This window comes from Cantharellus anzutake (genome assembly GCF_015039405.1).
Source record: "Cantharellus anzutake strain C23 chromosome Unknown EI90scaffold_38, whole genome shotgun sequence".
NCBI lineage: Eukaryota > Fungi > Basidiomycota > Agaricomycetes > Cantharellales > Hydnaceae > Cantharellus > Cantharellus anzutake.
Window position 1 is genome coordinate 1 of NW_024066988.1, and position 69,823 is coordinate 69,823.

The window sequence follows — 69,823 nt, forward strand, 5'->3', positions numbered from 1 at the left end:
TTAATAAACCGCTCGCTTCTTTTTAACGTCGCTGCAGATGCGACCTTGCCCTTGCGGGCGTGTTTAGGCGCCATAAGCGCTTCCGAATCAGATGTTGAGATTTTATAGTTGTGGGTTGTGTTGTAAAACACACCTCATGCACTTAAAAAAGTGTGAGGTCTTTGGGGTTGCTCAGCACACAAAGCCGTAAGTGATACAAGATGATGTATTTTACGGTGGTGTGTAAGCGGTTACCCGGAGGTTCCCGCTTGTCCACGTGACTATATCTATCTAGTTTACATGTGACTCGGGGTTCGGGGCTATTGCCCTGACATATAATGACTGCATGTGTCAACACTAACAATTATATTGCACAACCTTTATGTGCAACTCATTCAGGCTTAACGTGAGAGTCGGATGTTTCCGATGCATCGCCACCTACATTTTGCCCCAGTCGGAGGAGCGAAGTGTTGCGGGCTAAGTTTCGGAGTAGGTGATCGGATATTTGTTTAACTCCATACCATGTGATCTTTTGTATTGAGTACAGAATGTGACTAGCATTGGAAGCAGTCGAGTACCAGTATGAGAACATTTATTTACATTGCGTAAAAAAGCTATTATTTTGCGTGTCCACAGAGCTCCTCCGACTGGGTACGAGTCTGGTACTTACCTGAAGTGGGAAGTTGAGAAGAAGGCTGCTTCTTCTGTTCCCACCCCAGGCGCTATTATATACATGTGGCTAGGGTCACATGGAGGAAGCCACATCATCTCTGCTGAAGGAGGGAACAAAGGAAGGTCAGTTGGGAGGTTCAAACGTGACCACCACCAAGCTGTTCCCTGGTTCTTTAGTTAGGATGGGGAAGTGTACTAGTATTATTTGTTGTAAATATAGTACCAATCCGAGTGTTTTGGCTAATTCAATTTTTATGGGTTAGTCTAAAGTTTCTGGGAATTGACTTACAGATAAACCGAGCCCTGCGGAGCTGTTCCTTTATTGAAATTTCTTAATTTGTCTAGGTGTAATTCTGTGTAGCGTTGTTTAATTTGGAATTTAACTTGAATTAAATCTTCTACTTGGTGAAGTTTCAAAGATTCTACTCAGTTAATGGATTTGGATTGTGTCTGGAGTGTCCCTTGAGTTTGTTTTATTTTTGTCTTATTTTATTGCTTGTTTTAACAGTAGCAAAATAACTGTTTTGTGTTTACACTTTGAAATCTGGAGTGTTAACCAGCTCTCCTGTTGAAATATCTACTTAGTATTTCTCTCCTTAATTGCTGCCTTTTACTACAGTGGCAATCTTAACTGTATATCACTTTTTCACACTGGAGTGACAACCAGAAATGCTTGAGAAAAATAATACTCTATTTTCTTACTTCTCTAAGGGGGGTGAAAAGTCGCAGAAAGGGTCTCCCTTTTATACTCCTTGGGTCACCTTCCTTTTTCATGCTCTACCTCATATTTACAGGATTTATTTACAGTGTATTTTTCTCAAACTGAATAAAAAATGAAATTTTCATGCTATAGTTCTACTATGCTTTGCTGTGCTGAACTGCAGCTCTACTGCGGTCAGACTGCACCTAGAATCCTTATTGTCCTTCCTCACCTAAGCTATTTTAATGGTTAATTAGAACTTGACTGCACTGCATTTGTTGCAGTTTTGTCAGGGCACGGACAGTTATCCGGCCGGCCCAGACCCCTATCCGGATAGGTTGAGTACCCGTAAGCCGATATCTGCGTGTGATTTGCCGTAGTTAGAACGCAGGCTGTATTCAATGCGCTATTTCCGCTATCGCGTCATCCCTCACCCGTTATCGCCCCCTTATCCGCATGATCTATTCTCCTATTTCATGTCGCTTCTCTATCGGCTACCATGTGTTCCCAATGTAGCCGCGCTCTTGTGAGTTGCGGAACTCATGTATATAAGGCCTTATTGCCAGCTGGGTTGGCCCCCCAGCTTTTACAACAACTAGTTTCCCGGGGAGATTCTTACGCGCGAACTGACGCGCGGACTCTGACAAGTTTCCTATTTCAAATTCCTCATATTTACCATTAAATTCGCTATGACTTGGTCATTCTGAATTCAAACTTCGCATTACTATGCGTATGGTTGTGCTGAGACCTTCAGCTGATTTATTCCATTTTTATTCAGTGACATTTAGTTAAAATGAGACTTGAAATGGTAAATGAGTGAATTATTCAGGTTTAAAACCAAAAGAAAAAGTTGCTAGTAGTCAAGAATTATTCAAACGAATGTATTATAGCTCTCCACTTCATTAGAATATCGTTCCCTAAAATTCCCGCCATGGTCCATCATAGTTTAGTGGATTTCGTGGATTTCGTTCATCTTCCTTGATTCCCCTTTGTATTATCACATCCTAATCCTCCATATGTGTTGTTCGTTGTTATAGTAGGTCGTCCTCGAAGATATCATATTTTTATGTATTTTATTTAGGGCTCTGGACCTCTTGAAGCTGTTTTCCTGCGCGTTTTCAGGTTTCTAACTTCATGTCCTTGTATCTCATTCATTTCTGGATGGTTTCTCACGTTCTTGGTATCATAAATTTTCATTTATTCCCACCTTTCCAATGGTACTGAAGTTGTGTTCTATTTCCTGGTATTCGTCGAGTTAGCAAAAGTTTGCGCGCGCATTCGGTAATCATGTGCGTCGTTCCCATAGTCGTTCGTATGCGGGCACTGTTTCTGTTTAATTGTTCAGGATTTATGGTATGCACGGGTGTTTATATCCTTCATATGGGCTTCTGTGATTTATTTCAGATTTTTCCCTCATGATCTAAGGTTGTTTTGCACTTTCCATGCTTTGTTTTGACCAGGCTCTTCCTTATTTGGACGGAAATTGGTCTTCGCTATCTGCCGAAGTGCGGATCTCGGTTCCGATGGCCGGTTCCCTTCGCATTGCCACCCTCACGTGTCATTAAACATGATGTGGATTTCTATATTCCTGTCATGGGTATAACTTCACAACAGCTGGACCGTTTGGGCTGAAAATTTGCATAACTATAATTCCCTATTTTTCATAATTTCCGTGTAAATTTCGTTGTATGTTTTAATTATGGATACTTTGTAAACATTGTCTTTTCCCTGAGCTCGGGCTTTTGATGTCACTATTCCCGTTATTGGATATCTCACTAATGCATGATCCTTTTATTATGAAAATTTGGGTGGATTAAGATTAGATCCCTTCCTTTCTAATGGGCCATCAAGCTCGTCTCGGTCGTTACTGGTTAGCCTTCGCGCTTGCTTTTAAAACGTTGTCCTCGTTTTGCAGGAGTTTTAGTAATATCTCCGTCATTTATGGACAGTTTTCCCTGTAATTACCTTCATTGGGTCCATTTGGGGGACATCTACATTTCCTATTATAAACACGACTTTGAATTTTGCATTTTCCTGAGGAATGCTTGTTCTGTGGTACTTCCATCCTTGGCTACGTGTGCAGACATGGGAAAGTAGTTTCCATGGAGGTTCTCTGATTGTTTCTATAGTCAAATCTTGGTCAATTGTCCTAATTCTTTCTTTAATATTTGGTATAAATTTCCCCGAGAATTCCGTCTTGTTGATGCTAAGCTTGAAGTATTTTTGCTAATTTTCTTTCTTTCAATTTATTGCATATAGTCATAATAATTCGTAAAAATTCGTTAAAATTCATTAAAATTCAGGTCCTTCTATTTTCTCATATCTACTTGTCGTATGGGGTTTTGTGATTTATCTGGCATATTTCCATAATGGGTTTCCATAGTGTGACCGTTATTTCTCCTACAAACAGGCACAGCGGGTCTATTGCAGTCCCTTGCAATCCCCTTTTTAATCACTTTGTTTCTCTTATCTTTCAATCAATATGTTTTCTTAAGATTGTTTATTAGATATTTGCATAAGGTTGCTTAGGTCTCATCTCAATCTTTTTGCGAAAGTGTTCCATATTCAGTCCTAGTGGTAGTACAAAGAATGTATTTGGAAGATAATTCAGGGTTGATTGGGCAGTAGTGTGATTGGGAGAGAGTGTATTTTCACGTCAAGGTATCTTATAGCTACCTCCAATATCTTTCCCTTCACTCAACTGGCCAGGTTTCGTCAGCAAACAACATGTCTTGGTCCGATCAGTACATTTCCATGGCTACTTGCAATTCCTTCATAGTTTCAGGATCGAACTCTCGGAGCTTCTCGTATACGAATGTTTGGAAAACGTGGTAAAATTCGAGAGGGCGTTCCTTGCGGGGTTGTTAGGTATGGGTCAGCAAATGGGGATGACTGGTGGGGACAAGGCTCCGGGGTTGGGCTTCGGCCTCAGCGACTCCAAGAGAGCGCTGTGCCCACCTACTGTCTCATTGCCCACATTTCGAAGTGGCTTGGGGCTGCCTTGTTAGGGGGACAAACCATGTCGATATTCAGACTAAAGTTATAATAATGTAATATACATATATATATAGTAAGAAACTGAATGAGTCAGGTGACAAAATGAAACAAAAGGAGACAGAATAAGGGCCGGCATCTGGGTCAGAATGCATGGTCATGACAGGGGTATAGTTAGATGTTCAAGGGATAGATGGAGAAAATGATGAAGTTGTCCCCATGCTTGATGTAGATTGTTGTCGATGTAATCTACCGTTCCATGGCCATTGCAGATAGTGGCTTCCAGCGTAATCCTCCCTATTACTAATTCTATGACTTCTTCCAGGTCTCGTACCAATGGCCTTGTCTCGTGCAACTTGAATAAAGTTCCCATCCTGTGCGGATTTTCTCGAAGCGCGATCTCAGCTTGAATTAGCGATGTGCATTCTTGAGTAGTTCTCCAAGTCTTGTCCAAGTCTCGTTCCAATTGTGTTAGATGTTTGTTGAGTAAGACGCTTATGAATTTGATGCCCTTGGGGTAACCTTGGTCATAGTCCATGTGCATCTTTTCTTTGAGTAATTTGGCGAATGCTGGGGATGCCATGGTTCCAACGCGGGGTACATAAGAAGATCGGGTAGGTCCCCAGGTGGGTTCTGGTGAATTATGGGGTACCGATGCCACTTGGTTGATGGGGGGGTCCGTCCAGTTATATGCATACTCTGCAATACTACTTTTGGGATACTGTAATTCCGCATCCTGTAAATCTTCTGAATCCATATCTACAGCGGCTATCTGGGTTATCTTAACTTCCTCTGTCTTTGTCTTCACGTGCTTACTATCGGATTGTTGGTGGGACTCTTCCAGAATTCCCCCCGTCCTTTCCAATAATACCCTGTCTGCTGTTTGTCGCTGGTTAAGGTTATTCCTCACCCTTTCAATCAGGTATTCAAGCTCGGAGTCCGACCCGTGGCTATCAGCACTAGTGGAGATTTCATCTGTTTCCGGGATTGTCACCTTTCCCAAGGTTGTGATTGCTCCTGCTGCTATGACGTGATTCGGAATCCAACCTTCCATCTGACCTCGCTTGACTAGGGAGACTGGCGATTTGGCGGTCTGGACAGTAGACATATTCAGATATAAGCTAGTTCAGATTATTCTGAGGGGGTGGGACTCTAGCTAAGTTGTCTTCGTCCTCCTCTGATTTTTATATATTTTTGCTTCTGTATACTCCATCCTCCATTGGTACTCTGGGGTTCTGAGCTTTCCCTTCGTGGATTGTGTCTTGTCCCCCCATCTTTCCAATGACCGCGAGGCAGTCCATCCGCAGCCTCATCTCTCCGTTCCACTTCCCTGTTCCTTTCTGCTTGACCTTTCTGATATCTGCTCTGCTTTGGTCTTCAATATCATAGCTCAACATCTCAATTCTCCTGACTGTTCCCTTAGACCAAATCCTCCTTCGGCTTTTTCCTTTGGGCGCACACTCCGATCTTAGATCGCCACTGTTACTGGGGTTTTCCGATTTTCCCATGACTCCTCCCCCTGCTGACTTCCTGGCTTGTCTCACTGGCAAGTCATCTTCGGGTTTTCCATTTATTTGGGATCTTGCGCCCTCTTTGATCGATTCCTTGTGTCTTACTCGTGTATCCCCTGATTACTACTCAATTGTTTCTGGGCCGATGAGACACTACTTGTCTCTACCTTATCCCTGGTTTTGTTTACTTTAACGCTAGAGTACATTGGGATCTGCACACAGAGTCCAGGAATTTATCGATCAGCTGTGTTCAAAGTCTCGGCTATCAGCATTTGCCATTCTGGGACAGCCATTTTCGGATCCATACCTTTTCCTGCCCCCGGAAAGGCAATAAAGGGGATGTTACTCCTCTTCCTCCTTCCGTTGGGTTAGTAGGGGTGAGAAAGGTTGCGGGATACGTAGAATTGCCTGCCCATTGGCTTCCTCCCTTGGTTCTTGAGTAGATACCGGTCCCCCAACGATTCCTGAGAGCTTGATTTCTCTCGATACTCCATATTCCTATGAACCGCCTCTGGTTCTTCTCCATCAGACGTTAATGGGCTCTCCGGTTCCCTTTCCTTGTCCTTATTGGGTGTAAATCCGTAGCGCCAGCCTGCTAAAGCTAGGATCAGGCTCAGGATTACTGCGATCGCCGTGTATAGAGTAGTCTTCATGCTTTGTGGACTAGTCTTGTTCGCTTTCAGGGGGTCTTTCTGATGCTGTGGAATTATCCTAAGTTATTTTATACCTTTCCTCCGAGTCAAAATACAATATTTATTATTACACCCATATATTTCTGGTGTGTATCTGACACGCTTCCCTCCAGTCCTGTCCGTTGGCTATGTAGTCGTCTATGTGGATCATAGCAAGTCCTTCGGATAGACCATGTACTGCCATCACATCCCGTACTACATACCGATATGTAAAAGCTGGGCATTCCACTACTGGCGGTCTGCCGGTTACTTGTTGTACCTGTTCGGGTGTTGGCAGGTCATTAACGATCGTTTCAGCCACTTCTTCAAGGGGGAACTCTTCACCCTGTCTGCTCCTCCGCTGATGTGATCGCCAGTTCTTCCAGCCTCTCCTTGCCCATGTGCAACAGCCGACCACACGCTTCCAGATTCTCGAAGTCCATCCCTTCTTCATTTTATTTTTCCTTTTTATAACTTGTTAGCTTTTTATGGTTATACTAAGCTTTTTCCCTGATAATTTACCATGTGCACTTTGACTTTTGTTCCACCACTGCGGGCGCTCTGTATTATATGTGCCTTGGTTGATCCCTGAATCCATTAATGTGGGTTAATTAACTGAAGAAACTTCGCTGGAGAAGCTTTCTTTCCTTTCCAAGATGTGAAACCAGTTAAGGTGCATGGGCGCAGGAAAATAGAGGCATCCTCTCGGTGATTCAGGACTTTTATACCTCATATATGACCCGGGCTGATGTTTCCATTCATGGTCCCTATAGTCCCATCATGGATCGTACCTCGCTGCTTCCCTTGCCTGTTCACTTAACAAGTCATTTCAGCAAATCCTTTCCCTCTTTTATCAATTGTTTTCTGATGGTCCATCTATCCCACACTGCATCCCAATATAATATTTCCTTATTTAACCGTGCCTGGCTTTCCTTGTAAGGTATTTCAAATGTTATTTCCACGAAATCGTCCCCATCAGGTTCGTAGATTCATCACCTTCTCCAGACTTTCTGGATTTTCGTCAGATAATCCTCCCGAGTCATCGTCTCCTGAGTCATCCCCATTCTTGCTCTCTTCTGATGGGGTCCCATCAGCCTCCTCCTCTCCTAACCACTGTTTCCTTTCCAAATTATGCCATTTCTCAATTGTTTTCCATTTTCCCTCTTGTTCAGGCTTCCGTTTGTGTATGATAGGCTCATTGTTCTCGCGAAAATAAAACATTTTTACCCGTTGCACTGCTATGGGCTTGGACAATACTGTTCCATCCAACTCCGCTAAGACATATGCCCCAGATGGTCAGTTTTCTACCACATAATATGGCCCGAACCATCTCAGCGCTCCTTTATTTCCTTGTTGATTATCTAGGAAATTCTTATATACTAATACCATAGTACCGGGTTTGATTGGATCTTTATATTGTGGTTTTCCATATTTGTCCCAAAATGCTTGCGCATTTTTCTGCCGTTGGGCTTCTAGATCCTTTGATGCCTGGTCTATATTGTCATCCCTTTCCTTCAATTGGGCCATTCTTAGTGCTAGTAGATCCGTTGTAGATTCTACTTTATGCCAGTCCAATGTATGCCATGTTCTTTTGGAGATGTCAAAGGGGAATAGAGGTGCTTGTTGTTAGAACTTGCGGATTCGGACAACTCCGGAGTGGAATCGGAGACTTAGCATGGAAGGACCTTGGCCTCAGCGACTCAGGTGGAGTGCTGTGCCATTGCTGGTTGTCCTGGGGGTCCCTAATTTCGGATCTAGCAGAGGGGAAGTCTCTTGGGGGAATTCAAGTCGATTTCGGACTGAGGTTACAAGTTACTAGGTACATTGTATATAAGGAGGGGTCCAGAATCAAAAGGAACAAGGGTAGGACAAAAGGAGACAAAGGGAGATGGAAAGAGGAACAACACCGAGGGTCAAGTGTTTGACTCAATGGTGTTTCCCAAAGGAGGAATGAAGGGCCAAGGCCCAAGGAGGAAGGGAGGATGGGAGTCGGGAATGGCTAGCTGACTGAATAGAAGGAAGCAGCAGCCCAAATAGGAATGAGGGAGAATAGCGGAATTGAAATGGACAATGCAATAGTTGCAAGGTCCGGAGTAAGTCCGGAAAGTCCGAACTCGGAAGTTAAACTCCGGAATATTGGCAAACGTAATTAAATGGAATGAGCTAACCAATACAATGGGTATAAGCAGAGGTGGGGTCAAAGTCCGAGGTCGGAGCTAAGACCGGAGGTTCTGGAGACAGAGACGCAAACGGGATTCCAGAGTGGAGGTCCGGAGTCGGGAGCATAGGTGTTGCATACTCGTCTGGAAGGTGTTGAGGTTGGGGTCGGACCCAGAATGTTCTGGAGTCGGACCGAAGGTGGTGTTGGAGCCGGAGGTGGGATATCCTCTTGGGAGTCAGCAAGGAGAAGGTGACGGAAGGGAAGTAGGGCTCCGGAAGTCAGGTTCGGAGTTCCGGGAGCCCGGAGCGGAGGTCGGGATTGTATGGATATGACACTTGTCCATATAGTAAATAATATGGTGAAAATCCTGTAGCTTTACACGTCCTTACTCTATCTGCCCACATAGCATAATAAAACCATTCAGACCATTTGTTTCTGTTTCCCTTGCAATTCTTCCAAATTGCGTCTAGCCAATACCTATGTCCTACCTCTAGCATTCCATTTTCCCTTGGGTTCTCCACGGAAGTGTGAATTACTGGAACATTATATTTCTTTACTAATGTTTGAACTGCATCCTTGAATTCCGATCCATTGTCTGTAGTTATTTGTGGAATACAGCCGAATCGGCACATTATGTCCTCGAAAATAAACCTTGCTATTCCGATTGAGCTTTTGTCATACAGCATTCGCACTTCAAGCCAACCCGACAAGTCGTCTCTGGCATCCACTATATAATTATACTTCCGGCTCTTTGGCATATGGACCATGTCCAATGCAAATTTCTTCAAAATTGTTTTTACATACGTCGGCCTTATTGGGATTTTGGGCCTGTAATTAGATCTAACCTGGCATTCATGGCATGTTTGACAATACCATTCCACAAATGTAAACATTCGTGGCCACCAGACTTTATCCGCTAAATTCTTATAGGTCGGGAGCTTTCCCCGATGTCCGGTCTCGTCATGCACTTGGTTGCATAGATCCCAGCGTTTGTCTAAGTCTTCTATTACCAAAAGTGGTGGTTGTACACTGTTTCTTTGCCAGAGTCTTGAATCTCCATAGTAGAATTTCTTGACCCACATCAGGACTCTCCTGCACTCCGTAGCTCCCTTTGGTAATTCCATAGTTGTCAGGTATTTCTTGATTGGATCAAAAAAATCTGCCTCTTTCTTTAAATCCACAGGCTGTTCCCTTAGTGATTTGGGTTGTTTTTCCAGTTTAATTTGACCTTCCATGTATCCTACCCATCCTAGCCAGTTAAGAGGTTCCACACCAGTATTGGAAATAACTGTAGGGTTTTTCCATCGTACTTCCACCGGTAGACATTCCTCTTCTCTGTCACGACCGACAAATCCCGGGGCTCCGTCAGCGGCGAACCAATGCCGATAGGCGAATCTGCCGACCCGAAACCCATCCTAACCAGCCCCCAACCCCAGTTCTGGCCCCCTGCCTTACTGCCTGAGACTTGGCCAAGAATCAGAACCTAGACCCTGCCGGTATTCCGACCTTACCTCCAGTTCCTGAGCCCTTGGCGCTCCCAGCATTCAGTCATGCCTGCCTTGTCTCCATCTGAACCACACTCATTGCTTCCCACTATGTGGTCACAGCCATGCCCCGCTTCCGTCCACTCCGCACCCTCTGCCCATCTCTGCACCTTCTGGCCACTTCTGGTTGCCCTTGACACCTCTGGTCAGGTCAACACTCCCACTCCCCTCTGTACCTCTGTTGGCCTTCATGCTGCCTTTGTGTGACAGTGCTGGCAGATCAACTTCTGTTCACGGACTTGTGTCGGCACCGCACCGACCCCGCTTATTTGCGGACTTGTATCGGCGCCGTGCGCTGACCTCCGCTTTTCCTCTGGCCATTTGTCACTTGGCAGCTTATCATTCATTCCTTGCCGAGTGCCATTTATTGTTTGCTTCCCTGCCAATATCAGCATTTGATCCCCTCTTTATTGGCACTAGGTTATTGATCTCATTCAGTTATTCATCAATAACCCTTGCCACTTATTGTTTAGTGATCTGTTCCTCCTTTCCAGTTCCCGGGCTCTTGTCCTTATTTAGTTTGACAATCCCCGCTTATCTCCGTGCCGGACTGACCGGCCTTTCTATATTCCCTCTTGCCTATTTATATACCTTGTAAATACTTTTGGGGACCTCAGTCTGAAATCAACTAGAGTACCCCCCCTGTCTGGTCTGAGTCTCTCCTTCTGCAAAGGGGGCTTCCCCCCTCTGAGTCCGTGCTCGCGGAGTCTGCGCTCCTCCTACAGGTCCACTCTGCCCACAAGTCTTGTTTGAAGTCCGCTGTAAGTGTCAGTTTGTAAATACGGGATCTCCCCCAAACATCAAGCTCAGGGCACAGCGCTCCACCTGAGTCGCTGAGGCCGTGATCCCACTCTGCTAACCTTGAACAGCGCTTCCGGATGCGCCGCATATTTCCGCCCGCATATCCGTGCGCACGCTCCAACAGACCTCTGCCACAATCTCCGACACCGACAATATCCCAGTCTCCGACAATAATCCGATCTCTGACATTCTCCTGAGTCCATCTTTGCAATATGTTGTATTATCCATTTCTGTTCATTCTCCCAATCTAATTCTTCCTCATCACTTGAATATTCCGGTTCCGAGTCCGCCTCATATTCCTCTTCTGAGTTTTCTAAATCCATGGCATAGTCTTCTTCCTCTGAAAATTCCCCATCCTCTTCTCCCGAAGCTAAATCCTGTTCTTCGTAGTAATACCATCCTGCATTAATATTCCTAGCATATTGAAATGCGTCATCTTGATCCATTTCCCCATCAGACTCCTCGGAATCCTCTTCTGAAGGTCTTCTTTGTGACAGTCCATCCGGACCTTTGTGCTGGGTTGCCGGAACATGTTCCATTTCAAAATTAAACAAGTGTAGATAGGATACCCATCTTGTCATGGGCGCATTTGGCAGGTCCGGGTTATTTACCATCTGGATTACTGACCTTGCATCCACCTTGATCTGAAAATGGTATCCCCACAGGTATCGCCTGTTTCTCAAAGGAGGAATGAAGGGCCAAGGCCCAAGGAGGAAGGAAGGAGGTTGGGAGTGGGGAATGGCTAGCTGACTGAATAGAAAGGAAGCAGCAGCCCAAATAGGAATGAGGGAGAATAGCGGAATTGAATAGGACAATGCAATAGTTGCAAGGTCCGACATAAGTCCGGAAAGTCTGAACTCGGAAGTTAAACTCCGGAATATTGGCAAACATAATTAAATGGAATGAGCTAACCAATACAATGGGTATAAGCGGAGGTGGGGTCAAAGTCCGAGGTCGGAGCTAAGACCGGAGGATCCGGAGACAGAGACGTGAATGGGATTCCGGAGCGGAGGTCCGGAGTTGGGAGCATAGGTTTTGTGTACTCGTCTGGAAGGTGTCGAGGTTGGGGTCGGACCCGGAATGTTCCGGAGTCGGACCAAAGGTGGTGTCCGAGCCGGAGGTGGGATAACCTCTTGGGAGTCAGCAAGGAGAAGGTGACGGAAGGGAAGTAGGGCTCCAGAAGTCAGGTTCGGAGTTCCAGGAGCCCGGAGCGGAGGTCGGGATTGTACGGATATGACAATGTCGCTATTCCCGTTATTGGATATCTCATTAATGCATGATCCTTTTATTATGAAAATTTGGGTGGATTAAGATTAGATCCCTTCCTTTCTAATGGGCTATCAAGCTCGTCTCGGTCGTTACTGGTTAGTCTTCGCGCTTGCTTTTTAAACGTTGTCCTCATTTTGCAGGAGTTTTAGTCATATCTCTGTCGTTTATGGGTAGTTTTCCCTGTAATTACTTTCATTGGGTCCGTTTGGGAGACATCTACATTTCCTATTATAAACACGACTTTGAATTTTGCATTAGTTCCTGAGGAATCCTTATTCCGTGGTACTTCCATCCTTGGCTACATGTGCAGATGTGGGAAAGTAGTTTCCATGGAGGTTCTCCAATTGTTTTTATAGTCAAATCTTGATCGATTGTCCTAATTCTTTGTTTAATATTTGCTATAAATTCCCCCAAGAATTCCGTCTTGTTGATGCTAAGCTTGAAGTATTTTTGCTAATTTTCTTTCTTTCAATTTATCACGTATAGTCATAATAATTTGTAAAAATTCGTAAAAATTCATTAAAATTCAGGTCCTTCTATTTTCTCATATCTGTTTGTTGTATGGGGTTTTGTGATTTATCTGGCATATTTCCATAATGGGTTTCCATAGTGTGACCATTATTTCTCCTACAGCAGAGATGACATGGCTTCCCCCATGTGACCCTGACCACCTGTATATAATAGCACCTGGGGTGGGAACAGAAGAAGTAGCCTTCTTCTCAATTTCCCACTTCAGACTAAGTGGTCAACACTCACCCCATGACAGGATTGCTGCTATGCACAGCCAATACTTGTCCCACTGAGTCCCTTGTGCCAGGACTTTGCCACTTTCGGAGCTGTCCCTGACAGTCCTCCACCAATTTCCACCATCACACTACACTCATCCATCTCTTCCTACCCATAGCATCCTTTCCCGACCTCTCCATTCGATTCCCTGGGTTCATAGGTTTCTCCTGATACTAAATTTGTCCCAAATGATTGAGATTTGACCAAGTGGCAGGCATGAGAATCGTAAAATTGGCCCATGCACAGGGTTAGACATTCTGGAAAGTGTTCACAAGAGTCCCTGTGTCAATTGGATCTTCATATGCATCCTTTGTGATTTTTCTGAATTTTTCTGAGCACTCTGGAGTGCATTTTGGTTGTTTGTTTACTTTGGTACAGCTTGTGATTTCCATTTTGGGCCAAAAACCAGTTTCGCAATCTCCCGAAGTATGGATCTTGGCTCTGCCACATGGGACTTTTGACACCACCACCCTCACATGCCTTTCAACATTGTGCAGAACCTCACGGTAAGATGAGAAATCACCACCACCATTGTTCCACAATGGCTGGGTCAATCTGGATGAAATTTGGGGAATCCATAGTTATGTTTTTGAGCCCTTGATCGTCTTTTGGTGGCCAGTAGTGCCAAGCATAGTTTTTGGGCTGGACCAATTCAGTACCAGCATGTTATGTGCAATTGTACTCCGTAATAAAATGAAATAAAATGTTCTTATGCACCATTGGCATTGGTAGGTGATCATCACATATGGGAAATCCTTAAGGAATGCAAAACCGCAAAACTACTGGTGGTGTAAGGTCTGTTAGGTGCAGGACTGGCAATGATGCCAACAACGGATTTCGGGCTCACCAAATATGCCACCTATGGCAATAAATGGGATGTAGAGCTGCACCCAAGGAATAGAGGATGGGTCTGTAGTGTAAGGTACAGTTATCCTGGTGTTGAGGACATCAATCAATGCACCTTACCTACAACGACGTTCACGGTTGTGAAACGGCCTCACCCGGCTTTGGGATTGAATTGGTTCTCACGGGGATAAAGGTTAATATTTAGTGCAGTCATTGGCACTCATCACTGCAGTGCTCCCTTGATTCTTACTCCTAGGCTGGGGACAGACTCCAATTAAGTACTTGAGGAAATTAACCGCGCTCGCCCCACTGATGTTGAATCAAAGTGCATCACTGTCTCGCTGTCTCGCTGGCCCCCTCCGCAACTGGCAGTACAATATACCTGTAGTTCAAATCGGACACGTACACAAAGGGACCGCGTAGTAGAGGCGCAGAATTAGGAGATCGAACAACTACGGCTAGAAAAGAAAAGGGGGAGAAAAAAAAAACGCAATTATGATCGAATTCCCAATGAGAATCGACCGGGCCCTTCCCCCCCACAGAGTTTTGCTTGCCTTCGGTCACTTTGCCCTCTCTCCTTCTCTAATCTTCTCCATATCATCCCTCACAATGGCCGCAACGTCGTTCATCACAGGGAAAGGCACAGTCTTATCTATAGGTTTCCAATCAACTGGAAGACGATTATGCTGCCAGAATGCCCTTGCCCATTCAAGCGATATCTTCCTCTGCAATTTTTTGTAGATGATTGGATATAAGAAGGGGGGGAAACAAAGAAAATGGTGACGAACCTCCTTGGGAACATCGCTCCCCCTCCCCAACGCAGGGATGACCAACCCAACCTCTCCCGTTGCCAAAATATGTCTAGGTTTACTAAGCTTATAGTTCAACTTGTTCTCTTGATTAACACGGTGACGAGCGAAATCCTCATGGGAGAGTCCCTCAGGGGAGGAAGCTTGAGATATAAGAGCATCGATGAGCTGAGCGTTTGGTTCCCAATTGTTGCCTGGCCAGTCCTCACGGCCTGTATGTATGTATGTGTGTGAATATGGCGGGGTGAAAGAGTCAATCAGTTATGTAAGTCATAACGACGAGTTACTTACTCAAACTGGCATCATGTTCGATCAAATACGATTTGTGAATCCTAAGTTGCTTCAAATCGAACCAGAATGGATTCCAAGCTTGAGTCAAACCAGTGAACCATCCGGATAAAGATAACAAGCCGGCCATGAAGAAGCTGAAATTGTAGATTTTTCGAATGGCGAGAGTTGCGCCGAGCCAGGTGATGTGACGACCATCTCGGTTGCTGATCGTTGTTCAGTCGTCATCGTCGTCGTCGTCGTCGTCGTCGTCGTCGTTGCGTATGGGGAAAAGTGTGTGTGGTGCGGGATGTCGTGTTAGACGATCCAACAACAACCAATTGAAGGGGGAGACATCACACTCACAGATAACCCTGTTGACCCACCCGAACGAAGCACGAGCAAACAAGCGAGCAAACAAACAAACAAACAAAGGAGAGGTGAAAATTTTGAACAAAAGATCAGTTATTATCATCCACCATGCGTGGTCATCAAAAAAAGAACGCCGACGACGACGACGACGAACGAAACGACCGGATTGAATAAAAGGTAAAAACACGTACGTGGTTAGCAAGCGCGTTCAAGAAAGGACAAGGACTCCTAAGGTCGTCTGGACCAGGATCACGATATTCGTGATTGTAAGGGTCTTTACCCCAGAAGGCATTGTAGATGCTAGAACCGCCCATCGACGTTGTGGTGAGGCAGTGGGGTTTGTTTTTGAGTTTGAGGTTCAACACAAGTGGCAAAGGCAGGGACGCTCAGGCTGGTGGTAATATTGACAGAGGCGGTCCTCTTGATAACTTGAATGGAACAGATATAGTATATGGGTGCTTACTTCATAATGATCTCATTGGTTCGAATTAATTTGCAATGTATATATATGCACGCAAGCGCACATCACTAATTTGCTGGCCGGTGGAACGTTGTACGGGGATTTTCGGGGTGTTTGTTGTATTGTCCGTGCAGGACTCGCTACTCCGGTTGGCACTATATTAGCGCAAGTGCATAGGGGGCTGACCGCTGTTCTATTATTAGTATTATTACGACAAAATACAAGCCTATGCGGTAACTTCGGAGAGCAAATGGCAAGTCCAGGGGTTTTCAATTTCGTAAATCGGTCATATGTATAATCAAACAGCATTTGCGGACGTGGCTTACCGTGGGATCGCATAAAGAACAATGGGCGGGCCATCAAAAAAAAATATTGGTGTGGAAATGAACGCCGACCGGGCCGGGGGAAGAACGAACGATAGACAAGTGCTATAGGGTTGCGCAGTAGATGTTCGCGGGTGGCTTGATGCCTGTGAATAACCCGCGTGTGCACACAAGTAGTACTTGGATCAAGTTGAATTTCATGAAATGTTCAACTGCGGTTCGACGCCACCCAATCACTTGCTTTTTTTGCGAAGGGGACGCACACTGCCGACGTTGAAATTGAATTACATACCTTTTGAAGCTTACATAATCATTCCATACTGTATGTAAAACGTGACTAAAAGGCTCTCCGCGCTTCGGGCCTTCAACCCGCGGAGAAGCAAAAACACAACATGAACCAAGGAGCCATGCATAGCAGTTGACTCAGAAATGATGGGCAATATGGTACGGGTACAATGGTCCTGCCAGTACCCCTCTGGTTGCTTCCTATACCTCACCACCCCGAGAAAACTCTCGATTCCAACAACTCGATCAGTCCGTGTCTCGACCAACTTGATGGAACTTGTACCTCTAGGCACCGTCATCTCCGCCTCCTGTCACCATTCCTAGGTTTGAATAACTACCATAGCTCTGAAATTAAAAGGTCGATTGGAAGGATTCCCGACATGACGCGCGGGAGGGGAACGTCCTCTCAACTGCCATTTATATTTATAGCTAGGGCATCGTCGTCGTCGCGCGTGCGCGTGCGCGTCACCACCCCCCGAGGGGACCGGTTAGCTAGTACGTAAATTCCTCCCTGCCGATCCCGCCGTTCTTACTGCTTCTTAGCTCCCCCCCTGGAAAGGGAACTAGGAAGTCGATGGTGTCCGACTTACATCTCATTCAATGGCTTATAAACTCAATCCGTATTACATCTCCTGGCTATGTGTAAACGTGGAAGCAACAAAGAGCAGCGCTTACAATTCGATTCTGTTCACTTCCCTTCCCCAAAGGTTAACTCGCGAGATCGACGAGCTGAATTGCACAACAACTTACGCACATCCACTTCTTACCGTAGCCCTATCACACTACTTGATACATGTTTTTGCTTTCGCCGATCTTGCTTGCTTGTCGAGTCCCTTTAATTTCTCCCCGCTCCCATTGGAGACCGGCCTACCTACTATTGGGTTACCAGATGTTAGCCGACTTAAACAACCTGGTGGCCCTGATACCATATGGCACCGGATGTCATGATGACGCGATGCTATATTCCGCCCCCACTTCACTTCGGTGCCGTATATACTATGCATAAGCGAAATGACTTTCCGCTTACGTTAAGTAATACGATACGGGCCTTTTGCTATGTCGGCTTTGATATTTGATAATCACAATCATATCCCCCCCGGATTCCTGGATCAATATTCAACTCATAGCACGTCCATGTGGCCCTACATGCATGCATACATACACAGAGCAGTCAGAATCATGTCTTCAACAACCGGCCCCTTTGCAGTCGAAATTCGTGCTATGTACACACTCGCAACTCATGGACGGGCGCGTGAGGGAGAGGTATGTATGTGAGGGAGAAGATAATACTTAAGGTTTTATCAATATCATGATCATTCGATCACAGAAGGTGTTTTATACAGAAACGGAAACACGGTACTGGCCACAACAGAGGAAAAAATGAAAACAACAACGATAACATGCAGGAACCGAACAAAAATAAAAGGGAAACGTTTTATCGAGCTTCCTCGGGCAGTGGAGGCCCGAGCGGGAAAGACGACTTTCGGCAACAGTGACATGTGATGGTGATCATATACAAGTGGGAAGCAGTAAATGAAAGACATACAACTCTGACAAAGACATGTGGGAGAGGCGGAAAAACATTTGTGAACGATATAGGTGAAGAAAGACGAGAGAATACAGGAAAAATGTACATCGCCTAGAGCGAGACCGCGGAAGGGAACCGAGACGTTAGTAAAGAAGTAGTGGAGTGCAAAAAAAACCCTACTCCTGAATTTAGAATAGCCCCCCCTTGGAACAGGGAAAGGTAATGAGACAGGGAAGAACGGTCATTGAAAGACCCCGAGACTCTTCAGGCATAAGCCAGCCCAGCCCAGGTGAGGATACCCCCAGCAACAGCACCAGCTAGAACACCCGCCGCAGAAGGGATCACAATTTCGATTCGCGCACGTTTAGCAGGTGAAGGGCCGTCAATGTCAGCGAATCGATCGAGTCGGACAACTGGAGGAGGTTGAGTGTTTAACGCCTCCTCCAAGATGACGCAGGGAGATATTGACACCACAGGTGGAGATGGGGTCCTCCTCCCCCAGACAGGAGATGCCTGTTCCTCGATGGCGTCTGCTTGGGCGCTCGCCTCGACGTGAATAGTAGCGGGTTGAGGTTCAACCTCAACCTCGGAACCGTCATCCCAATCTACCTCTTCGATGACGCGTTTGCGAGATTTCTACGTGACGAGGCATCGCGGAATGATGTTGAGGGAAAAGGATAGGAGTCTCGTAAGACCCATTTAAGGTCAGTCATAGCGCAGACATTACATACCTTGACAGGAGAACTCGTCGCGGAAGCCGCCATCAATTCCTTCTCATGAACGGCATTCAGATGGGTGTCGAGTTTGGTTTGATGTTCAGCCGCAATACGACGAATATCTATAACAAAAGGAACAGCTTATCATCAAGTCGATGGAGAATGGAGGCCTCAGCGCACCCAGAAGAATGCCGCTGATGTCCTCCAGCTTCATATCGACAGCGTCCGCCCGAAGATGTTCAAGCTCATGAAGAAGTTCGCTTCGCTCATCTTCCATTTCATGGATGACCATACGATTATCCCGGAAAGTGCATTCCAAGTCAGCTGCAACTTCTGCTAGCTTCTTCTCCAGATCTGCGATTCTCTGGGGAGTGCATGAGACATACGAAAACACACGTCGATCAAAAGAAACGACATACCTTCTCGGTGTGCGGCGTCGTGGAGGCCACTTCGACTTTGAGGCTCTCTTTCATATCACCAACCTTCCCAGAAACAAATGGCCCCTGGGGATAATGTTTTCAGAACTCAAGAGGATGACACAAATCTAAGTGAAAGAATACCTCGAGTTGCTGCGGATAAAAGTCATCTAACAGAGAATCCTCAGACTCTGAGCTCTCAGAATCACTGGCCTCAGAACCAGACATAATCATGTCCTCCTCGTGCTGAGATGGTGAAGGCGCAGGTGAAGGCTCGTGGGACAAATCGTAGTCGTAATGGAGAAGGTTACGGATGGAAGAAACAGGTTTGGAAAGGACGACTTGACGATCCACGTCCCCAGTGGAATAGCACGAAGAACTCAGAATAGGCGAGGGGCTCCCCGGGCTGCAAGGGTTACAAGGCGGGGCGCCCGATGGTTCTTCAGGGCCATCATTGCCAATAACATCCAAGAATCCGTCTGCGAAATGGGAGACGAACTGACTTGGGGTATGCTCGGCGCTGTCGTTATAAATGGAATCTACGTCCGACATTTCGTCGTCAAGGAGGCCGTAACGATTCGTATGAGGGGCGCCTTGACTATGTTGCGAAACGTTTAAGTAGTGAGTAAATAGGAGAGGCTGAGTCATTACCTGACGTCGTCGTATCCATTCGCAATCCCGGCTTCTTCGTCAGGGTAAACATCGTCGTAAACGAGCTTGATCGATACTTTTGCAGGGTGGTAGAGCTGAATGGTTAGAGGTTCCCCCAAAGTTAGCGGGGGGAAAGGAGTCGTCACCGTCACCGGACATACCTGGCCGTTCTTCTCGACTATCTTGCCAAAGGTAAATATTTCGCCGTCTTGCACGATACGAGGCTGCTTGATTCTCTCTGTAATTCCGGAAGAGCCAAGGCACCACGTTCCGTGGTGTGAATTTGAATCCGTCATATGTACCTGCGCGAAGCTCGGTCAATTCGGCGTGGACAAAGTGCATTTCAAAGCGCCCCGAGAGCTTACCAGTCCATCTCTCATCTCTATGATAGCGTGTTCTCGCGACATTACGGGGCAAGGAAGCGCATAGGTGTTTGGCGCCAGCTGCCGAGACCCACGATGCTGCGGTGCCCGACCGATGATTACAGTCTGTTGGTCTCGAATCCAGTATACTTTCTGGTTATATCCATAATCTCTTTTCTCTTCAGACACATCTCCAAGCGCAACGAGGCGTACACCCTTGATACCTGCGTGATCAGGGCGTGCGTACATGTGAGATGTGGGAAAGGTGTGGAGAGTGAATGATAAATCAGGCGCGGGTCTGTTCAAGGTTAGACCTAGCTCATCGTGACTGAGAACACTATGAGTGCCCGGAAGGAATGGTTTCGCATCCATCGTTGGTGGTGTCAGTGCTTGAGGCTGTCGAAACTCTATAACGAGTACTTGATTCAGAGACTGATTTGTTCACGTGTTGCCTATCGTGAATTCCGATCCAATTTAAAGCACAGCCATCAAAGGCAACCCAGCTCCAGGTGCTTCTCGATCCACAGATCGCCAAACGCTTGAAGGTGCATTTTCGGGGAGATTCTCTCTGGCTGTGAGCAGACTGTATGTGTGCAAACCCCCAAAGCCCAAAATTAAGTGGTAATGAATATGCAAGATGTCCATCAAAGGCACTGATTCTGGCCGGCGAATATGCCAAGTAATAGAACTCAAGGCAAATTCACTCGAAGAGTACAAGAAAGTGAGTATGATTACGTCGAGTGGGCATGGGCAGTGGGCACCGATGTTTAGGGGGAAGGAATGCTAAAGTCGTGACTACCAGATCCATGCTCATGTTTGGCCTTCAGTCCTCGCCACTCTTCAACGAGCCCATATCGTTGATTATTCCATACATTTCCTCCCAACGCCACCTTACCTTCCTAATGGTGAAAGGGAAGGGGTCGATGCAATTGCTGGTCTTCTGATTGCGACGTTTAAATACGTCGGAGACAACTTTGATGAAGATATGAAGATGGTGGCAGGGGATGCTGACACACGGCGGTGGTGGGGCATTACAGATAGGATGCAGAATAGCGTCATCGGTGGCGCGACTGGGAGCAGGGACGGACCATGGTGGTTCGATTGCGACGAAGTGTTCAGGTTTGAAGGGTGATCGTAGTGAGGTGAATGGTGCAGTGTCTTAGATAGAAGTGAAAGCGACGGAGAATGCATATCATGTACAACGACAGTGAGCAACGTGGTGACTTGTGAACGAGAAGTTGGTATTTCCTCGCCGTGTGTGAATCTCGCGATCACTGTTGTTGAGCAGCCATCTTCTGTTGCATGACAGCTAGTAAGATATTCAAGTTTTCTTGCTTCTTTTGGATCGTTTCCTCAAGGGTGTCGAGGTTCTTTCGCACAAAATCAATTTTGCTCCCATAGTGCTTAGTTGCATCGGCTCGTCTCTAGTAATCAGATTGGGCGTCAGTTGATCTTACGCGCCCCAACAATGCAAGGGACTTACCTTCTTCACATAATAGCCAGTTCCTACATCTACGATAACGTTTTCCGAATCTGCCAACTTCCCAGGCACGTAAAGGGAATTGGTGAGGGGAACCAATATGATGTTATCTGAACATGAAGATTAAATAAGAAGGCTAGCAAAAATTTCCCACATAGCTGTAAGTTTGGGTGGCCTACTTTTATTAGCAGGCTTTATTTCAGTGACGTTCTCGACACAAGCCTTGAATTTGGATTGTGCTTGCTTCAGTTGGCTGAACGAGTTTGTCAGATGTGCCAACTCCTATTTGGAAAAAGTCAAAAGTCAAGAGTCCCCGTTGGATTGATCACAAACATCATCTAGCTGCTTTTTAACCTCAGCTAACTGCGGTAGCTCGAGATCCTCAACACGGATAGACATCGAGAAGGCCTCACGTGTAGGTGGCTATCCAAGAACAAAATTTCCCATTCTTCCCACGAGTCTCTGCAAGGGCTGAAGCAGCCTCACTCCCCGCGTCGCAGAGCCATCTTTTGGGGCACTGGTGCTCAAGGGAGTGTCCTATTATTTCGTTCTCATAATGCTTGAAACGTGGTTTTCTCGATGCCCGTTTGTGTTCCGCCGCTCCTCAGTGCTCCCGCACCGAACAAATCTAGGATCCCGGATTCATGTGACCGGACGTCGTAATGCGTCTGCTGCAACTGCAGCGAAATCAAAGCGAAAACCGTCAACGGGTTCTGGAGAGACCTCAGCGACTCAGTTCCAATTGGCAGATGCTGACCTTGGTCGATTGATGCGTCAACGTAACATCGGTGTATCCGCTCATATTGACTCTGGAAAGACAACCCTTACAGAAAGAATTCTCTATTACACTGGACGGATACGAGAAATCCATGAGGTTAGTTGGATCATACCTCCTGGAAGCAAACTCGCTGTAATGGATGAAATTAGGTCAGGGGCAGGGACGAAGTTGGCGCTAAAATGGACAGTATGGAGCTAGAGAGGGAAAAGGGCATCACTATTCAGAGTGCTGCAACGTTTTGCGATTGGAATGCCACACACCCTATAACAGGGAGCAAGGAGAAGTACGTTATTAATATCATTGATACCCCTGGTTGGTGCCGAATTTCCGTTTGGATCTGTAATTCGTGGCTTGAATACCGTTGATAGGACACGTTGATTTCACCATCGAAGTTGAGCGGGCCCTACGGGTTCTAGATGGTGCGGTATTAGTCCTTTGCGCTGTTTCAGGAGTTCAGGTGTGATTCAGTCTCAGCAGCAGGCATGGGATCATGCTGAAGGATTGATATTAGAGCCAAACTATCACCGTTGATCGTCAGATGAGACGCTACAATGTTCCTCGTATATCGTTCATCAACAAAATGGATAGGTTCAACCCGGGTTGATTCACTCTTTTATTATCATCTAATGGGCTTTTTGGGTTAGGGCTGGTGCTAACCCTGATCGGGTCATTTCCCAATTACGCAACAAACTGAAAATTCCGGCTGCCGCTGTCCAAGTGCCCATAGGGGCTGAAGAGGAGTTCAAAGGGGTGGTAGATCTCATTCGCTGGAAAGCCATTTACAACGAAGGCGTCAAAGGGTATGTTGATCTCTACAGCACCGTTTCCACTTTTACATCTGAGACGTGGTTTATTGCAGAGTTGACGTCGTTGAGTCTAACGTTATACCTCCCAACGTAGTTGAGAAGGCAAAAGCCAAGCGGCAAGAACTTATCGAAGCGCTCGCTGACGTGGACGAGGAAATTGCGGATCTGTTTCTCGCAGAGGAAGAGATTACCTCGAATCATCTTGTGGATGCTATCCGTCGTAACACCATCGGACTAAAATTCTCTCCAGTTTTCCTCGGTTCAGCAATCAAGAACACTGGTGTCCAACCAATGCTTGACGGTGTCTGTTCTTACCTTCCGAACCCATCGGAGGCTGAGGTGACTGCACTGGACACGACCAAACCTAATCCGGACAGTCAGCCGGTACCATTGATTCCCACGGCCGACGCCTCTCTTGTCGGCCTCGCCTTCAAACTAGAAGAAGGTCGTTATGGACAGCTCACGTACATGCGAGTTTATCAAGGGACTTTAAGGAAGGGCGCGGTTATCTACAACGTCCGTTCGGGGAAGAAATTGAAGGTCCCTCGCTTGGTACGAATGCACAGTAATGACATGGAGGTGGGATCCATTTCATTTCTTTATGTGCATGTGTTCATATTCAACAGGATGTCAATGAAATCGGACCAGGAGAAATTTGTGCCATGTTCGGAGTTGAGTGTTCTTCTGGAGATACTTTCAGTGATGGGTCCAACTCATACTCCATGGTCAGTCACATACAATTATTCCTCAATAGTATATATCATTTCCCATCACGATCAGACGTCCATGTTTGTTCCAGACCCCGTCATTTCCCTTGCGATCAAGCCGGTCGGCCAGGAGACCCCCAACTTCTCGCGAGCTCTGAATCGCTTCCAGAAGGAAGATCCCACCTTCCGCGTGCACATTGATTCAGAAAGTCAAGAGGTGTGTATTCTTCACGTGTGGGCGCCATCTTTAGTTGTAATGCAAGCTTGCAGACGATCATATCTGGGATGGGGGAGCTTCATCTTGAAATTTATGTGGAGCGTATGATGCGAGAGTACAACGTTGCTTGCAGCACCGGAAAACCTCGAGTTGCTTTCCGTGAAGCAGTAACCACCAAAGCAGATTTTTCGTATACGCACAAAAAGCAAACTGGAGGTGCTGGCCAGTTTGGCCGTGTAGTTGGGTATATTGAACCCATGGAAAAGGATGAAGATAGTGGAAAAGACGTGGGCTTTGAGAACCTGGTTACGGGTGGTAACATCCCAACCGGGTACATACCAGCTTGTGAACAGGTGCCTAACGTCCCCCTCCAGGACTTCAACTTAGCACTAAATATGATATCGTGCAGGGTTTCTTAGATGCTCTGAAGAAAGGGACACTCTCTGGGCACCAAGTGTCAGGAGTTCGTTTTGTATTGATGGACGGTGCCGCTCATGCTGTTGATTCCTCCGAACTGGCCTTCCGACTAGCGGCATTCGGTGCATTCCGGGAAGCTTACAAGAAAGCGAACCCTGTTATCTTGGAACCAATCATGTCGGTCGAAGTGATCGCGCCCGTAGAGTTTCAAGGCGCTGTCATTGGTGGGATAAACCAGCGCCGTGGGACAATCATTGATACAGAGGTTAGGGACGATGAGTTCACCGTCACAGCAGACGTGGCGTTAAACGACATGTTTGGTTACTCGAGTCAGTTGCGTGGAATGACTCAGGGGAAAGGTCTGTGCCATTGCATGCTTCACATGTGGCTCTCTTTTGATACTTGCACATTTAGGCGAATTCTCTATGGAATACAAGGTATTGTTCGCCATCCAAGGCCAATATCAACCGCTGACGCACTTTCTCCTTAGACGCACCAGCCTGTTTTACCCAATGTACAAGCCGACATGCAAAAGGCATACCAAAGGTTCTTAGAAAAGAAGTAGAGTAATCCTCTCCTGTGGCCAGAGGTGATCGATTCGCAGCACGCTCCTTCGCTTGCATCTTCGATACGGTATAATTTAGATGTATAATCGTGTTCTCATCATTCTATTTCTTCCATGGGAAGTGCAACCCCATCTCCGTCGTGAGGAATGCTCGTTTCGTGGGGTGCTGCAAACAGTGAAAGGATTCTCATAGCAAGAGTATCCGGAGAGGTTCGAAGAAAAGGGACTTGAATCATTCAAGTCACAGTTGTAATTGTTGCGATCGGTGGATGTGTTAAAAGGGTTGGTATCAATCGGTGTGGGGCTGCCTCACTCCAGTGACGCAATGATGGGATTCACGCGATCATGATTGTGGGATCCAGAATTGGCATCGCGGCAAGTTGAAGTTGTACTCATCCTATTGCTAATGCACAACCAGTAGGCAGGTTACCAGCTAGACACAACCAGGACGATCGAGTTTGACATGCATATCCTCTTTCTTCCCAATATCTTGAGCATCAAAACTCCCTAACAGATAATGCCAACAACATGGCTCTTGGGCAAGTGCGGCGGATATTTGCTCCACTGCCACTGCATTATTGCCGCTCTACACTGGATCTGTCCCCCCGTCAACGATGTTGCTCAAGAAAAAGACCAACGCTCTTAGACAGGATGTTGATCGCCTTTTTGCAGCAGGAGGTGACATCGCCGTCCCGATTCTCAGAGCCATCAATGCTGCATCCGATGCATTCCCTCCTCTGAAAGCGCCGCACTCTTCATCCTCGATGAGGTCCTAGTAAATTCGAGAATCGATGCTCATCACTCGTAACACGCAGAAATTCAAGTCAGTTAAGAATGAATGGAAGGAGTCTGCTCAAAGCCTACTTTATGCTTCATTCCCGCTGATATCATGACCGTAGCTCTCCGTTGGTTTGGAGCCGGAAGGAAGTGAGAGAACACACGCACTTGAATGAAGGTACGTTTTTCCCTGAATAAAAAACAGACACGAACAAAAAGCCCCCAAACCCAGGGGACACCCCCTACTCCCAAACCCCCGGTAGTAAAATCTACCCAGCGCAAGCTACGGAGGGTTCCACCAAAAAAAAAAAAAAAAAAAAAAAAGCCCCCAAAGGAGGACAACATGAGAAACAATGATATTCTACTGTTGCTGGTGAACCAGACAGGCTCCGAGTCGCCGGGACTCGTCGCTGTTAGATATGAGCATTCTGACAACTCAACAGAGAGCACTGGGAGAGTACCAGCGTTCCTTAAGAGATCTATTTCGTTCCTGAAGGCCGGGTGGTTGTGTTGGCGAATTGAGTGATTTAGACCTTGACACCTTGTTGAGGAAATACTTGTCGTAACCATGTCCTTCGGTTCCAATTTTGTGACTTGGGCGAACGCAGACAGGTAAATTTGTTTCCTGACCCCTGGTGGAGTATGTCAGAGGCGGAGAGTGAAGCTATCAGGGCTGAGGTAAGTGGAAAGAGACGCGGCTGTGGGTGGAGTCAAGAAGAGGTTTTCTGCCCAGAGAAGCCCGAAGAAAAGGGACTCCAATGTGATCGATCCAAAGTCACAACGTCAGTGTATGTGTTGGTCGTCGGTGGGCGCCACCGGGACGGGCCCGGCCGAATGACATGTCTTGAGTAATTCATTGATGGGATTCACACGATCATGATTCTGGAATTCCAGAGCTGACAGTGCAGCTGCTTATCTCGCTTCAAGTTGTGCTCGTCCTGCACAACCAGGACGATCGAGTGTAGCACACTTCTTCCTAATGGCGGATCGCAATATCAAAACTCCCCATCGGATAAACTGGCGTTCACCTTCCATAAGGCGCGGTACCTCATGTCGACCATTATGGCTCTTGAGCAGTGCAGCATATATTTTATTCCCTTCCACCGCATTACCGCTCTGCACTGATCTGTCCCCCATCAACGATGTCGCTCAAGGAGAAGGCCAACGCTCTCAGACGGGATGTTGATCGCCTTCTTGCAGCAGGAGGTGATATGGCCATCCCAGTTCTCACAGCCATTAACGTCGCATCCGATGTATTCCCGCCCCTAAAAGGTCCCGCTAGCGCCCCCCGCTTCATCTTCAGTGAGGTCCAAGTAAGTAATGGGTTATGTTGAATCAGGAACCAAGGCTCATCACTCGTAACATCCAGAAATTCAAGTCAGATAAGGAGGGATGGAAGGAATTTGGGAAATATGTGGTTGATATTGTAGCGGATGTGCTAGCGGCGATCGAATCCTATGACACTTCAATGGAAGAGGCAAAACCTTGGCTAGAGAACGTCAAGAAGCTGGACAAGTGCGTACTATTGATTTTTGGTCGGTTGGCTATCCCATTTACGTGCTACTTCGCAGCGCACTAAAACAGATCATCGCCGAAATCGTGCCAATGCTCGCAAAAATGAAGAAACGTCACGCTGTTACCAACTACCTCTCACTGCTGAAGCATCCGGGAAGGATTGATGACTTCAAGAAAGTTCTGGATCAGGTGACTCTTTCTCGCATTGCTCTGCTATCCTGATTCCTGACTGTTCCGCATCATGTAGCTGAGAACTAACCTAACAACTGGTGCCAAACTAACAAACATAGCAAATAACCAAGAGAGTGACTCGGTTTTGAGTGGACTGCGATATCCGACCATCGCCCATCATGACCCAGATGAGGCGTGCCTGGAGGGAACCAGGACAGATCTTGTCAACGATATCATGACCTGGGTTCGCAACGTGGAGGACGGGGAGAAGCAGGTGATGCTGCTGACAGCTGTGGCCGGGGCTGGCAAGACTTCCGTTGCCCATTCAATCGCAGAGAAGTGTGAGAGCGAAGGGCTGCTGTTGTTGACGTTTTTCTTTAAGGCAGGCGAGCAGTCGCAGCCGGACCATTTTGTTTAGCAGCATGGCCCGATCTCTAGCAACGCGTGACCACTCATACCGCGCCTCTGTTATATCCATTCTCAAAGAAGATCCAGCCCTCATGACTGCGTCCTTCACCGTGCAATTCGAGAAGCTCGTGGCTAAGCCTCTCCGCCTGAGGGGATTGCCTGCAGGCGGTCCTCTGGTGGTAATTGTTGATGCTTTGGACGAGTGTGAGCCGCGAGACTTCGAACGCCTTGCCGAGATACTTCGGAAGGAAGTGCCAAAATTACCATCCACCATCAAGTTCTTTGTGACGTCGAGACAAACTCATCTCGTGGATCGTCTTCTTTCACCCAATTTTCCCATCGACCGACTTGGCATAGATATCTTGAATAATGCCAATAAACGAGACTGCTCTGTTTACATCCGCGCGCAGCTGCGTTGTCTAAAGGATGGTCATTCAGGTCGGGGAGATGAATTTGAGGAAGACTCATTGGTTCAAGACCTATCAGAAAAAGCCGGTGGCTTGTTCATTTGGATCAGCACTGTCTTCCGCTGTGTCAGACTGGCCAAGGAGCCGAGGAAAACGCTGAATAAGCTGCTCAACACAGGTGCCTTTCGATCAATGGATTCTCCTGAAGGAGTGATGGGTACGTTGTATACGGCCATTCTGGAAAAATGTGATTGGGAGGATGAAGATTTTGTGCATGACTACCCCATCGTTATGGGGGCGATTCTGATTGCCGAACAACCGCTGTCTATCGCGGCGTGGGATGCAATTCTGTCGCCGTTCTTAAACTCTTCCATCCATGACACGTTGGTTGAACTTGCTCCCCTCTTACTAGGGGTTCCCCATTCCGACACACCAATTCGCATCATTCATCAGTCGTTCCGTGACTTTCTCATGGGCCAAATCGGTCCCAAATCACTTGTGCATCATCATTACACGGTGGATACGAGAGAGGTGAATGCCAAGATAGCCCTGCGCTGTACCGAGATCTTGAATAAGGATCTTTGCTGTGTGGAGGGTTTGGGGCTGATCAAAGACCTTCCCGAAAAGGATGAATTGCCACGCATATCTCAAGAGATGCAGTTGGAACAACTCCGTTACTCATGTCGGTATATCGTGCACCACCTCAAAACTGTTCCGGAGCCACAAGAGGTGCTCAGTGGATCGGTTCTCACATTTATGAATCAACATGTAGCACGCTGGGTGGAGGTTTGTGTGAGAACAGAAGGGTACATCAGTGTATCTTCATTTCCCAAGTGGGCTAAGGTATGAAATATCAGTGTGGCTTATAAGGAATTCTTATTCAGGCTTGTTCACTTTCAGTTGAACATTGATCGGAATTCAAAGAAAGATATTCACAAGTTGATCCAAGTACTTGACAAAGTGAGACAAAATCTGGCATTCTTTTCAAGATTTCAGGAGGCACATGAGTTGACAAAGGATTCCGTAACCCTCTGCCGTTGCCTTGTGTTGGCAGACTCAGAGTCCTACATCCCATATTTGGCTTGATCACTCAATGGTCTTGATGTATCATTGAATGATTTGGGACATCCACTCCTGGTGATAAAGAAAGTGTGAACCTTTGGTGTGAGCTTGTTGCTATTGATCTGATGCTATACACTCCAGATTTGGCTCAATCACTCAGCACCCTTATGATATCATTGCATAATCTGGGACTTCATTCTGAGGCGCTGTCAGGGGATGGACCCTGGGTCCCCATGACCCCTCTCTACAGTCCACAGTCTGACCTGTAAACACAGCCCATCTCAGGGCATAACTACTGTGGGTAAGAAAGTGTCAGGGCAATAGCCCCAAACCCTGAGCCACATGTAATTAGATACATATAGTCATGTGGGTAAGCGGGAACCTCCGGGTAACTGCTTACATACTACTGTAAAATACACACTCTTGTATCACTTATGGCTCTGTGTGCTGAGCTACCCTGAGACCTCACACTTTTTTAAATGTATGAGGTGTGTTTTACAACACAACCCACAAAAACTCATCAATCTTAACATCTGACTTGGTAGCGCCAATGGTGCCTAAACACGCTGTAGGAGAAATAACGGTCACACTATGGAAACCCATTATGGAAATATGCCAGATAAATCACAAAACCTCATATGACAAGTAGATATAAGGAATAGAAGGATCTGAATTTTAATGAATTTTAACAAATTTTTACGAATTATTACGACTATATGCAATAAATTGAAAGAAAGAAAATCAGCAAAAATACTTCAAGCTTAGCATCAACAAGACGGAATTCTCGGGGGAATTTATAGCAAATATTAAACAAAGAATTAGGACAATCGACCAAGATTTGACTATAAAAACAATCAGAGAACTTCCACGGAAACTACTTTCCCACATCCGCACATGTAGCTGTCATATCCATCCCCAGCCATCGACTTCCGATCCCTCTGATCCCTCCGGTCTACCTCTGCTCCTTCTTCACTAACCTTGGAGCTCCCATATTCCGCAATCCCCTCGGTACCCCTCAATGGTCACCACCCCCTCCTTTCAATTTATTACCTACACCTCCCTAAGTACGGAGCCCCGAAGGCTTCTGGACAGCTCTGACGTCCGCTAGTGCACCCCCACCTCCGCTGGGCAATACACTTGCTTGCCCTGCAAAGCCCACCTTCGGGCCTGTCCCTCCTTTCTGTTTCTGGGTTATCGCCTGCCTTTCCGTTAACCCTGTAACCCGACTCGTCGGTAATATTCAATCAGCTAATGTCTGACCCCGTTAGTTCCGCTCCGCTCTGCCATTTGCGGACCCACCCTTGTTGTAACTATATATATACTCAACTTGTACATAGGTTACACCTCAGTAATAAAATTGACTAGTGTACCCCCTCCAGTTCTGGTTTCCAGTTTAGTAAGTTAGGGCACGGACATGTTACTTGGCACAGTGCTCCTGGCATAAGTCGCTGAGGCTGAAGCCCTCCGCCATGGAGACTGTCAGGGGACGACTCCCGGGTCCCCATGACCCTCCCCTATGGCCCACAGCCTCAGGTCTGGCCAGCCCTATCCAGGGCACAATCTACTGTGGGTAAGAAGATGAGAAGGAAGCTAACTTCTCATCTTCCCACAGTGGCCACAATATCAGCAAAACTTCCGGGGATACCCGGAAGTCACATGAAGGGGTAGAAACCGGGTCCGGAGCATGCGGCGCACGGAGCGTGCATGCATGTGGGAAGCGCAGCGGGTGGAAGCGGGTCCGGACACGGGTCCGGGTCCGGGCTAGTCAGGGTGTGTGCCCTGACAGAGACATCCCCTCATCTCAACCTGGTCTCTGACAGTAGCCAAGGATGGAAGTACCACGGAACAAGGATTCCTCAGAAACTAATGCAAATTCAAAGTCATGTTTATAATAGGAAATGTAGATGTCCCCCAAAGAAAGTAATTACAGGGAAAACTACCCATAAACGATGGAGAGATGACTGAAACTCCCACAAAACAAGGACAACGCTTAAAAAGCAAGTGTGAAGAATAACCAGTAACGACCGAGATGAGCTTGATAACCCATTAGAAAGGAAGGGATCTAATCTTAATCCACCCAAATTTTCATAATAAAAGAATCATGCATTAATGAGATATCCAATAACGGGAATAGCGACATCAAAAGTCCGAGCTCAGGGAAAAGACAATGATTACGTAGGATCCATAATTGAAACATACAACGAAATTTACACGGAAATTATGAAAAATAGGAAACTATAGTTATGCAAATTTTCAGCCCAAACGGTGCAGCCGTTGTAAAGTTATACCAATGACGGGAATATAGAAATCTGCATCATGTTTAATGACATGTGAGGGTGGCAATGCAAAGGGAACTGGCCATTGGAACTGAGATCTGCACTTCAGCAGATCGCGAAGACCAATTTCCGTCCAAATAAGGAAGAGCCTGGTCAAAACAAACCATGGAAAGTGCAAAACAACCTTAGATTATGAGGGAAAAATCTGAAATAAATCATGGAAGCCCATATGAAGGATACAAACACCCGTGCATACCATAAATCCCGAACAATTAAACAGAAACGGTGCCCACATACAAATGACTACGGGAACGACACATGTGATTACTGAATGTGCACGCGAACTTTTGCTAACTTGATGAATACCAGGCAATAGAACACAACTTCAGTACCATTGGAAAGGTGGGAATAAATAAAAATTTATGATACCAAGAACGTGAAAAACTATCTAGAAATGAATGAGATACAAGGACATGAAGTTAGAAACCTGAAAACGCGTGGGAAGACAGCTTCAAGAGGTCCAGAGCCCTAAATAAAATACATAAAAATATGAAACTTCGAGGACGACCTACTATAACAATGAACAATACATATGGAGGATCAGGATGTGATAATACAAAGGGAAATCAGGGAAGATGAACGAAATCCACGAAAACCACTAAACTACGATGGACCATGGCGGGAATTTTAGGGAACAATATTCTAATGAAGTGGAGAGCTATAATACATTTGTTTGAGTAATTCGTGACTACTAGCAACTTTTTCTTTTGGTTTTAAACCGAATAATTCACTCAATTACCATTTCAAGTCTCATTTTAACTAAAGGTTGCTGAATAAAAATGGAATAAATCAGCTGAAGGTCTCAGCGCAGCCATATGCATAGTAATACGAAGTTTGAATTCAGAATCACCGAGTCATAGCAAATTTAATGGTAAATATGAGGAATTTGAAATAGGAAACTGCGACAAATGCAGTGCAGTCAAGTTTTAATTAACCATTAAAATAGCTTAGGTGAGGAAGGACAATAAGGATTCTAGGTGCAGTCTGACCGCAGTAGAGCCGCAGTTTGGCACAGCAAAGTGCAGTAGAACTATAGTGTGAAAATTTCATTCTTTATTCAGTTTGAGAAAAATACACTGTAAATAAATCCTGTAAATACGAGGTAGAGCATGAAAGGTGACCCAAGGAGTATAAAAGGGAGACTCTTTCTGCAACTTTTCGCCCCCCTCAGAGAAGTAAGAAAATAGAGTATTATTTTTCTCAAGCATTTCTGGTTGTCACTCCAGTGCGAAAAAGTGATATACAGTTAAGATTGCCACTGTAGTAAAAGGCAGCAATTAAGGAGAGAAATATTAAGTAGATATTTCAACAGGAGAGCTGGTTAACACTCCAGATTTCAAAGTGTAAACACAAAACAGTTATTTTGCTACTATTAACTGAGTAGAATCTTTGAAACTTCACCAAGTAGAAGATTTAATTCAAGTTAAATTCCAGATTAAACAATGCTACACAGAATTACACCTAGACAAATTAAGAAATCTCAATAAAGGAACAGCTCCGCAGGGCTCGGTTTATCTGTAAGTCAATTCCCAGAAACTTTAAGATTAACCCATGAAAATAGAATTAGCCAAAACACTTGGATTGGTACTATAATTACAATAAATACTACTAGTACACTTCCCCATCCTAACTAAAGAACCAGGGAACAGCTTGGTGGGTGGTCTCATTTGAACCTCCCAACTGACCTTCCTTTGTTCTCTCCTTCAATGCCCACAAGGGCAAGGTTGCATCTGCAGCGATGCTAAAAAGAAACAAGCGGTTCATTAAGAAACCGCAATCTCCCATCATGGGAGATTCAAATCAACAGCTGTCATCAGACGATGACGAGGATCAACACAATCCAGCAATAGTAACCACCTCAGGGCTGGCCCCTGAAGGTTTTAGAAACTTATGTGGAGTAAGTGCAGGGCCTAATACCCCTAGAACTCCACAATATACTGATCTAACCCAAGCTGGGGAAGATCCTTCACCTCCTCACAAGGTGATTGACTTGTGCAATAAATGCATAAGCACCGAATGATCAGCCCAAAAAGCTGATTGGATAGAGTCACAGGAAACTCCAGGGCCCAACTATCGGCTGGAGTCCTCCCTCATGTCCCCAAGTCAAGCCCCAAAGGCAGACAAAGGGAAACAAAGGGAAGAGCCCCCGCATTGGCTATCCGAAAAACTACTGGACTTGTTCCAGGTTCTGTCCAAATGGAGGATGGAAAGCCAAGACCAACTTCTTCTCAGGCTGGAAGCCCGAGAAGGTGCAAAAAAATGCCCTGAGCACAGGATCTCCCAAAGCACGGAAGCTCCAAAAGAACTTCCGCTGTTTACACTACCCCACGCCATGCCAGACAAGGCAAGGTCGCCAACCTTGGAGGAGGTCTCTGAGATAATGAAGAGGAGGTGAACTGAAATGAGGGAGTTCACTGAGGAAGCCTTACGGAAAAGTAAGGAAAAACCAGCGAACAGACCCCTCTATGAAAGGGAAGCACCCTCCACAATGGCCTCACCTAAACAAAGCGAGCGTGGAGTGTTCACTCCAAGAACCCCTTCTGGAACCCCCAGAAGCAGCAATGTCAACTGGGGAGAGTCACTGCTCACCCAACCAAACTTCCTCCTGGAAAACCAGGAATTGTGCATAATAAACTCGATCCAAAAAAAGATCGAGGAAACGAACCACAATAGTACAGCTCATCTAGAGATAACTCTAGAAAGAATGGCCAACGCAATCAATGCGTTGACTGAAAAAATCAGCGAGCAGACAGACTTGCTGAAGGAGATAAACTTCTCACAAAAAAGTGAGGAAACAAAAAAACACCCCTGGACCATGGGCCAGGACATAAATAGAACTCGTGAAAAATTTACGAAAAGAACCACCAGTGAAAGCACACTGGAGTATCATCAGCGACTCAACAGAGACGCTAAGGAGATCCTTCTCCCAAGGATAGGAGAAGACGATGCCGAAAGAAGGCATCATTCAGAAATTAGGAGGAGAATCAGCATGTACCAAAGGTTTGTGTCAAAAACCCGTTGGTTATGGAAGAGGGGGTAAATGCGTGAGTCCAAATGCAGGCGGGGCTCAACTAGAGGGGGGTCCGAGGGCTCCGGTAATGAACCGAAGCTTCTCAGGGAGCCCGGTTCTGCTGGATGGTACAAGAGGCTCTAAGAAGGATGCGGCCTCAGCGACTTGGAGGGAGCGCTGTGCCTCCGTTATGTCTCAGTTAGTCCTTGTATTTCTTATGTCTGAGGTGTCTTGTAGAACAGGGACAGGAATCACTCAGAGGGACTTTGGGTGGCATTTTAGTTGAGATTAGAACTGAGGAACTACAGGTTCTAATCTACGTGTATTTATAAAGGAGGATGGGGAGGACTTTAGTCAAAGCCTGAAATGACAAAATGGGGAAAACACCGAAAGGTACCAAATGATACTGAGAGGTACCGAAAGGTTCCGGACGATATCTAAAACGGGGAACCGAGGTGTCGGGCCAAGGAGGGCGGAGTTGGAGGCCGGAAAATGAATGGGGAAGACAAATGGGTAAGGGGGGTTAGCCGACTGAATGGTAGTAAGAAGGTAGTCGTGCTAAGAATGGAAGATGACTAATAAGTGATAGCGTGAAGGAGATCACCGAAGGATGCGGTTAGCTCCGAAAGCGGAGTTGCGTGTCCGAAGGATGTTGGGTGACTCCAATAAATGAAGTGGGTGAGGGAATGGTTTAAGGGCATGTCATGGGATGTCGGAGGTCCGTCAGGATATCGGAGCAAATCCGGGGTCTCCGAATGTTCCGACTTGGGACCGAGGTTCCGGGATGGGAGTGGCCAAGGTTCGGTGTGCCGCAACCAGACCGGAGCTGAGACAGTCAGGAGGGAAGGTGACTTGGAGAGTGGGGAGGCATGGTGTAGGGGATGGTGAAGTTGTTAGGAAGGTGTGATGTGGTGGGAGTGCGCGGGGTCGGGATTCTGGGATATGACAGTTTGGCCAAATGTCCACCTTCGATGGACCTCTCGAACAGAGAGGTAACTCAACCACACTCTCTCAAAACAATGAGAGAATCCAAATACAACTTCAGGCAAATTCACCTGAAACCAAAGAAACGCTGCAAGGAAGATTTCCCCCAGCGAAAACCCCCCCAAAGGAGAGATCTCCATTGGATAGCGACCCCATGAAGGCAGGGGAGCAAGAGGAGTACCTGGAGAAATGGTACGAAAAGGCCATAAGAATGGCCAAAGTGAGAATACTCACTCCCTACCCAGAGGGAGTGAAGCCTGAAGCCCTAAAAAATGGGCTGGCTTTCCCTGACAAGAAATGGTCAGGGGAGAATGACATGGAATCGTTCTGGCAGTGATTCACAGAACTACTGGGATTCCTTGCTTTGCAAGGATGCAAAGGTCCCCAATTCGACGAAGTCCATCTGGACTGCTTGATTCACAGATTAGGGGGACCCATGTTTGACCTCAGAATAAGACTCCAAGACGAAACTCTCCTCAGAGGAGACAAGGGCATGTTCCTCGAAGTTCTCAACATATTGATGAGAACTTTCATTAAAGCCTCTGCCACGTTGAATGTGACAAAGAAGTACCGCAACATTAAATATGAAGCGGAAAAAGGCCTAAAACAGTTCTACCTAGAACTGTCTAAAGCAGCGTCCCAGATGGTGATGCCACCAGACCAGGTGTCCTTCAATGCCAGGTTCCTAAACTACATTCCCCTTGAATGGAAGAGGGAAATGATTGCTCATGATAGAATCAGAGCGGACTTCTCCTCAAATGAGGAGATGTTAAAAGCAATATCTCGTGTAGATGAGATAATCGACGGGCTGAAGATGTCTTCAGCCTACAAATTGGGATACTATACCCGAACAACTACCATGGCAACCATGAGCCACGGTAGAGCCCTCCCATCAGGAAAGAAGGCTGAAGAGCTGAAACCCAGATGGAAAGAGGATACATCCTCGAAAAACTTGAGGAAAACCAACCAAAAGTCAGTTCCAATTTGTGGCAAATGCGGCAAAATAGGGCAAACGAAAGATTGCCCAAGACATGATGCAATGAGCGATGAAAAACCAAGGCGCATAGCCACCATGGAGATTGTGAACACAACAGAAGAAGAGTCAGAAGTCTCATCAGACAAAAAACCAGAGAACAACTCTGGTAACTCCAGAGCATCGAGCTTCGAAGTAGAGGACCCATATGAAGGACCTCAATACTCACCTGACTCAGAGGGTGAGGAAGTCAATGTTGGGACCATAAGGATGAGCCCAATGTCAGTTGTCGATCACAACAACATAAATTACAAAATCAAACTGGCTGTAGCATGCCAGTTAGAAAACACGGCAGACGAAAAAGTTGCCAAAGCCTTGGTGGAAGCACCAAGAAAAGACACCTTGGAGAAATACACCAAAGTACCCAAGGAAAACAAGGAGAAAGGGAAGAAGGACCAAAAGTCCATCGAAACCCAGACCCCCTTGTTTGATGCGAAATTCTGCATCTCAAAAGATGTGGGAAAATACCCTGCAAACAGACCGCTCTCAACAAAGAAAATGCTGATGGCTCACATAAAAATAGCAGGCATAAAAGCCTATGCGCTATTCGACAGTGGAGCCAAAATGGATGCTATATTGCCAGACTTCATCCACACGGTCCACATCCCAATTCTTCAATTGGAGAACCCAGTCGTCCTTCAAATGGGGATGAAAGGAACAAGATCACAGATCCTGTTCGGAACAAACATGGACGTTGAGATCAATGGCCATGTAGAAAAACACCCCACAGTGATGACAGTAGACTCAGTGGGAATCACGGAGCTTTTCCTCAAACATGTCTGGAGGCACCACAGCCTACCCAAAGAGATCCTCATTGATAGAGGAAACACCTTCATCTCTTGTTTCTCAAAGGAACTTGCAGACCTCCTTGGAGTCAAGCTCACCCCTTCGGCACCTTATCACCCCCAGACAGATGGACAGACCGAATGGGTAAACCAGGAGATAGAAGCCTACCTCTGAGTGTTTGTCAACCACCACCAAGATGACTGGGCAGACTGGCTCCTGCTGGCAGAGTTTGCCTACAACAATCCCATCCACTCCTCCACCTGCCAAACCCCCTTCAAGCATGACACCAGGCGACACCCCAGGATGGGGACAGAGCCCACATGCACGTCTGAGGTGGAAGTGTTAGAACTGGGCAAGGGTGGATGATTCTGGAGGGGAACCGGAGACTTAGCAAGGAGGGACCTTGGCCTCAGCAACTCAAGTGGAGCGCTGTGCCATTGCTGTTTGTCCATTTGGTCCTTAATTTCATAGGCAGCGAGCAGGAAGTCTCTAGGGGGCATTTCAGGTCGATTTTTAGACTAAGGCCTAAAACGAGTATGTACAAGCACCAATATATATAATGGAGAGGGCGAAAGCACAAGGAAACAAAGGGGGTCTGAATCGGAACGAAGGTGTCTGAACAGGAACAAAGGGATGACAGAAGCAGAGCGGTACTGAAGGTCATAGGGCTGAACCTGTGGTACATCCGAAAGGAGGTAAGGAGAGCGAAGCCCAGAGGGGCAGGAGGATGAGGGGAAGTGGGGATGATGACTAACTGGCTAGAATGGGAAGAAGCAGCAGTCCAAATAAGGATGAGGGGGAAACGTGAAAGACACATTACAAGCAGCGAAAGTGCCGAAGATGATCCATGGAGCTCAGAGGTTGCGGAGCTTACGGAGCTTATGGAGGCAGGGTTGAAAGTCCAAGGAATATTGGCAATGGTGTTTACGTAGTATGAGGTCACCAATGCAATGGACTAAAGCTGAGGTGGGGTCAAAGCCCGAGGTAGGAACTATGATGGAGTCTCAGAGTGAAGGTACGAGCGGTGTCTGAGTACGAGGTACAGGACAGTGGCAGAAGGCTGGCAGAAGAGGGCCAGAGGGAAGAGAGAGGAAAGAAGAAAGGGGAGAGGAGTGGAGGAGAGGAAAGGTGTCAGGTCCGAAGGTGAGTATTGGAGCGGATGGGCGAAGGGTAGGAGAATGATGGAAGGGTGGAGGTGTTGTGAGGAAGAGGAGGAGTGGGAGGAAGAGTAGGAGGAGGGTGGCGAGAGGAGTGGTGTTCGGCCCGAGGTGAGTATCGGAGTGGATGGAGATAGGATAGGAGAAGGATGGAGGAGTGGAGGTGGCATGAGGGATGAGGGGTGGTGTAGTGTCAGGACCAAAGGTGAATATCGGAATGGACAGCGGTAGGGTAGGACTCCGGAGGTGGTGAAGAAGGAGGTCTGGGAGTCGGGTTGGGATCGGGTATGCACGGATATGACAGGAAGCTGCAGATGTGTTCTCCTCAAGAATGATGAAAATGCAAGAGGAGGCAAAGGTGGTGCTGGAGCATGCAGTGGACAAGATGGCCCATGTTATAGAAACGGATCTAGAATCTTATGGTCCGTGACTATAGGCAAGCAGACTTTGGGATTCCATCACCTTATTTCGCTGTCAAACCCCATGCCAAGCTTTCCCACTGGGTTTTGGTGCTGGCTGGGGGATTTGTTGAGTTTCAAGGGATTTCCCTTGACCATTGTAATATTTATATTAGATAGTTATGAGTCATATGACATGTAAGGCAGTTGCTGGAATTGTTCCTTCCTTATCTAATACATAACCCACAAAACCTTGTACCGCAATTGTAACTGCCACACCATTGTGCCACCACTGTAAGCCTTCTCTGTAACATCTGACTTGGTCCATATCGATGTCTACATCGATATTCTTACAATCTGTGAGAAAACCTCAATGGCCCAGTGAGTGCTCAGACACCGGACCTCACTCTTCCCGCACCCCCCCACTGGGTGGTTGAGCTCCCATTCCTATCCTTCTGTAGTACCCTACTGGGTCCTATGACCCTTCCTCCCTTCTTGGGAGGGAGAAGTGACTCAGGCAGTCCCAGGATGCCTGGCCACATACCTGTGGGCCCAAATTCCCATGGTCACTCACTACCATGCACTGGTCAACCAACCTGCCTGTCCCAACAAACCACTACTGGTACGCTCCCTTGAGTGCCAAGTAACCGATAGACAACCACTGGGCTACTCCCTCAAGGAGTGCCAACTACCCACGCTACCGGTACGCTCACATGAGCACCAAGTCACTGCTAGCCAACTGTTAGGTGGCTCCCTCAAGGAGCCCCCATTATACCTGCTGCCGGTACGCTCCTCGGAGTGCCAAGTTACCATTAGTACACCCAGCCTCAGGTCTCCTCCTGCTCTCCCTTCAACAGCTATGCAGCCACCTCTGTCCATGAGCAGAATGGCTCAGGTTGGGTTCCCTGGAACCCATTCCTGTAACAGCCCACTACTATGACTGCAACTGTGGAGCAGCCCCTACATACCAAGAAGGCGACCAGGTCTGCCTCAGCACCCAGAGCTACACAACTGACTGTCTGACCAAGAAGGTGGACCACAAATGGATTGGCCCCTTCAAGGTCACCAAAGTCATCTCCCCCACCGCCATCAAACTCCGACTCACCACATGACAAAAGGGAATCCACCCAGTCATATCCATGATGAACATCAGGCCACACCACCCTGATGAAATTGCAGAATGCCCTGCTGACCCCCACCCAGGCCCAGACCTTGTAGATGGAGAAGAAGTGTATGAGGTTGAAAAAATTCTGGACTCTAGATGGTGGCACTGAAAACTCACTTGGTAAAGTATATGGGCTGGCCAAATTCAGAGAATCAGTGGCTCACATGCAACCACCTGACCCACACCCCTGACCTAGTGGAAGAGTTCCATCGGATGCACCCCCATGCCCCAGGGAGGGAAAGAGAAAACCACCTGGCCACTTTGAGGCAAAGCGGCTTAAGGAGGGGGTGATGTCAGGGCATGCCCTGCCTGACCCCACTCTGTGCTGTACCACTCCTTCCCTACTCTCTTTCTTTCCTTCTTTCTACATGGACCACCTTTCTTGTTGTTCAATGTATCACTGGTGCATATGCCACATCCTCCTTTTGTATCTACCATTCTTATATCACTGTCACCACTGCCACGCTCACCTTGCACCCACAGTGGACCCTCTCAGGATCTCCTGTGGAGACACCTGGACACCCATGGCTGTGTGCGAGGATGATGTGGCATGCCCCACATGACCAATTCTGCTTGTTATAATAACAGCTGGAGTGGGAACTGAAGAAGTAGCCTTCTTCTCACATTCCCACTTCAGACTAAGTGGTCGGGGATGCTCACCCCACAGTGGGACTGCTGCTATGCACAGCTGTTTCTTGTCCCACCAAGTCCCCTGCGCTGGGACCTCGCCACTTTTGGAGCTGTCCCTGACACTCCTGTGAAGAAGAAACTAATAAAGAGCCAGGAGCATACTCCCTTGAAGTTGAGAATAGACCATCATCAGAACAAGGAGGAAAAGAAATTGGAACAGAGAGAGAATGAGTGGATAGTCCAGATGCATTCAAGTGCAAGACTCTAGACACATGTCAGGGTTCAGCACCCTGCCTTAGGGTGCCCCAGACTCCCCACCTACTTTACTCCCTTTGTTCTTGGATTGTTGCCTTGTTGTTGCCTTTGTGTGTGGTGTACATGCACACACAGGATAGCGTGGGAACTTTCTGAGTGAGCAGCTTGCCCAGAATGTTCCCACACTTACTGGGCACTGCCACCTGGATGTCCCCTCCAGGTCACACTACACAACTCTAGGAGCTGTATAGTTGTGGGCATGTGACCCATTCCTTTATATAGCAACCATGTGGGGAGATGAGGCCTTTACCCTTCTTCTCATCTCATGCCCTCCATAGGCAAGTGTACATATTTCATTTTCTTTTACTATACATCTCATGCCCTGCATAGTGTGAGGACAGGCCAATGGGGGTTGAGGTCAGGGAGCCTCCGAGTCCAAGGCTGGGCCCTGACAACACATGAGGAGGGTCAACATGACCAACCAGTTGTATAGGGCAGCCTGGACCCAGACCTGGCTGCTGCACCTCCTGTGCATGCCCTGCACCACACACTCCATGCGCAACATGCCCTGGGCCCTGGATATCATTGTTCATGTGACTTCCAGAGATTCCTGAAAGTTCTCACGGCCCTGCAAAGTCCCTGCCCTTCTACCACTTCCATCATCTGCACCCCCATTCTTGCACCCGTTATTCACACCCGTTATCTGCACCGTTGTCCATCACTTAGCAGCACCGATAGTGGTTCCCATCTACAGCCCCGTAGCGGCGCCTCCTTCTTTCTCCCACCACCACTTGAGTTCCTCAGCCATTTGGCCGATACTGTTTTATTCTTATTCATTCACTTAACTTACTAGTGGTTGATATTGTCACTGCTGATCCGCTCCTTATTGACATTTGGTTTATTCCTTTATTGACACTTGGTTACTCCTTTATTGACATTTGATTTATTTGTATATTGACATTCTGATCCGCCACCATATTGGTGCCTAGATTGTTGGCCTATTCATTCTGCCTCCCAACTTCACCATCCTCTGTTCCATTCATTTCTTCTGTTCCATTTCCCTGGTCCTCATCGCTCTTTTAGTTTTGTCGCACTTACCATCCTGCTCCTGTCCCGCACTGGACTGACCAGCCCCTTCTCTGTTCTCCTTTTGTACTTATACTTGTAGTTTACTGTCGATGTACCTCAGTTCGAATATCAACTAGAATTCCCCCAAAGTACTCTCATCTTAAGTTCGCCTCTCAGCTCCATCTCCGCTTAAGTCAACGTCGCCACAAGGTCCCTCCCGCTAACTTGAAATATGGGACTGCCTAGAACACATGGCACAACGCTCCAGCCAAGTTGTTGAAGCCGAAGTCCCAACCCCCATGATGCCTTGCAACGGAGTAGCTCATTAGCTAAGTGTCCACTCATGCTGCCATACTCCACTCTGCTTCCCGCAAATACCTCGAATACAGTTTCTGACAAAAGTTTTCCTTTATGTTGTGGCCACTGTGGGAAGATGAGAGTTATCCTTCTTCTCATATTCTTACCCACAGTAGGCAAGTGTATCTTACCCACTCTTTTATCTATCATCTTCTTACCCACAGTAGAGTGTGCCCTGGACAGGACTGTTTACACAGTAGGCTGTGGGCCATAGGGGAGGGTCATGGGGACCCAGGAGTGTCCCCTGACACTTCTCTTCCATCTGGACATTTTCCCACTCTTATTGACTCAGGATCATCTGACAGTTTTGTAGATACATCCTTCATCAGTAAACACCCAACCTCTCCTCTCCTAGTCTTGCCCTGCCCATGTGTCTCTAACAGATTGGAAGTGTTAGATGCATGTCTGGATGCAGAAAAGGAGACTCAATATGGAGGGACCTTGGCCTCAGTGACTCAAGTGGAGCACTGTGCCATTGCTAGTTGTCGTAGGAGGTCCTTAATTTCAAACTAGTGATGGGAAGTCTCTTGGGGGGGACAATCCACTCATTGATTTCAGACTGGGGTATAATGGAATATTTACAGAGTGTATATATATGATAGGAAGTGGAGTCAGAGGAACAAAGGGGACTGGATGAGGAAACTGTCAGAGACCGGAAATGGGACAAAGGAGACATCCCCATGGTGGAGGGCTTTGGCCTCAGTGACTTAGACCAGGAGTGCTGTACCTAGTTACATGTCTGTGCCCTAATTTACTAACTGGCAAAGAGAACTCGAAGAGGGAAACTCTAGTCGATTTTATCACTAGGTTGTAACCTATCTACAAGTTATGTATATATAGTTACATAGGGGGCAGGCCTGTGAACGATGGGACCAAGCGGAGCGGAGCTAACGGAGTTACATGTTAGCTGACTGAACATTACTGACAAGTTGGGTTACAGGTTTAGTGGAGTGATGAGGGGTAACCCAGAAACGGAAAGGAGGGATTGGCCTGAAGGTAGGCTTGCAGGGCAAGCAACCAAATTGCCCAGCAGAGGTGGGGGCACACCAGTGAATGTTGGAGCTGTCCAGAGGCCTTTGGGGCTCCGTACTTAGGGAGGTGTAGGTAATATATTGGATTGAGGGGGTGGTGACCATCGGGGGAGTCGGAGGTGGTTGCAGAATCCAGGGGCTCCAAGGTTAGTGACAAAGGAGTGGAGGTATTCTGGAAGGACCAGAGGTAGTGGAGGGTGATGGCCATGGATGGATATGACAGAAACAACCCCAAGGGTCAAGGGTTGGAACTCTATGGGAATTCCCTAAAGGAGATTGGTAGGGCAAGACCAAAGGGAATGGGGAGTGGATGTTAGATGGCTGGAGATTTGAATGGTTCCAGAAGTGGAACAGCTTGGCCTCAGCAACTTGGAAGGGAGTGCTGTAGGAGGCCACACTAAGTACCACACAAACAAGGCCAGAAACACGTTTTTCGAGGCTCCAATGAGCACCCTCAAGCCTCCGACACATTTACAATGCCCACAGCACATTTCCACATTTTTTCCAATTTTTTCATGCTTTTCTCAAGACTCATATTGCCACTTCAACAATTTTCACAGTTATCCACCATTTCCCTCATATCTCCACCAATATTCCACCAATTCACACGATTTTGAGCTCTAAGGACAGCGACGGATCAGGAGAGGAGGATGGAATGACGGGACGGGAGTTAGGACGACAGATACGCGGTGGAGAAGCGAGATTAATGGTTGATATTGATCTTATGGGCCTCAATTATTGATTTTATTGTTACCTTGTGGACACCTTTTTGCCCTTAGCCAAGCTCTTAACATTCTTCCTGTTTCCATTGTCACCATCCATCGGCTATTTTCCTTATTTTTTGTTCTGATTTCTCTTTTTTTCAATATATACACCCATACAGTTGTTGGACCCCTCTTCTGTGCTACAAGGACTGTGGTGTTGAGCGACCCTTCCATATGTTTAAAGAGCTTAATTTGACTCCCTGACGACTGTCCAAGAAGGACCAGGGTGAGTTCTGAGTTTTAAAGAATTTATTAGTATCATGCACTTGCACTGGGACCATGTGCAGCCTTACCGGTAGTAAGATTTTCTTTGCCCCCCTTTTTCTTTTCTTGTTTGCTGCTGGGTTACATCCCTAGCATGCTTACAGCACTGTTCCACTACTGTTTGTCTATGGGTCCTTAATTTTGGGAGGGTGAGGCAAGTCTTGAGGGTGGAATTTCAGGGGGGTATCTGGTTGCAATTTTAGACTGGGGTACAAACAATTATGTACATAGTCTATATATAAGGGGAGATGGAAGACAAGAGAACAAAGGGGGGTCCAAATCAGAACAAGGTGTCCAAATGGAGTTTGGATTAGGAACTACACTGAGGGTCAGGGGTTTGACTCTATGGTGTGTCTGAAAGGAGGTAGGGAGGGTGAGGGCCCAGAGGGGCAGCAGGATGAGAGGAAATGGGGTGGATGACTAACTGGCTAAATAGGAAGAAGCAGTGTCCAAATAAGGGTGAGGGAGAAATGTGAATCATACAGTACGGATGGCAAAAAGGCTGGGGTAGGTCCATGGGGCTTGGGGGTATCAGAGCTTATGGAAGCGGTGTAGGAGAAATAATATTTGAAGAATAAAACAATGACATATCAAAATAGTCAATCAGCTGACAAGTTCAAATGTTTAACAGATCTCATGGTCTTTCTGAGACTGAATGCACATTAGAAGCTCATTGTAATTATCTGCACCCATGTAGCATAAGGTTTAAGCTACGGCAAGCATGCCTAGAACCTGGCCTAGGTGTAGGAAAATATAATATTCAAAGAATATATCCCTACAACAAGAAAATAGCACCTGGATGGCAGAAGATGAGGGAACATTGGGAAAGAAATGTGAATATCTCAAGAACCAGAAGACATTTGACTGTAATCTTTTTACCATCTAAAAGGACTGTTTCTTGACTTTATTCACAATTTTGCCTTATTTTAACAGCTTCAAAACTGACGGAGATATAGCTCAAACGGCAAAACACCTTATAATTCATATATATTTATTTGCTAATTCTTACAAAAAGTAATGTGACTCAAGGAAAATATATTGACACCCGGAAGTCTGGCAGACCAAATACCATATGGCAGAGTATCCCCCGGCGCGGATGGACACTTTTTGATCGCATCAGAAGAGGAGAAAATGCTAAAAAACTGGATCTTGTATATTTTCCCATGATTCATCAAAGCTTTTTGATTTTAAGCTCAAATAAAGGAATGATTGATGATCTGGATCTCGGATCATAAGGATAAAGTGATTCAAAAGTCCACGGATTTTTTCATTAATTGGGAAGGCTCTAGAACATTGGTAATGATGCAGCTTCACAAAAAGGGGTGAATTAGAGAACAGTCTAGAAAGTTCCTTTGTAGCTGAGTCATTTCTAAAGATAAGCGTTCGTAATTAAGGCGGTGTAAAACATAGCTTTAGCACTGCGAGGCCCCGCTGAGATCGGCCTGAAAGACAAAGAACTGAATTACTTATTGCTGAGTCATGTCCTGAGTCCATTATTAAGCTTACACAGCCCATGTTAGAACTGGTGGATTTGGACAACTCCAGAGTGGAATCAGAGACTTAGCATGGAAGGACCTCAGCCTCAGCAACTCAGGCAGAGTGCTGTGCCATTGCTGGTTGTCCTGGGGGTCCCTAATTTCGGATCTAGCAGAGGGAAAGTCTCTTGGGGGGAATTCAGGTCGATTTCGGACTGAGGTTACAAGTTACTATGTACATTGTATATAAGGAGGGGTCCAGAATCAAAAGGAGTGAGGGTACTCCGAAAGGAGACAAAGGGAGCTGAAAGGAGGGACAACACCGAGGGTCAAGGGTTTGACTCAATGGTGTTTCCCAAAGGAGGAGTGAAGGACCAAGGCCCAAGGAGGAAGGAAGGAGGATGGGAGTGGGGAATGGCCAGCTGACTGAATAGAAAGGAAGCAGCAGCCCAAATAGGAATGAGGGAGAATAGCGGAATTGAATGGAGCAATGCAATAGTTGCAAGGTCCGACCTAAGTCTGGAAAGTCTGAACTTGGAAGTTAAACTCTGGAATATTGGAATGAGCTAACCAATACAATGGGTATAAGCAGAGGTGGGGTCAAAGTCCGAGGTCGGAGCTAAGACCGGAGGTTCCGGAAACGGAGACGCAAACGGGATTCCGGAGTTGGGAGCATAGGTGTTGTGTGCTCGTCTGGGAGGTGTTGAGGTTGAGGTCGGACCTGGAATGTTCCGGAGTTGGACTGAAGGCGGTGTTGGAGCTGGAGGTGGGATAACCTCTTGGAAGTCGGCAAGGAGAAGGTGTCGGAAGGGAAGTAGGGCTCTGGAGTAGTTTCGGGGTTCTGGGAGCCTGGAGCGGAGGTCAGGTTTGTACGGATATGACAGCCCAAGCCCCTATATCATTCTAGAACTATCTATAATACAAATGTAGCACATGTAACTAGTGTGAGGTGTGGGAGTAGAGAGGTCTCAAAGCATAAAAGGCTGCCGCTTCTGCCCCCTCTCAAACCTCACGTAGAAATATATGTTTAATTCTCCTCACCAGTGGTTGGTTTGTTTGCTCCAAAAGATAAAAGCAAATATTAGTTGTTAGCTAATATAAAACTAACACATCACTCTAAGCGTGAGTTAGGGTAAGTTAGACACAGCTGAACAAAAGTCTCACAGTGATAATTAGTGAGAATTTAGTGCAGGGACTTCTTAATTGAATAATCTCTCAGTAATATTTGGTTATCACACCACAGGAGAAAAGTGAGCGATCCTGAACCTGCTAGACAACTAGCACACACTCTAAGCGATAGAAAGAATTTGTTCACTCCTGTATTGAGTAACATTTATTGTGGAATTATTTTATTAGTAGTTTTTCTTCAGTAAATTATCAGGAAAATCATGTCCTACTGAAAAGTGGTATATCTAGGTGTAATATTGACTAGAAATTATAGTAAAGTCAATATAGAATTTTATCCATAGACGATCTATACATCAGGTGAGATTGTTGGGGGGTGTTTATTGTTGTTTAGACAGTGAACAATTATATATTTGGCAACCAAAACATGGTCAGTAAGCAAATCAGCACAAACTCTAATATTGTTATTGGACATAGGAAACTGGTTACATAAGGTGATCTAGCTCCACTCCTTCAGCAGAGTTGAAGAGGAATATTGGCAATGGTGTTTATGTGAAATGATGTCACCAATGCAATGGACTTAAGCAAGGGTGGGGTCGAAGTCCAAGGTTGGGGTGCAGGGATGATACCTTGGTGGAGATTGGCAAGGGAGAGTTGGGGGGAACAGAAGATGAGGTTGGGTCTGAAGGTGGAGATTGGAGTGGACAGGGATAGGGGTAAGACTCCAGAGGTGGTGGAAAGGGTCTGGGAGTCAAATCAAGATCAGGCATGTACAGATATGACAGTGGGAGATGACAGCTGACTAATAAGGAAAAGAAGCAGCAGCCCAAATAGGATAGAAGAACTAAGAGGTATTAAATGGAACCATACAGTAAGACCACAGGGTCTGGAGTAAGTTCTGGAGGTCTGGAGATGGAAGTCAATGTCCAAAATAGAGGCAAGACATAATAATTGAATAAGGAATACAAGGATATAAGATGGGGGCAGTAACTTGCAAAAAGTGTAATGGCGGTTCATGAACCATCATGGAAGTCATGACATTTCATGGATGGTCACCAAACTTCATGAAGCAGCATGAAATGTCATACACAGTCATGTCAGTTCATGACAAGCCATCATGGAATTTCATGAGATGTCATGAACCTGCATGGGGGGTCATGATTGCTCATGACTTAAGTGGTTCCTGGCAGGTTTTGAGTGGTTACATGCCTCTATGAAGTGTCATGAAGTGTCATGAGCCTTCATAAAGGATCATGGACCCTCATGGACCTTCATGAATCACTATGAGTCTTCCCAAGAATCATTGTGATTGATCATAAATTAGGATTGTTGGTACAACAATGACAGTTGGGGGCATAATGGTTAATTACATGTTACCCTTAAGTTGAAAGTGATATGAAAGCATCACACAAGAGGGGGTTGTGTCATATCCATCCCCGGCCATCAACTTCCGATCCTCCTGATCCCTCCGGTATACCTCCACTCCTTCTTCACTAACCTTGGAGCTCCCGTATTCCGCAATCCCCTTGGTACCCCTCGATGGTCACCACCCCCTCCTTTCAATTTATTACCTACACCTCCCTAAGTACGGAGCCCCGAAGACTTCCGGACAGCTCTGACGTCTGCTAGTGCACTCCCGCCTCTGCTGGGCAATACACTCGCCTGCCCTGCAGAGCCCACCTTTGGGCCTATCCCTCCTTTCCATTTCTGGGTTATCGCCTGCCTTTCCGTTAACCCCGTAACCTGACTCGTTGGTAACATTCAGTCAGCTAATGATTGACCCCATTAGCTCAGCTCGGCTTGGCTCCGCCATTGCAGACCCATCTTCCCTGTAACTATATATACCCAACTTGTACATAGGTTACACTTCAGTAATAAAATCGACTAGAGTTTACCCCCTTCAGTTCTGGTTGCCAGTTAGTAAGTTAGGGCACGGACGTGTTACTTGGCACAGTGCTCCTGGCTAAGTCACTGAGGCCGAAGCCCTCCACCATGGAGACTTTCCTTCATCTCAACCCGGTCTCTGACAGGTTGCTCTAGTTGATTTCAGACTAAGGTCCCTGAAAGTATTTACAAGGTATAAATAAGGGAGAGAAATCATGGGAAGGGCCAGTCAGTCCAGTGCAGAAATGAGTGGGGATCATCAAAGACAAGAACCCAGGTGAAGAATGAATAAGTAAAATATTGACACTTGATCTGCTACTATATTGGCACCCAGGTTGTCAGTTGCCTCCCTACTTTCCCTCTTTGTTTAATTGTTCATTCCACTCTCATTCATTCTCTCACTCTCTGTCTCCCTGGTTCTCGTCTCTCATTTAGTTTGTCATGTTCACCACTGTAGGAGAAATAATATTCAAAGAATAAAACAATGATCTATCAGAATAGTCAACAATCAGGTGACAAGTTCAGATGTTTAACGGATCTCATGATCTTTATGAGACTCGACAGACAGTAGAAGATCATTATAAATTATCCACACCCATGTAGCATGAGATTTAATCTACTACAAGCATGCCTAGAACCTGGCATAGGTGTAATATTCAAAGAATATATCCCTACAACAAGAAAATAGCACATAGACGGCAGAATAAGAAGGAACATTAGGAAAGAAATGTAAATATCTCGGGAACTAGTGAACTTTGGACTGTCATCTTTTTACCATCTGAAAGGACTGTTTCTAAACTTTATCCACGGTTTTGTTTTATTCTAAAGCTTCAAAACTGACGGAGATATCGCTCAAACGGCGAAACACCTTATAATTCATATATATTTATTTGCCAATTCTTATAAAAAGTAATGTGACTCAAGGGAAATATATTAGCACCTGGAAGTCTGGCGGACCGAATACCATATGACAGAGTATTCCCCAGCGCGGGCGGACAGTTTTTGATCGCATCAGAAGAGGAGAAAATGCTAAAAAACCGGATCTTGTATATTTTCCCATGATTCATCAAATTTCTTTTGATTGTAAGCTCAAATAAATCGGAACAAAGGAATGATTAATGATCTGGATCTCGGATTATGAGCATAAAGTGATTCAGAAGTCCGCGGATCAGTTAATTAATTGGGAAAGCTCTGGAACATTAGTAATGATGTGGCTTCACAAAAAGGGGTGAATTAGAGAACAGTCTAGAAAGTTCCTTTATAGCCAAGTCATTTCTAAAGATAACCGTTCGTAATTAAGGCGGTGTAGAGCATAGCCTTAGCGCTACAAGACCCCGCTGAGATTGGCCCAAAAGACAAAGAACTGAATTACTTATTGCTGAGTCATGTCCTAAGTCCATTATTAAGCTTACACAGCCCAAGTGTCAGGGCACACACTGACTAGCCTGGACCCGGACCTGTGTCTGGACCCACTACACTTCCCACATGCATTCCCGCACCGCATGCTCCGTGTGCTGCATGGTCTGGCCCCAGATCCTGCCTTCATGTGACTTCCAGGTATCCCCAGAAGTTTTCCTGATATGGGGGCCACTGTGGGAAGATGAGAAGTTAGCTTCCTTCTCATCTCCTTACCCACAGTAGAGTTGTGCCCTGGACAGGGCTGGTTACACTATAGGCTGTGGACCATAGGGGAGGGTCATGGGGACCTGGGAGTTGTCCCCTGACACCAAGCCCTATATCATTCTAGAACTATCTATAATACAAATGTAGCACATGTAACTGTGCGAGGCATGGGAGTAGAGAGGCCTCTGAAAAGCATAAAAGGCTGCTGCTTCTGCCCCCTCTCAAACCTCAGGTAGAAATATAAGTTTAATTCTCCTCACCAATGGTGTCATATCCATACAATCCCGACCTCCGCTCCGGGCTCCCAGAACTCTGAACTCCGACTTCTGGAGCCCTACTTCCCTTCCGTCACCTTCTCCTTGCTGACTCCCAAGAGGTTATCCCACCTCTGGCTTGGACACCACCTTTGGTCCGACTCCGGAACATTCCGGGTCCGACCCCAACCTCAACACCTTCCAGATGAGTACACAAAACCTATGCTCCCGACTCCAGACTGTCAGAGACCAGATTCGAGACGAAGGAATGTCTCCGTAGCGGAGGGCTTCGGCCTCAGCGACTTCTGCCAAGAGCGCTGTGCCTAGTGACACGTCTGTGCCCTAACTTACTGACTGGCAATTAGAACCTAAGGGGGGTAACTCTAGTTGATTTTATTACTGGGGTGTAACCTATGTACAAGTGGGATATATATATGGTTACAGCGAAGATGGGTCTGCAATTAGCGGAGCCGAATGGAGCGGAGCTAATGGGGTTAAACATTAGCCGACTGAATATTACCGACGAGTCGGGTCGCAGGGTTAGCGGAAAGGCAGGCGATAACCCAGAAACAGAAAGGAGGGATAAGCCCAAAGGTGGGCTCTGCAGGGCAGGCGATTGTATTGCCCAGCGGAGGCAGGGGTGCGCTAGTGGATGTCGGAGCTGTCCGGAAGTCTTTGGGGCTCCGTACTTAGGGAGGCGTAGGTAATAAATTGAAATGAGGGGGTGGTGACCATCGAGGGGTGCCGAGAGGATTGTGGAATACGGGAGCTCCGAGGTTAGTGAAGGAGGAGCGGAGTTAGACCGGAGGGAACGGAGGGACCGGAAGTCGATGGCCGGGGATGGATATGACACGGACCTCCGCTCCGGAATCCTGTTTGCATCTCTGTCTCCGGAACCTCTGGTCTTAGCTCTGACCTCGGACTTTGACCCCACCTCCGCTTATACCCATTGTATTGGTTAGCTCATTCCATTTAATTATGTTTGCCAATATTCCGGAGTTTAACTTCCGAGTTCGGACTTTCCGGACTTATGTCGGACCTTGCAACTATTGCATTGTCCTATTCAGTTCCACTATTCTCCCTCATTCCTATTTGGGCTGCTGCTTCCTTTCTATTCAGTCAGCTAGCCATTCCCCACTCCCAACCTCCTTCCTTCCTCCTTGGGCCTTGGCCCTTCATTCCTCCTTTGAGAAACACCATTGAGTCAAACCCTTGACCCTCGGTGTTGTTCCTCTTTCCAGCTCCCTTTGTCTCCTTTTGGAGTACCCTCACTCCTTTTGATTCCAGACCCCTCCTTATATACAATGTACATAGTAACTTGTAACCTCAGTCCGAAATCGACATGAATTCCCCCCAAGAGACTTTCCCTCTGCTAGATCCGAAATTAGGGACCCCTAGGACAACCAGCAATGGCACAGCGCTCCACCTGAGTTGCTGAGGCCAAGGTCCTTCCATGCTAAGTCTCCGATTCCACTCCGGAGTCGTCTGAATCTGCCCGGTTCTAACAGGGTGGTGACCATCAGGGGGCTTGGAGGTGAAGATGGGATTTGGGGGTTCCAAGGTTGGTGTGAGCAGAATGGAGGGTGTCAGAGATGGCCAGAGGTGGTGGAAGGTGGTGGCAGAGGATGGATATGACAAATGAGGGATTTAACTGCATTCTTTGATCAATCTGGATCAGCTTATGGCTTCTCTCCTTCCAGCATAGGGGGGTCAGGGAGGCTGGCTGAGGTGTGCCCTGACACACACCAAGTCATACAAAGTTTAACCACCCACATTAGCAGCAGGATGTCCAACTTATGTTGCTTTCACCTCATGATTTTTTCCATCCTGTACCTTTGTTCTGGCTGGGCACTCAAATAGGTATATAAGTGTCCACAACTTGGATATCTAAGTATTGACTTGATATCATGCTCATGAAAATCACTGTCAGGGCACCACTTCGGATCCATGTGGACAGTAGTGCACAAGAAACAGACCTGATCTCCACCCTCTGATCCAATCTGGAGAGATCCTTCCTGTCATATCCATGCAACTCCAGACCTCCACTCCTGTTTCCAGACCTCCATCTCCTACTCTGGAACTCCAGGACCTCTCCTCCTCCTCCTCCTGTTGTTCTGTTGAGAGCCTACACCACCTCTAGCTCCAACACAACTCTAACACTACCTCTGGTCTGACTCCAGTTGACTCCAGGTACAATCCCTACCTCGTTACCTTCCAGACTAGAGCTTGCAAAGTTCTGCTCTTCCAGCTCCAGACTCCTACACCAGAACTCCATTGCACCTCCACCTCTAGAACTCCAGTCACATCTCCACCTTCGGACTTTGACCTCCTCCCCCATTGAGGTACTCTCCAGGAGTGTAATCCTGCATCATGAAATCATGAGGAGTCATGACATGCCACGAAATTTCATAACCCCTCATGACATGTCATGACAATTGAATTGAATCAGACATTTTTTACATTGAAAATTTTGGATTTCATGACGGTCCATGACAAATTGTCATGAACTGTCATGTGCTGACAAGGTTCATGAGCGGTCATGATGTTCATGAACCCTCATGACCTTTCATGACAGGTCATGAAGGTTCATGGAGTGTCATGGAGTGCCATATGTTTATTTTGACCTTTCCCCATCATGTAAAATGCTATAATGTCCCATGATGCATCATGGACATTCATAATGCTCCATGAACATGTATGATGAGTCAATGCATGAGATGTCACAAGCACTTATGAGCTGTCATGTGACAGACCTTATTTGTGACAGCACTGACTGATCAACCTCCAACTCATGGACTTGTGTCGGCACTGCACTGAACTCCATCCTCCAGCCACCTTTGCTGCTTGGTGTCAGAAACAGTGCTTGAGGGTATTCGTGGGAAGTGGAGCAGAGTATGGCAGTGTGAGTGATCACTTAGCTGATAGGTTACTCCATTGCAAGATGTCAGGGGGTTGGGATGTTGGTTTCAACAACTCCATGGGAGCATTGTGCCACATGCTCTAGGCTACTGTACTGGCACGACCAACAACCGGGTCACGTGGAGGCGTGGGAAAAAGTTTCGGAAAACCACCAACCGGCAACCCTGCATTATGTGTTACACCCGACCAGATTCGCACGTGATACAGGTTGGTTTTTTGATTGTTTTTTAACGAGATCGGGTCTTACCTTAGCTGCGGTGTAGTGGGGTTGGCCTAATTTATTCGTCCTAGAAGGCATATTATACTGACACACATTTGGCAACGTGTTATGAAATTTACTGTAAATGACAAAAAATTTCAAGCATGTGTTCATGATGGCTTTGGAGTTGGCCGAATTTTGCTATTCACATTTTTGAATGTATATACAATACAAAAAGGGAAAGTTGAATTACATCAGCACAGCCACCACAAAGTCCGTGAATCTGCGTTACGCTGGACGGCCGACCGGCTGCCTCGCGTTACGCGTTACAATTTTACATTTGAACCGGACTGGCGGGCCAGCGTTATGCATTACCGGTTGTTGGTCATGCCAGTACAGTATCCTGTATTCAGGTATAGTGGAGGGAACCTGGTGGCAATGTAGGCTCAAGTGAAGATGAAGTCAGAGGTGAACTACTGTCAGGGCATACCCTGCCTGACCCCATGCCACACCATGCCACCCTACTCCGATTCCCCTGCCATTGCTTCTTGCTCATCTTCCCCCTCTCCTTTCCTTTTCCCTCTTTCTCTATGTACCACCAGTGCACCCACATACCTGGGAATGCTGCACACCCCTCCTGTACCACTACACCCTAATGCCACTGCCCCTATTGCCACACCCACTGCACACATTCCCACCCACACAGTGGCCACCCCCAGGATCTCCTGCAGAGACACCCAGAGGGGTGCAGCTGTGTGCAGAGATGACATGGCTCCTTCCATGTGACCTCAGCCACATGTATATAACAGCACCTGGGGTGGGAACAGAAGAAGCAGCCTTCTTCTCACTTTCCCACTTCAGACTAAGTGGTTGGGGACACTCACCCCACAACAGGACCACCACTATGCATAGCCACTATGAGTCCCATTGAGGCCCCCATGCCGGGACTTTGCCACTTTTGGAGCTGTCCCTGACAACTATGGACAAGAGGACTTGGGGGTATTCTAGTTGACATTCAAACTGGGGTACATAGGTAGTATACTATCTACAATGCATAAATACGAAAGGGAGAACAGAAGAGGGGCTGGTCAGTCTGGTGCCTGAATGGGAGGCAGAGCGGTGAAGGAGCAGAGCTGGATCACCTTTCCTACATCCAATAACGATATTGGAGTTTGTGCTGATTTGCATACTGACCGTGTTTTGGTTGCCAAATATATAATTGTTCACTGTCTAAACAACAATAAACACCCCCCAACGATCTCACCTGATGTATAGATCGTCTACGGATAAAATTCTATAGTGACTTTAATATGATTTCTAGTCAATATTACACCTAGATATACCACTTTTCAGTAGGATGTGATTTTCCTGATAATTTACTGAAGGAAAACTACTAATAAAATAATTCCACAATAAATGTTACTCAATGCAGGAGTGACCAAACTGCTCTTTCTATCGCTTAGAGTGCGTGCTAGTTATCTAGCAGGTTCAGGATCGCTCACTTTTCTCCTGTGGTGTGATAACCAAATATTACTGAGAGATTATTCAATTAAGAAGTCCCTCCACCAAATTCTCACTAATTCTCACTATGACACTTTTGTTCAGCTGTGTCTAACTTACCCTAACTCACACTTAAAGTGACGTGTTAGTTTTATATTAGCTAACAACTAATATTTGCTTTTATCTTTTGGAGCAAACAAACCACCCATTTGTTAGAACTGGGCAGATTCGGACAACTCCGGAGTGGAATCGGAGACTTAGCGTGGAAGGACCTCAGCCTCAGCGACTCAGGTGGAGCGCTGTGCCATTGCTGGTTGTCCTAGGGGTCCCTAATTTCGGATCTAGCAGAGGGAAAGTCTCTTGGGGGGAATTCATGTCGATTTCGGACTGAGGTTACAAGTTACTATGTACATTGTATATAAGGAGGGGTCCGGAATCAAAAGGAGCGAGGGTACTCCAAAAGGAGACAAAGGGAGCTGGAAAGAGGAACAACACCGAGGGTCAAGGGTTTGACTCAATGGTGTTTCTCAAAGGAGGAATGAAGGGCCAAGGCCCAAGGAGGAAGGAAGGAGGTTGGGAGTGGGGAATGGCTAGCTGACTGAATAGAAAGGAAGCAGCAGCCCAAATAGGAATGAGGGAGAATAGTGGAACTGAATAGGACAATGCAATAGTTGCAAGGTCCGACATAAGTCCGGAAAGTCCGAACTCGGAAGTTAAACTCCGGAATATTGGCAAACATAATTAAATGGAATGAGCTAACCAATACAATGGGTATAAGCGGAGGTGGGGTCAAAGTCCGAGGTCAGAGCTAAGACCAGAGGTTCCGGAGACAGAGATGCGAACGGGATTCCGGAGCGGAGGTCCGGAGTCGGGAGCATAGGTTTTGCATACTCGTCTGGAAGGTGTCGAGGTTGGGGTCGGACCTGGAATGTTCCGGAGTCGGACCGAAGGTGGTGTCCAAGCTGGAGGTGGGATAACCTCTTGGGAGTCGGCAAGGAGAAGGTGACGGAAGGGAAGTAGGGCTCCAGAAGTTGGAGTTCGGAGTTCCGGGAGCCCGGAGCAGAGGTCGGGATTGTATGGATATGACACACCCCTCCATTTCCATATATTACTTATGCCTCCCTAAGTATGGAATCCTGAAGACCTCCAGACAGCTCCAACATCTGCAAGCACACTCCCATCCCCACTAGGCCATTGAGTCACCTACCCTGCAAGTTCACCTTCGGACCACCCTCTCCATTCTCTTTCTGGGTTGTTGTCCACTAACCCCATAACCCAAGTCATTGGTAACATTCAGTTGACTAACCCTTGACCCTGTTATGTCAGCCCTGCCCAGCTCCTGCCATTTATGGGCCCCTGCCTAGACTTCCCATGCATCTATATATACCATACTTGTAGATACCAGAAACCTCAGTCAGATAATCAATGAGAGTTTCCCCCTTTTAGAAAGACTCTTCCATCCACAAATTAGGGCACCAATGTGTTGCATGGCACAGCGCTTCTGAGTAGAGTCGCTGAGGCCAAAGCCCTCTGACTATTGAGTCTCCCATCTCCTCCTTGGGAATCCAGTCTCTAACATCATTCTCTCATGCCACTATCTTCTGCCACATGTTTCCCCCTTCCCTTCTCTCACTTACAATTATCCAAATGAATGTAACTTCTTTTCATGTCATGCTTCTATTGGTTATCATTGTAGCCTGTCAGGGGACAACTCCCGGGTCCCATGGTCCACAGCCTACTGGTGTAACCAACCCTATCCAGGGCACAACCTACTGTGGGTAAGAAGATGAGAAGGAAGCCAACTTCCCATCTTCCCACAGTGGCCACAATATCAGCAAAACTTCCGGGGATACCCGGAAGTCACATGAAGGGGTAGGAACTGGGCCCGGAGCATGTGGTGCGTGGAGCGTGTGCATGTGCAGGAAGCGCAGCAGGTGGAAGCGGGTCCGGAAGCGGGTCCGGGTCCGGGCTAGTCAGGGTGTGTGCCCTGACATAGCCACACTCTAGTAGGCCACAGCACCTATGTATATGAGCCCTCTCTTTGCTGGAGATGGCACTCCAGCATTTACAATGACTAGGATTCTCAGGAACACCTTTGTCAATGCAAACTGATGTGCTGTAAGGCTAGTTGGGGTGCCGGCCTTGGTGACTCCTCAATCCTCAGGCTGTCGGTAATCTAGACTGTATGGAGCTAGTATTTCGACAGGGGGGGAGGAGAAGAGCAAAGCCCCTTTTCCCGACCCTGGACACTATTTATGTACATACAGGTGTTTTACATTGTTTAGTCCGAAGATTATTAAACAATAAAGAATAAGTGAAATGCACACTTTGTGCACATCATTCCATCCCTGTCCACTCCTTACATGTGCAGTCCCTGACAGTGTGCCACATCAACAATAGGGTACCTGGTGGCCCATCCTCATTATTACATCACATTGGGAACAGGATATTCCTATTTCCTTCATCCCATGAGAACATTACTATGGGAATATTGTCAATCAATTGCCAACCACAGCAGAATAATTGTTCCTGATTGGCCAAAAAGGGAGATCAGGTCTGATATCTCCTACTGTGGCAATGAGGTGTCTGATAGCCAAAAAGCAACTGGTATCCCCTCACTGCTGAAACCTAGCATGAAATTTCCCTCTGGCCACACTTTGTTCCCATTCACCAATGTCCATGAGCCAGTCATGCCCATCCCTCAACACATGGAAGTTGGCACAAAACTGGATGATGCACATGCTCAAGACGAAGCCCAACAGGCTCTGATTCAGAAGGTTTAAAAGAAAAATAGACCTATCTATAAGCATCTGCATGTGTAATGGCTGAGCTGCTGGCAGTAGTATAGAATGAGAATACATTTTTCCTCAATACATATAATGAATATGTGCATTTGGTGTCTCACCTCAACTGCGATATTAATGATGATATCAGCAATATTGATGGCACACCAGCAAAACACTGGGGGTTAGTAAGGAATATTTCAAAGATTGAGAAGATCATCACTCATATAACTACTGCAAGAGGCCACCAGCTTCCCTCCTCCATTTTCAACACATTCTGCCCCAGACCAAGGTTAGGGCTCCTTAATGCATGTGGCATAAATAGCTACTCACACCACATACACTACCTGCCAGCATAATAGTAGCAGTTCATCAAAGTCTCAATGCGATTCTGGAATGCTTTGGTCCCAATTGGTCTACTTCCTGTCATTGCTGCTGATTTCCACCTTGGAATATGGGTGGAACCAAGCCATCCAGTGGGGTCGACTAGATCATGGCCAGTTGCAGTCCCATCACGATATGGTGAACTGAAGCTAGAAATGAAATTTGCACCTGTCTGACTAATGTTTTACCCAACAGATGAGTGCCCTAACTTAAAGAAAATGGTATACACCTCCAATACTCCTATTGTTTCCATACCCTGGGGGTGGGGAGCAGACATTATACTTTGCAATGTTGTCATTATGGTTTCTTATGACCATATGCGGTGGAACAGCACCAATGCTAGTGGAGTGTGTACCAGAATTGGTAACACTCCAACATGGGATGTGGAGGCATGCTATGCAGATGATGGGTCTGCTCTGTACTTAGATCTGGCCTATTGCTCCACCCCGGATGTGTGTGCATAAGGGCCACTGGTAGAGCTGGTATGCAGTGACCAATGCAGGGGTCAGGTGTCTTGGTCAGGGGACTAGCTGCAGGTAGGATGCTTCATTGTTTACACCAAGAATTATAATACTGTACACTTGAAACATTCATTGCTGCTTCAACAAACTTCAGAATTCATAAATTGTTCTTCAAAGTATTTGCATGCTGGAAATGATGACATGACATTGGTGTTGAAGCAAGGTTCACTGCATTTTGAGGTAAAATATTCAAGCTCGGATATTACCAGAATCCCCACAGAATCCTGGAAGTGATGCTGGATATTGAAGTATTCCATATCAAATATAACCAGTTACTGCCCACCATATTTCTCTATAACATGGATATCAGGCAGGTCATGGGGATATTGCTCATAAACTGTCAGGGCAATAGCCCTGAACCCCGAGCCATATGTAATTACGAGGAACATATAGTCACATGGGTAAGCGGTAACTTCCGGGTTAACCGCTTACACACACCGTAATATACACACCATTGTATCACTTACGGCTCTGTGTGCTGAGCAATCCCACTGAGACCTCACACTTTTTTAAGTGTATGAGGTGTGTTTTACAACACAACCCACAAAAACTATCATATCTCATTAACTACTTGACTCGGTAGCGCTGATGGCACCAAAACTTGCCCACAAGGGCAAGGTCGCATCTGCAGTGATGATGAAGAAAAATGAGTGGTTTATAAAGAAACTGCAATCTCCCATCATGGGAGATTCAAAGCAACAGCCATCATCAGATGATGACAAGGATCAACACAATCCAGAAAGAACAACCACCTCAGGGCTGGTCCCTGAAGGTTTTAAAAACTTATGTGGAGTAAGTGTGGGGCCCAATACCCCTAGATCTCCACAACACATTGATCTCACCCAAGCTGGGGAAGATCTCTTGCCTCCAGAGGAGGTGATCGACTTGTGTGATAAATGCGTAAGTGCTGAACAATCAGCCCAAAAAGCTGATTGGATACAGTTGCAGGAAACTCCAGGACCCCACTACCCCCTGGAGTCCTCCCCCATTTCCCCAAGCCAAGCCCCAAAGGCAGACAAAGAGAAACAGAGGGAAGAACCTCCACATCGGCTATCTGAAAAACTACTGGACTTGTTCCAGGTCCCATCTGAATGGAGGATGGGAAATGAAGACCAACTTCTTCTCAGGCTAAAGGTGCAAAGAAATGCCCTGAGAGCAGGATCTCTCAGAGCATGGAAGCTCAAAAAGAACTTCCACTGTTTACACCACCCCATGCCATGCCAGACAAGGCAAGGTCACCAACCTTGGAGGAGGTCTCCAAGATCATGAAGAGAAGGCAAACTGAAATGAGGGAGTTCGCTGAGGAAGCCTTATGGAAAAACCAGCAAACAAACCCCTCCATGAAAAGGAAGTGCCCTCTGCAACAGCCTCACCTAAACAAAGCAAGCATGGAGTCTTGTCTCCAAGAACCCCTTCTGGAACCCCCAGAAGCGGCAATATTAACTGGGGAGAGTAACTACTTGCCCAGCCAAACTTCCTCCTGGAAAACCAGGAATCGTGCATAATAAACACAATAAACTCAATCCAAAAAAGATCGATGAAATAAGCCATAATAGCCTCATCTAGAGATAACTCTAGAAAGAATGGCCAACGCAATCGACACGTTGACTGATAAAATCAGCGAGCAAACTGACTTGCTGAAGGAAATAAACTTCTCACAAAATAGTGAGGAAACAAAAAAAATACCCCTGGGCCATGGGCCAGGATAAAACCAGAACTTGTGAAAAATTCATGAAAAGAACAACCAGTGAGAGTACACTGGAGTATCATCAGCGACTTGACAGAGATGCAAAAGAGATTCTTCTCCCAAGGATAGGAGAAGACGATGCCAAAAGGAGGCACTGCTCAGAAATCAGGAGGAGAATTGGCACATACCAAAGGTTTGGCCAAACCTCCACCTTTGACGAGCCTCTCGAACAGAGAGGTAACACAACCACACTCTCCAAAACAATGAGAGAATCTGTCATATCCATCTATGGCCCAAGGGTTAGCCAACTGAATATTACTGGCAACTTGGGTTACAGGTTTAACAGACAAAGGAGAATGGAGAGGGTGGTCCAAAGTGTCATGACTGACAAATCCCGGGGCTCCGTCAGCGGCGAACCAATGCCAATAGGCGAATCCGCCAACCCGAAACCCATCCTAACCAGCCCCCAACCCCATGTCTGGCCCCCTGCCTTACTGCGTGAGACTTGGCCAAGAATCAGAACCTAGACCCTGCCGGTATTCCGACCTTACCTCCAGTTCCTGAGCCCTTGGCGCTCCCGGCATTCAGTCACGCCTGCCTTGTCTCCATCTGAACCACACTCATCGCTTCCCGCTATGTGATCACAGCCATGCCCCGCTTCCGTCCACTCCGCACCCTCTGCCCACTCCGCACCCTCTGCCCATCTCTGCACCTTCTGGCCACTTCTGGTTGCCCTTGACACCTCTGGTCAGGTCAACACTCCCACTCCCCTCTGTACCTCTGTTGGCCTTCATGCTGTCCTTGTGTGACAGTGCTGGCAGATCAACTTCTGTTCGCAGACTTGTGTCGGCACCGCACCGACCCCGCTTATTTGCGGACTTGTATCGGCGCCGCACGCTGACCTCTGCTTTTCCTCTGGCCATTTGTCACTTGGCAGCTTATCATTCATTCCTTGCCGAGTGCCATTTATTGTTTGCTTCCCTGCCAATATCGGCATTTGATCCCCTCTTTATTGGCACTAGGTTATTGATCTCATTCAGTTATTCATCAATAACCCTTGCCACTTATTGTTTAGTGATCTGTTCCTCCTTTCCAGTTCCCGGGCTCTTGTCCTTATTTAGTTTGACAATCCCCGCTTATCTCCGTGCCAGACCACGCCGGACTGACTGGCCTTTCTATATTCCCTCTTGCCTATTTATATACCTTGTAAATACTTTTGGGGACCTCAGTCTGAAATCAACTAGAGTACCCCCCTGTCTGTTCTGAGTCTCTTCTTCTGCAAAGGGGCTTCCCCCCCTCTGAGTCCGTGCTCGCGGAGTCCGCGCTCCTCCTACAGGTCCACTCCGCCTGCAAGTCTTGTTTGAAGTCCGCTGTGAGTGTCAATCCGTAAATACGGGATCTCCCCCAAACGTCAAGCTCAGGGCACAGCGCTCCACCTGAGTCGCTGAGGCCGCGATCCCACTCTGCTAACCTTGAACAGCACTTCCGGACGCGCCGCATATTTCCGCCCGCATATCCGCGCGCGCGCTCCAACAGACCTCTGCATCACCTCCGACCTCAACTCAGACAGAACCCAATCCGTCGTCTATCTGTCTTCTGACAGTCTGCCAGACTCCAACAATATTCCCAGTCTCTGACAGCATCCCAGATCTCTGACAATATTCCTCACTCTGACAATAATCCCGTTTCTGACACAAAGGCAGACTTGCAGGGCAGGCAACTAAATGGCCCAACAGAGTCAGGGGTGTGCTTGTGGACATTGGAGCTGTCTGGAGGCTGTTGGGGTTCTGTACTTAGGGAGGTGTAAGTAATATATGGAAATGGGGGGTGGTGACCATTGGGGGGCTCTGAGGTTGGTATGAGTGGAGCAGAGGTAATCAGGGATGGCTGGAGGTGACAGAAGGTGGTGGCAGAGGATGGATATGACACCTGTGAAGACCAACCCTGAAACCCCTCCCCCCAGTCTCTCCCCATTTTTCCCTATTTTTCCATGTGTATTTACAACCAGGAGCCCACATACAGACCCATGTGACACCCTTTCCAAGCTGTGGGAATGCGCCTGCTTCTGCCTGCAGTCACACTATAAACTGGCACAGTCCACTTCCTTTTATAGTAGCTTAGCAGGGGGGAAACTCACCCTTCTTCTCAACTCACTCCCCACTTAGCCCCCTCAGTGAGTTTGAGGAACTACAGGCAGGATCTAGTGCCCCACTGCCCAGAACACTGCACACCCAACTCTGAGGTCAGGCTGCCCCTGAATGAGGGCTGAGTCTTGACAAGTATGTTGTTGTTCATGCACTGTCATGGACTTCTGTGGACCTCCATAAACATCCATGAACATTCATGGACCCTTCTAATAATGTTCCCATGGGTATTCATGGGTATCCACGGGCATTCATGGTACCCATGGAATTTCACAGAAATTGGAAGATAATGTTGTACATGGGCTTTCATGGGCTTCCATGGGTGTCCATGGGTGTTCATGGCCCCCCATGAAAATCCATGAAAGTCCATGAAAGCCCATGAAAGCCCACGAAAGCCCATGAAAGCCCATGAGAGCCCATTGGAGATATTACACTTTTCAGATGTTACTCTATAAAATGGATAATAGCTTGTACATAACAAGTTAGTACTGAATAGACCCATGAAGGAACAAGCAGAAGTTACATCCAAGTGGCAAAGACACCATCCACGACCCTAACGCCCCCTCTGAGTTAGTTACCAACATCTAAGACCCTCCCACACATAACTCTCAGCCTTGACGTCCAAGAGAGAAGTAGGTGAGTGTTTAGTTGAAGTTCTAGCAGACCCAGTAGCGCCCCAGGACCAAAACCTGGCCCCATGAACCACACCTGCACACACTACAACCCTCCCCCTTCTCTCTGTCTTGAGTCTAGGCAATAGACCCATTACAACATGCCAAATCGGATGTAGCCCAGAAGGTGAAGGAGTATGCTGAATGGTTGTCCACACAGCTGGGATGGACTGTAAAAGCATTCCGGTTTGATGCAGGAGGAGAATTCATGGGGAACGAGCTAAAAGGATGGCCAGATGAGAGAGGTATAGAATGGAAAACCTCAGCACCATACTCACCACAACGACACAGAGTAGTGGAACACCCAAATCAAACACTGGTGGAGTTGATGTGTGCAATGCTGATCGATGCACACCTGCCAAAAAGTCTATGGGCAGAAGCAGTTAGCCATGCAGCCTATATCAGGAACCATGCAATGACGACTGCTCTCGCTGGAAAAACACCATATGAAGCCATGTTCAACAAGAAACCAAATATTTCCCATCTACACCCTTTTGGCTGTGATGTATATGTACTTGATGAAACATGCTCAAAGTCAAAACTTGACCCCAAGGCAATCACGTACATTTGTGGGTTTCGAAGATGGAACACAAGCAATCAGGTACTACGACACAGAATCATGTCGAGTCATGATATCGTTTATAAGTTCTTGGATGGAAGAGGGGATGCAATTGCAATGGAAGGGGAGGACACAGAAAGGATTTCGGATCTGTTTGGACAGAGGGAGGAAGATGGGGGAGATGAAGAAGTGACAAATGGGGTAAACACCGAAGAAGATCAGGCAGTGAGAAAAACACAATAATTCATCTGACGAAACCAAAGTTAAAACTACTCCCGCTACTTCGAACCCAACTGAACAACATGCAACCTTGCACCCAAGGAAGAACATTGACTGCAAACTCGCAAATAACCCAGCTGCCAGGAAACCGGCTGAAAGGTCACACCAGACGACCAAACCACCTCCAGGTACTGAAGGACTCAAACCAGAAGTGCAGCAAGAAATCGCATCATTCGCATTTGCACTACTCACATGTCAGTCAACCACACTTGGGGTACCGCAGACCCTGGCTGAAGCACAAAGATCACCAGAGTGGACATTATGGAAGGAGGCAATGGTGGAAGAGATGGACCAGCTGAAGAAGATGAGGACATGGAAACTCGTGAGTTTACCACTGGGGAGGAAACTGATGGGGTGGCGGTGGGTATACTCCATGAAGTTTGATGCTGATAGCAACCCCATTCAATATAAAGCACATCTTGTTGCTAAGGGCTATTCTCAAATCCCAGGCCAGGATTTTGACCAGACCTTTGCCCCCATCATGTGCCTAGACTTGCTTCGGAACCTGATCACCATTACCACCATATGTGATTTAGAGATGAGCGTTCTGGACATCAAAAGTGCTTACCTGTATGGAGAACTGGAGGAACCCATCTACATGGAACAACCAGAAGGGTTCAAAGATGGTACACCACAGGCATGCCAGCTTCTCCATGCTCTCTACGGTCTAAAACAATCTGGGCATGCGTGGAACAGGACCCTTGATGCTCACCTTAAATCCCTTGGGTATCAGTATCAATGCCTTAACACTGACTATTGTGTTTATATCCGACAAAAAACTCCACAAGTCTTCTGTGGGTCGATGATTTTGCCTTATTCTGCACAAAGGGAAGAACTGAAACAAACAAACGAGAAATCGCAGAGAAATGGGAAATCACTGACCAAGGAGACAAACCCTGCATCATTGTAGGAATCCAAATATATAGGGAAAGGGAGTGGAGATGCATCACAATCCACCAGGGATCATATATCCGCTGGATCCTAGAACGATTTGGGATGGTGAACACGGACATGGTGGTGACCCCAATAGACCCCTCAAGTAAACTGGAGTGGGCAACTGACAATGACCTCTTTGAGCACTCGACCCTATACTGAGAAGTGATTGGGCACTCCTATATGCATCTATGGCTATGAGACCAGATATCAGCTATGTGGTCCAAACACAGCCAGTTTTGCTCATGACCTTCCAACGAACACTGGAGGGCTGTTAAGAGAATCTTCAGATATCTACGTGGCACAGAAGACTTGGGAATAACATATTGAGCAGGTATGCTTGTTAGAACTGGGCAAGGGCAGACGATTCCGGAGGGGAACTGGAGCCTTAGCAAGGAGGGACCTTGGCCTCAGCAACTCATGCAGAGTGCTGTGCCATTGCTGTTTGTCCATTTGGTCCTTAATTTCAGAGGCAGTGAGCAGGAAGTCTCTAGGGGGCCTAAAACAAGTATGTACAAGTGTGTCAGAGACCAGATTCGAGACGAAGGAATGTCTCCGTAGCGGAGGGCTTCGGCCTCAGCGACTTCTGCCAAGAGCGCTGTGCCTAGTGACACATCCGTGCCCTAACTTACTGACTGGCAATTAGAACCTAGGGGGGTAACTCTAGTTGATTTTACTACTGGGGCGTAACCTATGTACAAGTGGGATATATATATGGTTACAGTGGAGACGGTTCCGCAATTGGCGGAGCCGAACGGAGCGGAGCTAACGGGGTTTAACCATTAGCCGACTGAATATTACCGACGAGTCAGTTCGTGGGGTTAGCGGAAAGGCAGGCGATAACCCAGAAACGGAAAGGAGGGATAGGCCCGAAGGTGGGCTCTGCAGGGCAGGCGAGTGTATTGCCCAGCGGAGGCAGGGGTGCGCTAGCGGACGTCGGAGCTGTCTGGAAGTCTTCGGGGCTCCGTACTTAGGGAGGCGTAGGTAATAAATTGAAATGAGGGGGTGGTGACCATCGAGGGGTACCGAGAGGTTTGCGGAATATGGGGGCCCCGAGGTTGGTGAGGGAGGAGCAGAGTTAGAACGGAGGGATCGGAGGGACCGGAAGTCGATGGCCGGGGATGGATATGACAAAGTGCCTGTATATAATAGAGAGACGAAAGCACAAGGAAGTCAAAGGGGGTCCAAATTGGAACAAAGGCATCTGAACAGGGACAAAGGGATGACAGAAGCAGAGCAGCACCAAAGGTCATAGGTTAGAACCTGTGGTACATCTGAAAGGAGATAGGGAGGGCGAAGCCCAGAGGGGCAGGAGGATGAGGTGAAGTGGGGATGATGACTAACTGGCTAAAATGAGAGAAGCAGCAGTCCAAATAGGGATGAGGGGAAAGCATGAAAGATACATTACAAGTGGTGAAAGTGCCAAGTATGATCCATGGAGCTTGGAGCTTATGGAGCTTACGGAGGTTGCAGAGGTGGGGTTGAAAGTCCAGGGAATGTTGGCAAAGGTGTTTACATAGTATGAGGTCACCAATGCAATGGACTAAGGCCAAGGTGAAGTCAATGTCCGAGGTTGGAACTATGATGGAATCTTGGAGTGAAGGTACAAGTGGTGTCCGAGTACAAGGTACAGGACAGCAGCGGAAGGTGGTAACTTTCCGGAGATTTGGCAGAAGAGGGTTGGAGGGAGGAGTGAGATGAGAGGAGTGGGGAGAGGAGTGGAGGAGGAATGGTGTCAGGTCCGAAGGCGAGTATTGGAGCAGACAGAAGTAGGGTAGAAGAGGGATGGAAGGGTGGAGGTGATGTGAGGAGTGAGGAGGAGTAATAGGAGGGTGGGGAGAGGAGTGATGTTCAGTCTGAAGGTGAGTATCAGAATGAACGGAGGTAGGGTAGGACTCTGGAGGTGATGTGGATGAGGGTCCGGGAGTTGGTTCGGGATCGGGTATGTATGGATATGACAATGCTGACATATACGTGTTGGGCTTCTCTGATGTGGACTGGGGATCATCACTGATTGATCGAAGATTGGTGTCAGGGTATGTCTTCCTGTTGGGTGGTGGTGCTGTGGCTTGGTCATCGAAGAAACAACCAACCGTTGTGCTATCATCTATGGAAGCGGAGTACATGGCAAGTTCACATGCCACCACACAAGCGATACGGTTAAGAGATAACTGTCAAAAACCCGTTCGGTTATGGAAGAGGGGGTAAATGCGTGAGTCCAAATGCAGGCGGGGCTCAACTAGAGGGGGGTCCGAGGGCTCCGGTAATGAACCGAAGCCTCTCAGGGAGCCTGGTTCTGCTGGATGGTACAAGAGGCTCTAAGAAGGACGCGGCCTCAGCGACTCGGAGGGAGCGCTGTGCCTCCGTTACGTCTCTGTTAGTCCTTGTATTTCTTATGTCTGAGGTGTCTTGTAGAACAGGGACAGGAATCACTCAGAGGGACTTTGGGTGGCATTTTAGTCGAGATTAGAACTGAGGAACTACAGGTTCTAATCTACGTGTATTTATAAAGGAGGATGGGGAGGACTTTAGTCAAAGCCCGAAATGACAAAACGGGGAAAACACCAAAAGGTACTGAATGATACCGAGAGGTACCGAAAGGTTCCAAACGATATCTAAAACAGGGAACCGAGGTGTCGGGCCAAGGAGGGCGGAGTTGGAGGCTGGAAAATGAAGACAAATGGATAAAGAGGGGTTAGCCGACTGAATGGTAGTAAGAAGGTAGTCGTGCTAAGAATGGGAGATGACTAATAAATGATAACGTGAGGGAGATCACCGAAGGATGCGGGTAGCTCCGAAAGCGGAGTTGCGTATCTGTCAGGGATCGGCCCCTGACCCCGCTGTCAGGGCACCCAACCACACCCCAGAACCACCTTCCCAGACTTCCCCCACTTCCCAGACCTCCCCATCCCTACATACCTCTCACAACTTCAGCCCGCATGTGAGCCCGCGGGAAAAATCACGTGGGTTAAGGCGAGCAACTCGCCTTAACCCATGTGACACCTTTTCCAAGTCGCGGGAACATGCTCGGCTTCTACCCGGAGTCACGTTATGAACTGTACAGTACACTTCCTTTTTATAGTAGCCAAGCGGGGAATAGGGAAACTTACCCTTCTTCTCAACTCAATCCCTGCTTAGGCAAGTTGTAGTTACCCTCTGTAATACATGACAACTCAATCCCCGCTTAGTCCCTTCAGTGAGTTTGAGGAGCTGAGGACAGGGTCTAGCGCCCAACCACCCGGAACACCGCACACACCTAGGACTGAGGTTGGGCTGTCCCTGATCGAGGACCGAGCCCTGACAGCAGAAGAAGGGTTCAACCTACTTCTATCCCCCCCGATGTCGCTGGAAGATCAGATAGCGGAGCTGACCCGCCAGCTCCAAGATCTCCAGGCCCAACTGGCCACCCAGACCAGACCCACGGCCCGAGCCCCGGCCCCTACACCCGCTCCGGCTCATAAGCCACCCAAAGTAGCCACCCCTACCCCCTTCTCTGGGTCACAAGATGACCTAGACCGCTTCAAGGCAGAATGTGGACTCTACATGAGCATGCGCCATGCCGAGTTCCCGGACGAACACAGCCAAGTCCTGTTTGTCCTGTCATACATGAAAGGAGGGACTGCCGGACCATGGGCCACCCAATGCATCAACACCCTCCTTGCCCCAGGAGCCCCAGCCATTTCCTTTGATGACTTTGCGGCGGAACTCGATTCTATGTTTGCAGACCCAAACCGACAAGCCACAGCCCGTCAAAAGCTTGCCTCACTCCGACAAGGGAATGAGTCAGTAGACAAACTGATCCAGCAGTTTGAGCTGCACGGCCCAGTGTCACGAATGGGAGATGTTGCTCTTGTGGACCGATTTGAGCACGCCCTTCACCCACGCCTTCGCGAAAACATCTATCGCCTCCAGCCCATGCCCACGACATGGGCAGAATGGAAGCGTGAAGCCTCCCTCCTCGACAATCAGTGGCGACGATTCCAAGCCACCCAAGCTCAAGCCTGCCCCCTGGCTGTCAAGCCATCCCCATTTCACTCCCGACCTCCTCCCGGGCCCGTTCCCCCTCCCGCTGCATCCACACCCTCAGCCCCAGCCCCAAAAGTCGGCCCCCAACCCATGGACCTGGACCGCATCCGCCCCCCCAGGACCGAGCAGAGGCGCACTGGACCCTGCTATAACTGCAATCGGCTAGGGCACATAGCCCGAGACTGC

The 69,823-nt window shown here is 47.2% G+C and overlaps 8 protein-coding genes across 8 annotated transcripts; 3 read left to right on the plus strand and 5 right to left on the minus strand.

Moving 5' to 3' along the window:
* Window positions 1-4,502: 4,502 nt before the first annotated feature.
* Window positions 4,503-5,453, minus strand: EI90DRAFT_3126466 (uncharacterized protein; the record flags this gene model as incomplete). Its single annotated transcript, XM_039063920.1, has 1 exon — window positions 4,503-5,453. The coding sequence occupies one exon, from the start codon at window positions 5,451-5,453 to the stop codon at window positions 4,503-4,505; it is 951 nt and encodes a 316-aa protein (XP_038913815.1).
* Window positions 5,454-14,494: 9,041 nt separating this feature from the next.
* EI90DRAFT_3017886 (uncharacterized protein) lies at window positions 14,495-15,161 on the minus strand (the record flags this gene model as incomplete). The annotated part of the gene is made up of 3 exons (XM_039057156.1): window positions 14,495-14,659; window positions 14,723-14,955; window positions 15,035-15,161. 3 exons carry the CDS (start codon window positions 15,159-15,161, stop codon window positions 14,495-14,497), a joined length of 525 nt encoding a protein of 174 aa, XP_038913816.1.
* Window positions 15,162-15,199: 38 nt separating this feature from the next.
* EI90DRAFT_3066084 (uncharacterized protein) lies at window positions 15,200-15,712 on the minus strand. Its single transcript, XM_039060931.1, has one exon. It carries the CDS (start codon window positions 15,694-15,696, stop codon window positions 15,502-15,504), a length of 195 nt encoding a protein of 64 aa, XP_038913817.1. The 5' UTR covers window positions 15,697-15,712; the 3' UTR covers window positions 15,200-15,501.
* Window positions 15,713-18,685: 2,973 nt separating this feature from the next.
* Window positions 18,686-20,120, minus strand: EI90DRAFT_1636496 (uncharacterized protein). Its single transcript, XM_039051985.1, has 5 exons — window positions 19,923-20,120; window positions 19,762-19,856; window positions 19,255-19,708; window positions 19,114-19,197; window positions 18,686-19,058 (listed from the first exon to the last, which is right to left on the minus strand). The coding sequence occupies exons 1-5, from the start codon at window positions 20,055-20,057 to the stop codon at window positions 18,795-18,797; spliced, it is 1,032 nt and encodes a 343-aa protein (XP_038913818.1). The 5' UTR covers window positions 20,058-20,120; the 3' UTR covers window positions 18,686-18,794.
* A 640-nt stretch (window positions 20,121-20,760) lies between these two features.
* EI90DRAFT_2927336 (rhamnose mutarotase) lies at window positions 20,761-21,255 on the plus strand (the record flags this gene model as incomplete). The annotated part of the gene is made up of 2 exons (XM_039054937.1): window positions 20,761-20,844; window positions 20,926-21,255. 2 exons carry the CDS (start codon window positions 20,761-20,763, stop codon window positions 21,253-21,255), a joined length of 414 nt encoding a protein of 137 aa, XP_038913819.1.
* Window positions 20,912-22,027, minus strand: EI90DRAFT_3066094 (Prefoldin). The gene is made up of 4 exons (XM_039060932.1): window positions 21,937-22,027; window positions 21,783-21,885; window positions 21,607-21,713; window positions 20,912-21,547 (listed from the first exon to the last, which is right to left on the minus strand). The coding sequence occupies exons 1-4, from the start codon at window positions 22,000-22,002 to the stop codon at window positions 21,395-21,397; spliced, it is 429 nt and encodes a 142-aa protein (XP_038913820.1). The 5' UTR covers window positions 22,003-22,027; the 3' UTR covers window positions 20,912-21,394.
* A 13-nt stretch (window positions 22,028-22,040) lies between these two features.
* EI90DRAFT_3066097 (elongation factor G, mitochondrial) lies at window positions 22,041-25,469 on the plus strand. The gene is made up of 12 exons (XM_039060933.1): window positions 22,041-22,477; window positions 22,531-22,693; window positions 22,750-22,838; window positions 22,893-22,969; window positions 23,026-23,181; window positions 23,241-23,766; window positions 23,814-23,912; window positions 23,968-24,111; window positions 24,165-24,464; window positions 24,521-24,887; window positions 24,943-24,965; window positions 25,019-25,469. Exons 1-12 carry the CDS (start codon window positions 22,160-22,162, stop codon window positions 25,091-25,093), a joined length of 2,337 nt encoding a protein of 778 aa, XP_038913821.1. The 5' UTR covers window positions 22,041-22,159; the 3' UTR covers window positions 25,094-25,469.
* A 1,270-nt stretch (window positions 25,470-26,739) lies between these two features.
* EI90DRAFT_3155969 (uncharacterized protein) lies at window positions 26,740-29,883 on the plus strand. Its single transcript, XM_039066030.1, has 6 exons — window positions 26,740-27,183; window positions 27,240-27,385; window positions 27,442-27,574; window positions 27,633-27,895; window positions 27,939-29,214; window positions 29,272-29,883. Exons 1-6 carry the CDS (start codon window positions 27,013-27,015, stop codon window positions 29,455-29,457), a joined length of 2,175 nt encoding a protein of 724 aa, XP_038913822.1. The 5' UTR covers window positions 26,740-27,012; the 3' UTR covers window positions 29,458-29,883.
* Window positions 29,884-69,823: the final 39,940 nt, after the last annotated feature.

What these genes read in the sequence shown, in the direction of transcription:
- EI90DRAFT_3066084 (XM_039060931.1), bottom strand. Translation starts at nt 15,696, where the DNA reads ATGGGCGGTTCTAGCATCTACAATGCCTTCTGGGGTAAAGACCCTTAC.
- EI90DRAFT_1636496 (XM_039051985.1), bottom strand. Translation starts at nt 20,057, where the DNA reads ATGACGGATTCAAATTCACACCACGGAACGTGGTGCCTTGGCTCTTCC. An exon ending in TAGTCGAGAAGAACGGCCAG is followed by an intron (nt 19,857 to 19,922) that starts GTATGTCCGGTG and finishes CTAACCATTCAG; the next exon opens with CTCTACCACCCTGCAAAAGT. An exon ending in AATGGATACGACGACGTCAG is followed by an intron (nt 19,709 to 19,761) that starts GTAATGACTCAG and finishes TTCGCAACATAG; the next exon opens with TCAAGGCGCCCCTCATACGA.
- EI90DRAFT_3066094 (XM_039060932.1), bottom strand. Translation starts at nt 22,002, where the DNA reads ATGTCTATCCGTGTTGAGGATCTCGAGCTACCGCAGTTAGCTGAGGTT. An exon ending in AATAAAGCCTGCTAATAAAA is followed by an intron (nt 21,714 to 21,782) that starts GTAGGCCACCCA and finishes CTTCATGTTCAG; the next exon opens with ATAACATCATATTGGTTCCC. An exon ending in CTGGCTATTATGTGAAGAAG is followed by an intron (nt 21,548 to 21,606) that starts GTAAGTCCCTTG and finishes TCTGATTACTAG; the next exon opens with AGACGAGCCGATGCAACTAA.
- EI90DRAFT_3066097 (XM_039060933.1), top strand. Translation starts at nt 22,160, where the DNA reads ATGCTTGAAACGTGGTTTTCTCGATGCCCGTTTGTGTTCCGCCGCTCC. An exon ending in GGATACGAGAAATCCATGAG is followed by an intron (nt 22,478 to 22,530) that starts GTTAGTTGGATC and finishes GGATGAAATTAG; the next exon opens with GTCAGGGGCAGGGACGAAGT. An exon ending in TTCATCAACAAAATGGATAG is followed by an intron (nt 22,970 to 23,025) that starts GTTCAACCCGGG and finishes TTTTTGGGTTAG; the next exon opens with GGCTGGTGCTAACCCTGATC.
- EI90DRAFT_3155969 (XM_039066030.1), top strand. Translation starts at nt 27,013, where the DNA reads ATGTCGCTCAAGGAGAAGGCCAACGCTCTCAGACGGGATGTTGATCGC. An exon ending in TCAAGAAAGTTCTGGATCAG is followed by an intron (nt 27,575 to 27,632) that starts GTGACTCTTTCT and finishes CGCATCATGTAG; the next exon opens with CTGAGAACTAACCTAACAAC. An exon ending in CATTTCCCAAGTGGGCTAAG is followed by an intron (nt 29,215 to 29,271) that starts GTATGAAATATC and finishes GTTCACTTTCAG; the next exon opens with TTGAACATTGATCGGAATTC.